General features: G+C 44.4%; 2 protein-coding genes across 3 annotated transcripts; one reads left to right on the forward strand and one right to left on the reverse strand.

Moving 5' to 3' along the window:
* Positions 1-9467: 9467 nt before the first annotated feature.
* Positions 9468-29856, forward strand: LOXL4 (lysyl oxidase like 4). 2 transcript variants are annotated; one of them, XM_032134880.2, is made up of 15 exons: positions 9468-9530; positions 14587-14898; positions 15430-15608; positions 16514-16719; positions 18210-18248; positions 18411-18630; positions 19396-19579; positions 19757-19911; positions 20614-20781; positions 21819-21981; positions 23738-23981; positions 25064-25179; positions 25832-25968; positions 26358-26469; positions 28559-29856. In XM_032134880.2, exons 2-15 carry the CDS (start codon positions 14619-14621, stop codon positions 28627-28629), a joined length of 2274 nt encoding a protein of 757 aa, XP_031990771.1. In that variant the 5' UTR covers positions 9468-9530; positions 14587-14618; the 3' UTR covers positions 28630-29856. The 2 variants fall into 2 exon arrangements, with proteins under 2 accessions (XP_031990771.1, XP_031990765.1); XM_032134874.2 differs by lacking the exon at positions 9468-9530 and having other exon boundaries at positions 13821-14898; positions 28559-28735.
* Positions 29857-32653: 2797 nt separating this feature from the next.
* On the reverse strand, positions 32654-46458 carry R3HCC1L (R3H domain and coiled-coil containing 1 like). The gene is made up of 6 exons (XM_058437010.1): positions 46432-46458; positions 46160-46335; positions 43339-43409; positions 42331-42426; positions 41689-41829; positions 32654-33458 (listed from the first exon to the last, which is right to left on the reverse strand). Exons 1-6 carry the CDS (start codon positions 46456-46458, stop codon positions 33391-33393), a joined length of 579 nt encoding a protein of 192 aa, XP_058292993.1. The 3' UTR covers positions 32654-33390.
* Between the last annotated feature and the right edge of the window lie 25403 nt (positions 46459-71861).

The following is a 71861-nucleotide window of genomic DNA, read 5'->3' on the forward strand; positions in this document are numbered from 1 at the left end:
GAGGACTCACACTATCTGATGTAAGACTTACATGGAATTATAATAACCAACATGGTGTGATACTGGTGAAAAAACAGGCCGTAGGCCAGTGGAACAGAATAGAGTACAGATGGCACACTGTAGCACAGGGCAGAGTCAGGCACTTTCCTCATTATGGAGGAAAGGTAGCACCGTCTGTGCCTTGAGAGGTGGCAGCTTCAGGAGCTGCTAACCCCCTGGCGTGGACAGCAGCATTTTTTTGCAGTGGGCACTAGCCACAAATACTTGAAAAGTATTTTTTACAAAGCTTCTTAGGTAATGAACATCAAGGGTTGGGGAGGGGAGGGTGCAAAGCTGGGTGGGAAGATTATGGAAGATGCTGCAATCTAGCTGTGGCTTATAGCCTGCTTTATGAGTACATGTTGGCCACCTTTGAAAACTCCTAGATGCAAACTGAGTGAGAATTTGATTGGAGCAGTGGGTGGGGGGCATGGTGCTGGAAGCGCTCTCCGAATAGTAGAGACAAGAACCCGGAAAATATGGCCATTATCATTAGTGTGACCCCAGCACTGTCCTGGAGCCTGGGAAACTTGGGTTATGTTGACTTTTCTGGACCCCCAAAGTGGCTACATAAATCATGTGTGCTCAATAAATATGTGCTGAATGAATAAGTGAATGAATGATCTCATCTATACAAATAGATTTCACTGGTTTATGTAATTCATATAGTGATATGAACATAATCCATGACTTAAACCGAGGGCAGGAACCGGGTCTTTCTCTCTTGGTGTCCCCATAGTGCCTAGTCAAGTGTTTTCTGTACAGATACAATGGCTCCATGCCCAAGACTTAGCACAGAGCAACACTCACCTTGAATGAGACACATTCACCTATTAGCTCTGATGTAAGAATCCTTGCCAGAGGCCTAAGGCATCACCCCAAGTTCCCGTCACACCACCTCACCACAGTGACAGCAATTCAGAGTGCTGGCGAGCAGAAGCTTGTGCTCATTAATTGGTAATGAAGAGGAAATTATTTCTCCTCCGAAGTTATGTTTCTGCTGATATCTTGGTGAAATTCCTTCTCTCCCACCTTGTTTATTAGTATGAAATGCTAAAAAGAGACATCATTTATCTACATTTTTTTCTGGATGGATCAGTCAACACTTTAGAGGTCAAGCTGTCCTAAGAAAAGTGGTTTTCGGCCGGGCACGGTGGCTCACGCTTGTAATCCCAGCACTTTGGGAGGCCAAGGCGGGCGGATCACGAGGTCAGGAGATCGAGACCACGGTGAAACCCCATCTGTAGTCCCAGCTACTCGGAGAGGCTGAGGCAGGAGAATGGCGTGAACCCGGGAGGCGGAGCTTGCAGTGAGCCGAGATTGTGCCACTGCACTCCAGCCTGGGCGACAGAGCTAGACTCCGTCTCAAAAAAAAAGAAAAAAGAAAAGAAAAGTGGTTTTCAGTTAATGGCTAGGAAATGAAGCTTTTCTTGTCCTTTCTGAGCACTCTTCTTCTTCTTCTTGTTCTTCTTCTTCTTCTCCTCCTCCTTCTCCTTCTTCTTCTTCTCTTCTTCTTCTTCTTTTTCCTCTTCCTCCTCCTCCTCCTCCTCCTCCTCCTCCTCCTCTTCCTCTTCCTCTTCCTCTTCCTCTTCTTCTTCTTCTTCTTCTTCTTCTTCTTCTTCTTCTTCTTCTTCTTCTTCTTCTTCTTCTTCTTCTTCTTCTTCCCCTTCTCTTTTGTAAACAAATCAACAACCTTGCAGTTATTTAACTCTTTTTTTGGCCACAAAGACATATCCAGAATGGTCTATGATGAAGAATGATATATCCAGAATGGCCCAAGACTAAGAATTATCTCTGCAACTCTGGATCCACTGTGAATTATGGAAGCCAGAACCAACTCCAAGAAGGAGGAGAAGGCATTTGTAACAGGCTCCGGGTCTCTTCTGCCTGCCCAGAGCTGGGCATCAATGACACCTTTTGGCCAGCTGGTCTCTGGGAAGATCTCAGACTTCAGTCTGATGTTCACAGTAGCACTGACTTTTGTGGTGTTGAATAGATGTTGAAATTCCCATCATGCAGGAAGATTCTGTCAGAATCTAGATGTTGGCCTGACCTCCCCTTCCTGACCCAGCAGAGGTAGGGCCCCCTGAAGACAACAAGAGGAATTCCCACCACCACAATGATGGGCTCCTTGGGGACATGGAGGTCCTTATATCTAAGCAGGACATGGCTCTCCCACTCCACCATGAAGAGGTTGGAATCCATTTGGAAATAACTGGGATGTAGAAGGCTGTGCTTCCCAAAAACTGTGCTTCCCCAAAACTCAGCCTGACATCTGTGGAAGAGGTTCCTCAGAATGCAAGAGGGCTCCTGCCTGCCAGACAGGTCTGGGACTCCAAGGAGAATGGCACCTGCAGGGCTCCAGACTCGGTCAGACCAAACATTGTCCAAAGGTGTGGTCTAGAAAAGAGGTTTCAGATGGTAGCAGGCACTAGAATTATCTGGAGGATGTGTTAGAACACAGATGCTGGGCCCCATCTCCACCAGGTTTCTGATTCAGTAGCTCTGTGGTGGGGCCTAAGAATTGGCATTTCAAACACAGTCCTGGGCCATGCTGACATTGCTGAGCCAGGACCACACTCGAAGAGCCGCTGGACTAGAAGTGGGGGTTGCTCTGCTGCCCTCCTGCTCTGTCTGGTGGCATCTGAACAGGCTCATCAGACACAGCCCTGGCTTCTGATAGGGCTTGTCCTTCTCCTCTCCACCCTCAGTCCTGACTTCTGGCTTGGTCTTTGATAACACTTTGGTGCCAATGGCTCTACATCTCGCTCCTGGCTCTCTGGCTCTGGTCTTGGCTCAGGTCCTGCTTGATCCAGGGATCTCCCTTGACCTCTATGTCAGCTCCCCTGCCTCTCTGCCCCTCCAAGTCAGGTCAAGGGAATTCCCCACCAGGACAGCTCTTGGCTCTCCCTTCCCAGTTCCTGGAAGCTAAAGATGAGCTGGTTACATGAAAATTAACCTTTGGAATCTGTCACTCCCAGTCTTGAATGATCATACATTCTGGCTGGTAGATAAAACCAATTCCTAACAGTCTTTCAAATGTTTACAAAGCTCTACATCAACAAACCAAGACCGGGTCAGGCATAGTGGCTCATGCCTGTAATCCCAGCACTTTGGGAGGTCGAGACAGGCGGCTCACTTGATATCAGGAGTTCAAGACCAGCCTGGCCAACATGGTGAAAACCCATCTCTACTAATAATACAAAAATTAGCCGGACACAGTGGCATACACCTGTAATCCCAGCTACTCAGGAGGCTGCGGCAGGAGAATCACTTGAACCTGGGAGGGGAAGTTTGCAGTAAGCCAAGATCATACCACCGCACTCCAGCCTGGGTGACAGAGCAAGACTTCATCTAAAAAAAAAAAAGAAAAAAGAAAAAGAAAAGAAAAACTAAGATAACACAAGACCGAAGATATCTGTGTTAAGTTCACGTGTACCTCTCTTTAATCAACACCTCTGTTCCTGAAATTATTTCCCATGGAATATCTCAATTAATTCCAGACATAATTCACAAATAGTGGATTTAGGGCTCCTAACACTTAAGCATTCAGTTTGGCTACGCCCTCAAATAGTCAGTGATCTTCCCAAAGGGGCCAAGAAGAAGGAAAACCCTGGGCTAGGAAGAACATTGTTCTCCTGCAAAGAGAACACAATAGCCTGCGAAGTTCCCAGGCTAGCCCACTAAGGCCTATTGACCTCATCCGCCATGGGAGATGCAACACAGTTACTACACCAGTGGCTTTAAAGGACCCAGGAAAACAGCATAGAATAAGAAATGTCTTTTAATTTAACTTGCTTGGTGTTGCTTAAGGAAAAAGCGGTGCAATTACTGGCAAGTGAGAAGGTCAGTGCAGACTTGCACGAGCTCCTGAAGGGAGCCCACTCGATTTCCGGGGCTGCGTGGCTTTGGCACTGAGTCTTCATTCCGCCTCATTTCCCCCCAGAACTTATGACTTTAATTTACCTGAATAGAAGCACATCCAGGCGCTGCGCCTGTGTCCAGCTGCTGAGACAGGGAAAGTGGGAGTCTGCAGGTGGCATTGGGGGTGGAGGGGGAAGAGGAAAATTGGCAGGGGGAGATATATTCTTAAGGGAACTGGAGAGGGGTTGGAGGTGAGTTTAGAAAGGGTGTGTGGCCAGGAGGGAGAGGGGGGAAGGAGAGAGAGGGTGGGGAAGGCAGCAAGGCAGGAAGAGGTCCTGAGGGAAGAGAGGAAGAGCAGGAGGAGGAGGAGAAGGAGGAGGGGGTGGGGAGGAGGAGGAGGGGGAGAGGACAGCCAGGACACCCAGCTTCCCCAGGCAAGGAGGAGTTACATATGAGAACTGGGGTGACAGCATGTGTCTTCCTGAGGGGCAGGAAGAGACTCTGGGGAAGAAATGTGCATTGAGCGATTGATCTTATAGAGTCCAAACATCTCTGGGAATTCAGGGCATTTGTGCTGGGATTCCTGGAGGTGGAAGTGGGGAATCTGAGTCCTGTTCTCTGCCTTTCAGCAGTTTACAGCTTGTTAAACTCCTTCCTGTCCCCTCACCCCAACCCCCTTATCAGTTCCTGTCCACCCCACCTCCTACAAAAAGGTATGACTGTGAAGTGTAAACCAGCTCAGGACAGTACCTGGCAAGATTAAGATTCCTGTAGCCCAACTCTAACCAAATCCCACTCCTACCGCAACCCTTTCGGAAAGCTGCAGCGGCCCCTCCTACCTGCCAAGCTAAGGCCCTTGCTCAGGTGACTCACAGCTCTCTAAAGGTAACCTGGCTGGGCTGCTCCCTTTTCAACCCTCTCCCTGCCAGCATCTTCTACCTGAGCCCAGACCAAATGCCTCTGCCTTCCTCTCCCGCCTCGCCCACGCCCCGCTCTGGGGGCATCCTCTCCTCTCTTTCAGCCACGGAGCATTGTGTGTGACCCTAAGGAGGCTCAGTGACTGAGTAGCCCCCTCACTCTCCCCCAGGGCCCACCTCTGAGCCACATTCCCACCTTCATGTCACATCCTCTGCCCGCCCCATACACAAATACACACAATCCCACTTCCACGCTGCCCTTAGACCTGGGCAAGCGTCCCTGCTCTGGTCCTCCTGCTACAGAGGGCATCACCGTGGCTCTTGTCAGTTATGCCCCCCACCCCCGCCCTGTCACAGGGCAAGGAACTTCCACTCGATTTCCAAACCCATGCTCTTGGAATTCTTTGCCCAGGAGGCCGGAGCCCACTTCTAGCCCTTCCTTTTGAGTGCAGCCTGTGCCTGTGCCAGGCACAGGCACGGGGCAGCCACAGGACAGCTGTCTGTGGGAGGTCTGAACAGAGCCGAGGGTGTTGCATGTCTTTGTCACAGCAGAAGGCCCCTTGCTGTGTGGGATGGGGCAGAATATGGTGCAGAGGGGCACACCAGGGTGCAAGGCCAGAGGCAGACACTCTTGTCATAGTGTGTTCCATATAGAACTCCAAGGAGTAGAAAGTTCTGAATGCAAACCTGACCTTCCAGGTCTTTCCAAAGGTGTATTTGTCAAGGTAGGAGGATAGACCATGATTGATTTAACAATTGATTCATTTGGTTGATGGCTTTAAAATACTTGACTCATGGCGTAAGGCCTCCCTTGAGTCTTGCTCTGGGCCCTGCAAATGCTGGGGTGGGCCTGTCCAGCTCCATACTTGATTGACTTATGCGGGGTTTATGAAGCTTTCACAGAATAGGGGAGAGGGTGACTTTGCCTATCACAAACCCAAACTTCCCAGAATTTCTTTTTAACCAGCTCTTCTCTTCCCCCAAATTTCCTCTCCTTACTGCAACCAGCTCATCTCTCCTTTCTCCCTAGAAACCATATCCTTGACTAGCCCCTCCAGCCTTCCTAGATCCACCCTCCCCACTCCCCGAACTTCATGATCTTACAAAACCCCCTCAGCTCCCATCCTGTCCCTGAACAAAAGCCCTGTTCCTGGATAAACAGCTCTCAATAAAGGAGAAGGCTGTCCTTGGCCAAAATGGCTTGTTCTCCCCATTTGTCCTACTTTCTGTTATCACAATCTACGTTCCATCAAGCTATGTCTTTGAGTCATCTCTCTCACTAGACGGTGAGCTCCTTGAGGGCAAACCCTGTGACTGGTTTGGCTCTGTGACTCTTCCAGCACCTTCTACTTTGAGAGCATTCATGCAAGTTTTCATGGGAGATATCATGGAGGAGTTGGAATCTGAGTTAGGCCTGAAGGGTAGGTAGAATATGGAAAACGAAGTGAGTAGAGGCAGCAGGAGATTCCTCCTCTCCTGTGGGCAGTAGTGAGCAATTAAAGATTCTTGAGCTAGAGCAAGACAACACTTTAGAAAGACTGACGTCAGAAACAGTGAAAAACTGAGAGCAGTTTGGGGGCTGTTGCCACAGCACTGAATGTTAGAGGAGGCAAGAATGCAACGGCAGGACAAATAGATGCAGGAGGCAGTACCTTAGGCACAGCAAAATAACTTACCCAAGGCCACATAATTCAGAAGCAGAGCTAGAACTCAGGTTGCCCACTTTTTAAAGCTGTACAATTTCCTCCATACTGAGTCACAGAGGAGATGAGGCTAGAACTGAGTCCTGAAGGCTGCTGAGGAGGAAGTTCGCCAGCAGGCATGGGCACTGGGCACTCCACCAGGTTCACTACTAGGTTCACCCAGGTGCACCCTGGAGGCCACCGCTTTCTGCAGGAGATTCTGGCCTTCCCACTTGGGAGGAAAGTACAGACCCTGACTTAGGCAGGAAGGGAGGGTTGAGAAGCACACCACGGGGAAGAGATTCATGTTAGCTCCTTTCCCTGGGAGGAGGCAGGGAGAGGTGATGCTTACACGCTCAAGTCCCTGGGTACTGGCTGAGGGATGAGGGGAGCTGCGGTAACTCCAGACACCTGCATGGTGCTTCACGGCTTCCACAGCATCGTAAAGTGTTATTCCTGACCACCCCACTTTCCCACCTCTCTACCCAGTGTATCAGATCCACCTTTCAAGGCACTTCTGGGAAGGTTTCAACCCTCAGACTTCCCTGCTCGGCATCCACACAGCCCTGTGCTTTCGCTGTCATTGATCACTTGCTCCCGTCTGCAGATTACAGCTGTGTGATGTTGGCCAAGTCACTTAACCCCTTTGTGTCCCAGTTTCATTGTGTAAACAGGAGATGATGAAAGCATTGTCCACCGGTTTTTCGACCCCAGCCAGCCATGATGATGATAATGGTGATGATGTCTTGTCCTGCTGGTTGACTGTGGCTCTGTCTCCCACACCACTCTGCAAATTCCTTGAGGACAAGACAGGAATCACCTCTGGCTTGTCTGTATCGCCTTGGGGACCAGAAACCGGCACACACTACTAGGTCCATTTATTCAATCCGTGAGCACTTCTAGAGCACTTGCTATGTGCCAAGCTCTGTGACAGGAGCTGGGTTTAGAGATAAATAAGAAGCTCGGGGGTGGGTGGGGGTGCCCAGAGTTAAGGCAGACACAGACCATTATATAAAGAGTGCGGAGAGGGTCACAGGCGCTGGGCTGAGGCCGGGTGAACATAGCCAGGCAGGAGGGAAGAAGAGGGCGTTCTCAATCAAATCAAAGCTGATTGAGATGAATCCAGTGGTCCCATCTGACCCCTACAGCAATCACATTTAAGGATGAGGAGATGACAACTCAGCCGAGAAAATCCCACTGCTAGTACGCCATGGGCTGGGGCTGGGACCAGAGCCCCTCACTTCTCAGGGTTGGGGGCTCACAGCACATGCCTTAGAGATCCCCACTTCCACTGCTTCCCAGCCTTGGCCTCTGCCCAGAGTTGTGCAAATTAAAGGACTTCTGGGCAACATCCATTCATTCCCTGGTCTCTATCCTCCGCCGGCCCCTGTGCTCCAGGGTATTTTTAGTTCTGGGCAGCCAGGCCTGGTGAGTGATTGGCAGCAGGCAGAGCCCACGTTTCCGAACCCTCTGTGTTGCTTCTGGCTCAGCATGAGAGGTGGCTGGGCCCTAGGAGGGGGCTTAGGCATACCTGGCACCCAAGCCCACAGCTGCCTCATTGTCCCTGGTGGGGGAGCTGGGCTGCTGCCACTGACCTGAGGCTGGGAGCATTCTTTCCTGCTGATTCATCACAGGGAATGTTTTGGGCCCAGCTGGGGTGGGGCAGGGGTACTGGGGGGACATCTTGGACATGGGCAGCCAGGAGTGGATGGCAGGTCCCTGGCAGCAGGGTCATTAAGACCTGGCTGTCACCCAGGATCGAAAAGGTCCATCTTGACATCCTAGCTCTATCACACCCTGCCTGTCCAGGCTTATTCTTATTTGCACATCTGCCTCCCCCACCAGACTGGGAAGGCCCCCTCCAGCGTCTAGCACTCCAGCACTCTGTCTAGCATGTGGGAGAAAATCCATAAAGGCTTGTGGGATGAATGAACCTTTGGGAGGACATTCAGGCAAGGTGGGGAACCAGGTTGGGCAGCTCTGGGCCTAGGGAGGAAACCGGGAGGCTGGAACCCTCTGCCCATTTTACAGATGGGGCCACTGAGGCTGAGGGCAGGACCAGGTCTCGGGGAAAGAAACTGGGGGCTTGGACTGGGGTTCAGGCACCTAAGTGCTCAGTTCAGCTGATGGGACTCCTCTCTGTCAGCCAATGTCCACATTTCTTTAATTCCACAGTCCCTGCTCCCTGCACTAACACCCTCCTCCCGTGAGTCTGACAAGGGCCAGGACTGCATCATTCAGCTCTGTGAAGGGGTTCTCCCATTCACTGTGTATTGCCTGGAGGAGCAAGTTATGGCGCCTGGGGCTCAGTGTTCCCAGCTGCACAATGGGCAGCGCAGAGTTTCACACGGAGGGCGGGGGCGGGGGGGGGGCGGTATTCATTAAACTTTGGGTGACTCGCCTGTTCCTGCAGGAGAGCACCCCTGCACCGCGCCACCTCGACCTCTCTGAACTGAGCTCTGGCCTCCCCGAAAGGGCGTCCACATTGTCCTAAGTGACCGAGCTCGTGGGATTCGGCCCCTGTGACAGCCGGGCGCTCCCGTGCGAAGGGCGCTGTGCTGGGGGCCCTGGCACCCACCAGAACTGCCAGACTGGGACTCTAGGTAGGCGTCATTACCTCGTTCGGCAAAAGAGGAAACTGCGCCTGGGAGAGGGACTCCCGAGGCCGCTGCGGCCCTCCCTGCAAAACAGCCGCGGGCCCCGCGCCGCCCTTTCCCGGGAGCTCCGCTCCCCCCGCCCCTGCGGCTCCCGCCCCCGGGACTTCCCGGCCCCGCCGGCTGCGGCTGGGCGCCCACGCCACCTGGCCCGTGTCCCGACGGGGGGCGCCGCGCGGAAGGCCGGGCGCGGCGCCCGCGGACTCCAGGCCCGCCCGGGGCGGGGCCTGCGGGGCCTCCTCCGCGGCCAGCTCGGGGCTGGGGGGCCGCGGGCGGCAGGCGGATAAAAAGGCCCCAGGGCGCCCGGGAGGGAGCCCGTTAGCGCTGCTCCGCCGCGGCGCCCGCCCAGCCCCGGACCGTCCGCGCTCCAGCTGGTGAGCCCCCTCCTGGCCCGGCCCTGGGCCCTGGCCCCTGGCCTCGCGTCTGCCTCTTGGTCTGCCTCTTGCTGTCCCATCTGTCCTACTGTCTCTCTGTGGGTCTGCAGGCCTCCGAGGGTTCCCGGAGACTGGGCCTAGGGGGAATGGGGGGGTCCCATGCACCCTCAGCCCGGCCCTCCAGTCGGTCACCAACCTGCTTCCAATTGGACAAGTGAGCACGCTGGGGAGCTTGGCCCAAGGCCCGCCCTGAGTGGTGCGCCCAGGCCTCAGGGGTGCCTGCGTGTCTTGTTTGTGTACACGCCGTGTGTAACCATTGCTCTGCCTTCTTCCAGGGAGGAGACAGGGAAGGGGCAAGGCGGGTTCAGATGTCACACTTACGACTTGGGGGACAAAGAGCCAGGGCTGATCTGGGCTCTCCAACTCTCCAGACCGGAGCTGATTATGTTGGGGGGTCGGCATGTGACGGAAACACCGAAGGGAAGGGGGCAGAAGACTTCAAGTCCCCTCTTTCCTAGCCTGGACAGGTACAGCTCAGAGACCATTTGTTGGCACTGCTTCAGCTCCACAGAGTCAGTAACCCCGGGGAGGCCACAGGGCTGAGAGGAGGCTGCTGAGAAGAGCTGCCGAACGGCAAAGTATGAGCGATGGTAAAGTTGCTGCGCCCTCAGGACAGCACCGCCCATGCTCTCTCCCCCATGCTCTCTCGAATACTCTCGGGCATTTGCTGTCTTCAGCCCTCCCCACCTGCGCTAGGTCAGGCCAGGTCCCAGCATCTCCTGGCACACCTGGAGCAGGTGCCTCTGTGCCTCAAGCTGGCAAGATCTTGGATCTGTCACTCGGCATTCAGCGAAGAGCACCCTGCCCAGTGTGCCCTCACACCACGGCCTGGGTCATAAATCCACCAGAACAGAGTGGAATTTCAGTCAGCTCCCTGCCTTCCTTTCCTCTTCCCCCTCTTCCAACATCGATTCTTGGTGGTTTTGAGAGTCCAGCGTCTAGCCAGGCTGCCTGGGTTTGAATCCTGGCTGGGCAAGTTACTTGACTTCCCTGGACCTTACCTTCTCGTCTGTAAAATGGAGATAAGTATTTAATCTGTATTTTAAAATGTATGATTATTATCCTCAGTTCCCTCCCCTCCTCTTTCCCTTCCACCTTCCTTCTCTTCTCTGTCCCCTTCTCCTTTATTTGGGAAAGTAACCGCCACTTTCGAGGCCGCTTCCTTTTCTGAGGGAGGATGCGCAGCTTGGTCCTCTGTACTCAGTGCTAGGGGAACAGACAGGTGGAGTCTGGTTGTGGGGTCAGGAAGCAAACACACAATGTGCTTTGTGGAAGGCTTTGTGGGAGGGCTTAATGGAGGGGGTGGCATTTGAGCTGGCCTTGTGGGATATGTAGGAGTTTAACAATCTTAGATAGAGGGAAAGGAACAGTGAGAGCAAAGGCTTGTAGGCTGGGAGATGAAGGCTATAGTCTGGCGTGAGCGAAAGCTCTGGGGGGCCTATATAAGAGGGGCTCTCCCTGCATCTGACTCTTGGTTCCTGCTGCCGTCCCCCCACCTTCCAGCAGCGTACATGGAAGGGAGCTTCCCTGGCCCAGACCCCAGGGTCCTACAGCAGAAGCCCTCCTGTGCCCTCAGGTTGGTCCCTTGGAGAGGAAGGAGCTGCTGGCCTGGGACTGTCCACAGCCTGTAACAAGACCTCCTCAGTGTGTCAGAGACTTCAGCCACCAGCCAAACAGCAGACCTGCCCAGCCTACCCTGGGCCCCATCAGAGCATGTCAGATAGGGGGGCTCTCTAGTGCCACCCCCTCATTTTACAGGTTTTTCAGCTGAGACTCAGAGAAAGGAAAACATTTAACTCCAGACACAATTTGGCAGCAGAGATAGAAGCATCCCGACTCCTGGGGGTGGTAGAGAAGGCGTGGTTGTCACTCAGCCCTGACCCATGTGACCACTGGATCCTAACACCTGAGGGACCTGAGGCGGATCCGTCCCATCCTTTCTTGCCATCTGGGGAGTGGTTTGGCTCAGTCCCTGGCTGTCTACCTCCTCCTCCAGGGAGCACAGAGGAGGGAATGGGAAAAATGGAGAGCACTCTGCTCATGGGACAGCCAGCTGGGAGCCCCCACAAGCCTCTGAGTGACATGCAGAAGACAGTGTTTCAGTCTGGAAAGGAAGCGTGGGAGGGGTCAGAGGGGGAGAGCTGCAGAGGTGAGAATGGGAAGGCAGCCCCTGCACAGCCTCAGGGAGTGGAGAGGGGAGCATCTAGGCTCTCTAGTGTGGGTGGAGGGAAGAGGGGCAAATCTAGAGAATGCTGCAAAGAGGAGTACCAAGGACTTGCAGTTGAGATCAGACGTGGCCTCCATTTCCTTCTTTGTACAGAGAGGAGGTGGGACCAATCTAGACCAACGGTTCTATCATCGCTGTCACAGTAGCTGTTAATAATAGTTCATTTTTGGCCGGTGTCGTGGCTCACGCCGGTAATCCCGTCACTTTGGGAGGCCAAGGAGGGTGGATCACCTGAGGTCAGGAGTTCAAGAACCGACTTAGTGAAACCCTGTCTCTACTAAAAATACAGATAAATTAGCTGGGCATGTTGGCGCATGCCTGTAATCCCAGCTACTTGGGAGGCTGAGGCAAGATAATCACTTGAACCTGGGAGGTGGAGGTTGCAGTGAGGCGAGTTTGTGCCATTGCACTCCAGCCTGTGTGACAAGAGCAAAAATCTGTCTCAAAAATAATAATAATAATAATAGTAATAGTTCATTGTTACTGAAGGCTTGCTCTTCTAAGGGTTTAATGTTTCTTCACTTAATCTTTACAAAAATCCTATGAGGCAGTTGCTATTATTATCCCCACTTTACAGAGGGAGGCACTGAGGCAGGGAGAAACTAAATCGCTGGCCCAAGATCACTTCAAAATGAACGGGTGGAGGCAGGATTTGAACCCCAGCAGTCTGACCGCCCAGCCTGTGCTCTCAAGCACTGTGCTGCCACCTCCCATCCATGCAACTACAGATATGAATGAGTGCCACCTACACACCTGACACTATTTTGGGAACTGGGGACACAACACATCCCCACTCCCACGGAGCTTCATTCCCAGAACTTGTCTAGTGCACTTTTAGGAGCCCACTCCACCCAGCCCTGCTGGCCAAGGCCATTGAGAGGGAGTGGGGCAGATTCCATCCATGGAAGTGAGAGTGGCAGGGGCCTGTGAGAGCCTCCCCACTCAAGCGGATGAGCTGCATGAATCCCCAAGAGGAGCCATGGCCGTGGAAGAGGCAGGTCTCATCAGAACGAGCTTTCTTAGCCCATCTTCTCCATCCCCTGTTCCAGGTTGGCCTCAGCTCCCATCGGCAGCAGAGCCTTGGGGTGGAGGAGCTCAGCTTTGGTGGCTCCAGAGGTCTCTGACAGCTCTAACCAGCTGAGACTCTCTCCTCTATGCCCTTCTCCACCTGCTGGTCCCGGGATCAAGGCTGCTGTGTGAGGGGGAGAGGGCCTGCCCCCAGCCTCATCCCCTCTCTAAGGACCCAAAGAACATCTGATTACAGCCTCCTGGAAACGGGCCCCCTCTGTTTACCGCCTGAAACCCTCCCCTGGCCCCTCGCTTCCTACAGGATGAAGGCAAACCCTCTGTGTAGTACACAAGGCCCTTGATCATTGGCCCCAGCTTGTCCCTCCATCTCTTTCCCCTCCAAGCCCCCACACTGTAATCTGGGGGTAAGAGAAGGGCACTTCCTGCACTTGCACAAACTCACCTCTTTCCCTCTTTCCTAATCCTCTTCTCTCTACCTCGAATGCCCCTTTTCTCGCCCAGGAGAATCTTATTCGCCCAATAAGGCTCAGATTAAGTGTCCCTTCTTTGGAAGGCTTCCCTAATTCTTCTTGCTTGAGCTTCATGAAGGTAGAGAGGGTGTTTGATGTCTTCATTTCTGTGTCCCAGCACCTGGCCTGAAGCAAGTATTCCAAAAATGTGTATTGAATCTGTATGAATCATACACCTAGATGGATGTGAGGCTATCACAGACAATCCAAGCTGCAGGAGGGATCAGATGATACGTGGTTCCATCTCCTCACTTTAGAAATAAAGAGTCAGGGCCGGGCACGGTGGCTCACGCCTGTAATCCCAGCACTTTGGGAGGCCAAGCCGGGTGGATCATGAGGTCAGGAGTTCAAGACCAGCATGGTGAAACCCCATCTCTACTACAGATACAAAAAAATTAGCTGGGCGTGGTGGTGGGCGCCTGAAATCCCAGCTACCCAGGAGGATGAGGCAGAGAATTGCTTAAACCTGGGAGGTGGAGGTTGCAGTGAGCTGAGATTGCACCACTGCACTCCAGCCTGGGCGATAGAGTGAGACTCTGTCTCAAAAAAAAAAAAGAAAAAAGAAAGAGTCAGGACCTAGAGAGTTGAAAAGACTTGCCCAAGCCACGCAGCCAATGAGTGGTAGAGTCCTTGATGCCCATCTAATAGCCCTTTCTGCTCCAGCCTTCCCTGTGCCTTCTAGGTGAAGGTGGCATTTCACATATTTGATTAGGGTGCTAGGAACATCAGAAGGTGGTGGCAGTGTCCCTGGGGTAGATAGTCTTGACCTGAGGGCACCCTGGGGGCACCCCCATGACTCAAATGGTGGACCACCTCGTCTGCCTGCACATAAGACTTTAGGTGTGTAAGAGCTGCTGTCTATTGTGTACTCACCAATGCTAGGACTTTGCTAAGCACTTTCCATATGGTGTTTTATTTAACACTCAACAACACTGTGAGATGGAGATTACTATCCCCATTTTACAGATGAGGAGACTGAGACTCAGTGAGGTTAAACTTAAACTTCCTCAAGGTCATGGCGAATGTGGTGGATTTGAACCGAGTCAGCTATCCTGGCCCAGACTCAATTAATGCCACTATGTGCACGCGCACACACACACACACAGACACACACACACACACATTGGAGGGGGTTTTCTTTCCTTTGTCTTGCCAGGAGCTGCCAAATTGCTGCAGAGGTCTGAGATCTGGGTAGAGGTGGTGACCACTGTTATGTTTACTCATTCCTCAGGTATCTTGGCCTCAGCTGTCCTTGAAGTCACCATGGCATGGTCCCCACCAGCCACCCTCTCTCTGTTCCTGCTGCTGATGCTAGGCCAGCCCCCTCCCAGCAGGCCACAGTCACTGGGCACCACTAAGCTCCGGCTGGTGGGCCCAGAGAGCAAGCCAGAGGAGGGCCGCCTGGAGGTGCTGCACCAGGGCCAATGGGGCACCGTGTGTGACGACAACTTTGCTATCCAGGAGGCCACAGTGGCTTGCCGCCAGCTGGGCTTCGAAGCTGCCTTGACCTGGGCCCACAGTGCCAAGTATGGCCAAGGGGAGGGTGAGTGACTGGTGCCACCTAGCGGGATGGCAAGGAAATGGTAACAGTCTTCTCTCGGGCTGGGCTCACTGACACCCACCCATCCTTTAATACCCTGCTCACGTGACCTCCTCCACAAGGCATTTCCTGAGTGCCTCAGCTGCACATGGCCCCTGCTCCCACCCTCCCATTCTCCCTTGTAATGAGGGCACCGCCGTCACCACCACTAAACTCTAAGTTCCTTGAACATAGCAATTGGCACACAGTGGGTGCTTAGAGAATGTTGAATGAAAAAATGGGCAAACAGGTAGGTCTGATTCCTAGAGCTATCTGGCATTTTCCAAAAACAGATTATCTAAGAGCCAGTGCCCAACGGAGGTAGCAGGCAGGGTTATAAATACTAATTCCCTAGGAGACCCAACCTTCCTCCTCCCTGCCACCTTCTCCCAGGGTTTGGAAGAGGTGACTTGGTAAGTGTGGGGTCCTATGCAGGAGGCAGAGCCTGGGACCTGCCTCTCTGTGCCATCTTTGAGCATCACCCCCACTCCACAGGACCCATCTGGCTGGACAATGTGCGCTGTGTGGGCACAGAGAGCTCCCTGGACCAGTGCGGGTCTAATGGCTGGGGTGTCAGTGACTGCAGTCACTCAGAAGACGTAGGGGTGATATGCCACCCCCGGCGCCATCGTGGCTACCTTTCTGAAACTGTCTCCAATGCCCTTGGGCCCCAGGTGAGGAGGCTGTTCAGGCTCTGATCTGAGCCAAGGGCTGGGTCAGAGGACAGAGAGCCTCCCAGAAGATGGGCCTAGAGGATAAGCGAGGGGAAAGGGTGCAGTTTGCACTGAGCGTCATCCCCGGGGCCCCGACTCCTGAGTGTGCCCTGCAGCAGGTGCATAAATAGAGGGCCCCAGCCTGAGGCAAGGCAGGCCAGAGGACCAGAGCTGACCTCACTGGGAATCACAGAAGCTGTTCCCATAAGGGAGACAGCAGTGGGGTAAGGGGCTCCCTCATCCACGAGGCCTGGCCACAATTGCTGCCTCTTCCCAGCACGAACAACCCTGAGCTAAAAACAGCCCAAGCTAAACAACAGGAGCGGGCAGGGCAGGGCTCTGCTGCCAGGCAGGCTCCAGCCTCAGGACAGCTGGCCATGGCCACTGAATGCAGCGTGTTGTGATGGGGACTCTGTACTGGTCTAAGTCATCCGAGGGCTAGGGTTAAGGGGTCTTGTGGGCCATAGGATCCTGCTGTGGTCAGCAGCTGGTCTATGCCCATCTCAGCTCTCTCAGGGTGGCACGGAGAAGGCCCTTCCATGCCCAGCAAAAGCCTCCCAAACTCCAAGGACTCCCATCCTGATCCCAGTGGAGGCCAGACCTGCCTAGTTCTCTCCAGTTTGACAAATTCGAGGAACTGAGGGAAAGGGCTTAGACAAGCTGAGGTTCTGCCTTGCACTTACTCTGTGGCCTTTGATAATGCCTCCCCTTCTCTGGGCCGCAGTTTCCTGGCCTGTTCAATGACGGGGCTGGGTGGGATGGTCTCTAAAAGCTCGAAGCCCCAGCCTTTCTGCGTGAAGATCTGCAGCAGGCTCCACTGGAGGAGCAGGAGTCCCGAGGCCCACAGGTGACTGTGCACCCCGCAGGGCCGGCGGCTGGAGGAGGTGCGGCTCAAGCCCATCCTTGCCAGTGCCAAGCAGCATAGCCCAGTGACCGAGGGAGCCGTGGAGGTGAAGTATGAGGGCCACTGGCGGCAGGTGTGTGACCAGGGCTGGACCATGAACAACAGCAGGGTGGTGTGTGGGATGCTGGGCTTCCCCAGCGAGGTGCCTGTCGACAGCCACTACTACAGGTAGGAGGGCGGCTGGTGTAGGCCCCACGGGAGGCAGGGTTATGGGGCAGGGACTGAGTGTGTGTTCATGTGCATGCGTGCGATGTAGGGTGTGTGCATGAGCCTGAGTGTGGACTCATGTGAAGGGCAAGTAAGCGTGCACGCAGGTGAGTTTGTGATGTGTGTGGCATGTGGGACCTCGCAGAGTTCAGTGAGGACTGAGTGGCAGTGGTGTTGTCTGTGGCAGGACATCCAGCAGGTGTTGGGACTGGGGGAGAGAAAACAGGCCCTACTGAGGAATGTGCCCGGATTTCTTGCTTCATGGGTGTCTCAGAATAATAAACAGGAAAGTGAATGAGGAGGACCTTCAGGATCCTGGGAAATACCTAGAAAGTCAGAAAATAAACACTGCACTCTCAAATTATGTCAACAGAATTGACTAGGTACAGAACGCCCCCCTGGTGAAAACAGTTGAACATAAAACCGCGTGTCCTTGGTTAAAACACTAGACTTTCCTGCAGATACTTTCAGTGACACCCACATGTAGAGTTTAGACAAACTGTTCTGGCCTCAGTTCAGCCAGTGACTGGTGTTAGGGCTTTGGGGAGGGCCTCTGGGCCTCCATCCTCAATTCCACTGCGAATATCCCAACTCTTCCCTCCTGAACTTCCTCAGCTCTGATCCAAGCCAGGCTGTGACTGGGTTGCGTGTAAGCGAGGCGTGGGGTGGGGCACCTGGAGAGAGGAGACATAAAAATATTCTGTCAGAAACAAGGCGGAACTGTCACAGCTGATTGCATCAACAATTAACGACAGCCACAGTCATGGTTCTGCCAGATCCGTGTCAGGGAGGACTTGTGTGTTTCCCATCAAGGGAGAAATCTCCCGTAGTACGTCTGAGTCATCTGCAACCCCAATCAGTTTCATCCTGCTTCCCTAAAGGGTTAGAAGGCCCTTGTTGCAGTGTCCTTGTGTCTCTGACTTAGAGGAACCCGGTCCTGAGGAAACAGGGGTGGTGGTCAGCCCCTGGCTCCATCCTTGGTGATCCTGGGATGCAGCCTGACTCCCCTTGCCTGGTAATTGCACAACTGGGTCTCGCTGACTCGCCTGCCACCCATGAGGAGGGCAGGCCTGATGGTAGCCTGGTTGTCTCTGGGTGGGCCGCCCCCAGCAGCAAGGCCTTCACCTCCCACCTGTCCCTAGAGGGCCCCTTCTCTTGGGCCCTCCCTAAATGCTCCCCTTCCTCTGGACTTGCGAGAGGGCAAGGCTGATCCGCCTGTCCCCACTCTAGGACTGGCTGAGGGACCTTGCTTGCCTTCCTTGTAAAATTGTTATTTGTGAGGTGGCCACCCTATCAGGGCTGCTGTGAAGCTCGGCATTGAAATAAGATTTGTGAATAAGTTTACAAAATGTAAAGTCCTGTGCAAACTTAAGGACAACTATGAGGAACCAGGTGGCAGAGGTGGGACTTCCACACCCCTTCCACCTCCTATCTGTTTTCTCCCATAACAGGAAAGTCTGGGATCTGAAGATGAGGGACCCTAAGTCTAGGTGAGGAGCAGCACCCTAGAGGGAGGAGGCAAAGGGGTGTGGCATGAAGGACCTCTATCCCATCCCCTACCCTCCCCTTCCCTCCTTTCTACCTTGGCCTCCCTTAGTCCTAAAGCTCTTCCCTCAGCCCTTCCTCCACCCTCAGTCTCCCTTGTCCTCTAGGCTGAAGAGCCTGACGAATAAGAACTCCTTCTGGATCCACCAGGTCACCTGCCTGGGGACAGAGCCCCACATGGCCAACTGCCAGGTGCAGGTGGCTCCAGCCCGGGGCAAGCTGCGGCCAGCCTGCCCAGGTGGCATGCACGCTGTGGTCAGCTGTGTGGCAGGGCCTCGCTTCCGCCCACCGAAGACAAAGCCACAACGCAAAGGATCCCGGGCAGAGGTGAGCCCTGGGGGTCCTGCACCCACACCACAGCTTGGAGGCACGGGCGGGACCCTGCCTGGTGGGGGGTGCAGGGAGGTCCAGGACACGCAGGAGAGAGGAACCAGACTGGGAGGAGGAGAGTGAATCACAGAACTGTAGAACCTTGGAATGTATTTAAAAGGGATCATTTATAGCCCTACCATAAATGGAAAGCTGACATCACCTGCCTTGAATAGAAGGTGACCGTAAAAACAGTAATTAAATCCTAACTACATCCCACTGAGTGCCAGTACTGATCCTGAGCCTGCCCCTTTGTTATAAAGAGGAGATGAGCAAGTGCGTGTGAGGTGGTACAGACGCCTCAGTGCCAAACTGAGATGGCCTTGTGAGGTGGTACAGACGCCGTGAGGTGGTACAGATGCCTCAGCGTCACACTGAGATGGCCTTGTGAGGTGGTACAGACGCTGTGAGGTGGTACAGATGCCTCAGCGTCACACTGAGATGGCCTTGTGAGGTGGTACAGATGCCTTAGCGCCACACTTGAGACGGCATCCTTGATGAGGCTGTGGGGGTGGTTGGTCATTGAAGAAATGGAGATCAAGAAAAACAGCTTATTCAGGGTGACAGCTATGGGAAGTCAGAAGCAGGACTGGAACTCCCCATCCTTGGCTCTGGCCACCACCATGGAGCTTGAAGGAGCCCCGCTGGGGATCCTGCTGTGGGGGCTCAGCCCCTGCTGGTGCCTCCTCCTCAGCCGTCCCTGAAGCAGGTTTCTCCCAGCAGGAGCCGAGGGTGCGCCTGCGCTCCGGGGCCCAGGTGGGCGAGGGCCGGGTGGAAGTGCTCGTGAACCGCCAGTGGGGCACGGTCTGTGACCACAGGTGGAACCTCGTCTCTGCCAGTGTCGTGTGTCGTCAGCTGGGCTTTGGCTCTGCTCGGGAGGCCCTCTTTGGGGCCCGGCTGGGCCAAGGTGAGTGAGGCGGCCTGGGGAGGGGTTAGAAGGCCTGGATATGCCACTGGTCCATGTCTTGAAGACCCTGGGGTGACAGGGCCGGAACAGAAAGTTCTCCCCCTCTGTGAAGGGGAAGCCACAAGTGTGGGGTTACGGAGATGGAGCCTCGCACACAGCTCCTCTCTTCCCATCTAGGGCTAGGGCCCATCCACCTGAGTGAGGTACGCTGCAGGGGATATGAGCAGACCCTCAGCGACTGCCCTGCCCTGGAAGGGTCCCAGAATGGTTGCCAACATGAGAATGATGCTGCTGTCAGGTGCAATGTCCCTAACATGGGCTTTCAGAATCAGGTGAGTTTGGGTCTGAGCATGGCCTCAGGCTGGGGGCCGGGAAACCCTGGGGAGCCCCCAGGACACCACATCGAGCTAGAGGGGAGAGGTCCAGGAGAAGCAGCTAGCGCTTCTGCTTTGGGCACCAGTCTGCCTTCCCTTAGAGCCGACCTGGCTGCAGCCCCTCCGAAATGTCAGAGGTCACAGGGGCTCTGCAGATAGATGTGCTCTCCCACACCCATCTCAGGTCCCCTGTGAAGCTGAGAAAGAAGGTGCCTGGGAAAGAGGGCCACAGGGCTGTCGGCACGAGGGAGTCTGTGTGGGATGCTCAGGGCAAAGTGTCAGTGCTAACATGGACTGTGAGCAAGTCGCTGGTGCCGCTATAAAACGGGGTTCACGCTCTCAGGGGGTCACTGTGAATGAGGCGAGGGACACGAACGCCCTTTGCAAATTGCCAGTTGTCGTTAATGGTGGAGGGCAAGTGCCAGAGCAGGAGGAGCCCCTGGTCCAGGCACTTTGAGTCAGATTTCTCTAGCAGGCAGGGACATTAGAGACTACCTGCTACACTGTCCTCACCGTACAGAGAAGGAGACCAAGGCAGAGAAGGGGACTGTCTTGTCTAGGGCAACACAGTGAGCTGGCTTGGACAGCCCTCCAGGCTTGCAGCCCTGAGCTCTTCCCTGCAAGGCTACCCCACTCCTCACACACCCCTCACCATTGCAGGTGCGCTTGGCTGGTGGGCGCATCCCTGAGGAGGGGCTGTTGGAGGTGCAGGTGGAGGTGAATGGGGTCCCACGCTGGGGGAGTGTGTGCAGTGAAAACTGGGGGCTCACCGAAGCCATGGTGGCCTGCCGACAGCTCGGCCTGGGTTTTGCCATCCATGCCTACAAGGTAGGTCCCTCTGTTGTTTCTTCCATATGACCTCTCACCCTCCTGGACTGAGGCCCAAAACTTCCTGTGCTAAAGCTGCTGCCTCTTTACCTATTTGGCAATTCATTACTGAGTGAAACTATGAGCTGACATGATGCTGAGTGTTGGGAACAGTGTGGTAAACAAGAAGACATAGTCCTGATGAAATGGTCAATGAGGGACACATTTGCGTCTGCAGGAAAGATGAATAGAAGTTAGTCAGACAAGGTGGAGGAGGAATGAACAGCTTATGCAAAAGCCCTGTGGCCAGAGAAAGCTTGATTTGGCTGAGGAAATGAGGGCCCGGGGTTGTAGTGTGGCTCTCTCTGGAGAGTGCTGTCAAGCATGAGGGCAGAGGAGGCAGGGGCAAGATCACTCAAAGCTTGCAATCCACATGTTTAAAAGATTTCTTCCTTTGCTGTTTGGAAAATGTTGGTGGAGACTAACATGAATGCAAGGAAACACACTCAGGAGGCTATCGTAGTAGCCCAGGTGAGAAATGAGGCTGGACTGGACCAGGCGGTCCAGGGGAAATAAGTGGATAGATCTAAAATACATCAAAAAATAAAATCAAGAGGACTTAGGCATGACTGCAACAGAGAAACCTCTGCACCTGCACCCACACTGGCTGCCGCACAGTGCGGACTGGGCAACCCTGAGCACAACTGATGATCTGGGACGCCTGAGGAGCAGCTGGGGAAATGGAAGCACAGCCCCCGGGCAGAGGGGCGGGGAACAGGACCCTCCTCTGCCATCTGGGGGAGGGAGGGGTGTAGGGCCAATAGTGGAAGCCACGGTGGGTGGATTTTTACCTCTGTATGTGGAGGGGATTTCTAACATCAGAAGGGTCCAAATGTGTCATGGACTGCCCCAGGGAATATGGGTTCTCATCACTAAAGATTTTCGGGCCCCAGCTGCACACAACCTGGTGGGGGTGGTATGACTGAGGCCGCACCTCAGATGGGAGTCAGGAGGACTCCAAAGGCACGCTGACTGGGTGACGCTGGCTGTTTTCTTAGGAAACCTGGTACTGGTCGGGGACGCCGAGGACCCAAGAGGTGGTGATGAGTGGGGTGCGCTGCTCAGGCACAGAGCTGGCTCTGCAGCAGTGCCAGAGGCACGGGCCGGTGCACTGCTCCCACGGTGGTGGGCGCTTCCTGGCGGGAGTCTCCTGCATGGACAGTGAGTGACGGAGGGCTCACAGGGCTGGGGACAGGTAGGCCTGTGCTCCCCATCAGGGAGGGCCCTGCATGCTGGTCCCAGGTCTATGGCCAGCAGCATGGGGGAATGAAAGTACCAGCTCTGCCATTTCCCAGCTATGTGGCCAAATCACCCATCAGGATCCATACCCTGCCCCCTCACGGAGTTATTGTGAGAAAGCACACTGAGAACATGAGAAAGCACAAGGACACGGAACGGCGGTTTTCAACTTTGGGTATGACCAACAGTTACAAACAATGAAACAGGACAGAAAGCAGCAAGGGCAGTTTTTCCTTGGAACAACATGTGTACTGGGTTACAGCATAAAATATATTTCTTACTGTGGTTTGTAGTCAGAAAAGCAGTTTGAAAGCTTCGTAGAGGACATACAAATATGAGCACACCCGGGGCCAAAGCCCAGCTGTGTGTTCTCTTCCTGAGCTATGGGATTTACCCAAAAGGCTTTGGGACAAGGCCATCTGTGGCACTGCTCTGCCCCACAAACCCAGATTCTTAGGGCCGCAGCATCTCTGACATCTCCCAACCAGGTGAGTGCCAAGATGGACTATATCCAGTCCAAAGGCTACAGATAGCATCAACCCAAGTGGCCACTTGACCTTCTTCTTGGTCAAATTTTGACACCAAGACATCCTTAACCTTTGTCAGTGAGCTCCTGGCTTCCTCTCTGTCCAGGGCACCCTGGGGAGAACACTGGGCCCATCCATCAGACCCTCCCCTGCAGGGATGGGGCATCAGAGTGGACCTCCCCATCACCAAGGCCTCCCAGCACGTGGGGAGCCTGCTCCCCACTTGACTCCCCTTCCTGGGAACCTCGAACCCCTCCCTGCTCCACTGCCTACAGTGGCAGCTCTCTTCTTGAACACATTTGATCCTTCACGACAACTTGGCACAGCCAGCCAATCTGCAGTCTCTGTAACCTGGTTTTTCACATTGCTTTCTTGCCTTTACTCTCTCTTCTCATTCTGATAGCTCGCCTTCTTTCCCTAAGAAACTCTAGGTTTGTCAGTGGGCACTTCCTGGCTCTCTCCAATATATACCACAGGACCCCCCATGGCCAACTGCCAGATGCAGATGGCTCCAGCCTGGGGCAAGCTGCAGCTGGCCTGCCCAGGTGGCATGCACGCTGTGGTCAGTGGTGTGGCAGGGCCTCACTTCTGCCCAGGACTACTTTAGTGATAGTGATTTTTAGTGACAGTACAGGCAAAGTATCCAGGTTAGGTATCAGCAGAGCTTTTTGAGAGGATTATATGAACTAAGCTACATAAAGGCACTTTACAGGCTTAAAAGCATTTTACAAAATAAATACTAGCTTACTTCAACTGCATGTTTACTTAGGCCAGACATGTTACAGGTGTCATCACATTAATATCACCATTATCTTCATCTTACAGATGATGAAAATGAGAGACAAAATGGTTAAGCAGTTATAGAACTAGTGAATTATACAGTCAGAAAGTAAGCCAAGAATGAACCCAGGTGGCCTGGCTCCAAAACCAGCAAGCTTAACCATGACACTGTAGCTGCCTCCCAGGTTAAGGTGATAGACTTCCTTTAAATGTTATTAGAACTCACCATCTCCTGACTCTTAAAACTGCCCTTCTTTTGTGGGGTCCTCTCGGACGGTTTAATCTGGGGGCAAGCTTGCCCTCTGTGCTGGAGACTAAGACTGGCTGCCTTTCCACCCTTTGAGTCACTGCCATGCCCTCTGCCACCCCAGGTGCACCAGACCTGGTGATGAATGCCCAGCTAGTGCAGGAGACGGCCTACTTGGAGGACCGCCCGCTCAGCCAGCTGTATTGTGCCCACGAGGAGAACTGCCTCTCCAAGTCTGCGGATCACATGGACTGGCCCTACGGATACCGGCGCCTATTGCGCTTCTCCACACAGATCTACAACCTGGGCCGGACTGACTTTCGTCCAAAGACTGGACGCGATAGCTGGGTTTGGCACCAGTGCCACAGGTTAGAGCCTGCCCATGCATTGGCACTAGAGGGTTAGAAACAAAAAGCAGGGTCCAGGGAGCAGTTTGGCCCTTCCCTGGCCACAGGCAAGTTTTCCTGGGAGGGGTGTGCACTCTCCTTGCTGGCCTTGCCTGCAGGAGGCAGTGAGGACAGCGGCATCCACCTGCCCCTCCATCACTCTCGCCTTCACTATGTCAATGGTGCCCGTGGGGTCTGTTTCCCACAGCAACATCCCATAGAGGTGTCACCGCCAGCAGAGTTGTTCTGTTAGAATGGTATTTGACACTTTTCCTATGTTGGATCATAGGCCTTGTCTTCAGAAGCTAGGTAAAGTGGGGACTCCCAGGAACCTGGAGGCCCAAAATAGACATCCCATCCAGGGTGCTGGCTCTGCAGGAAAAGCTCGCTGATTCCTTCAGCAGTAAGGCAACGCCCTCAAAGAACAGCATGAACAGACTGGCACTAAAAAAGTGACAATGAACATTCTTTCCTATCAGGAGCTTCCAGACCAGAGAGGGAGAGACAATGCCTGTGACAAAGGCAGAATTTGTTTTTCTTCTTCAGAACACAGCCACGGGTGGAGAAAGTGGAGAGGAATGGGCAATGACTTTGGGACTTGGTCTCGCCTGAGATAATAAGCACCTTTCCCTGTAGCATGAACAGGGCTGTCATTATAACTGAATTGGAAACAATGGTAGCAATTTGGTCCCAGGCTGACAGGGACCCTCTTCCCAGCAGGTCAGCTCCTAGGCTGCTCACAGACCCGGTGTCCCACCTCTCCCCCCAGTTCAGGCCTTGCTGTCAGACACCAGCCTCCTGGAGGCGATCAGGGCAGGGCTTCTACCTCTTGCCTGGGTTGAGACCCTAGGTGGTGGGGGCAGCTGTACTTGCTGCCTGGCAGGGGTGCCAGCAAAGGAGGCTGTATGTCACACTAATCTCGGGTTTGGGAGGGAGAAGGGCACTGCCTACTATAACTTTCCTCTCGGGTCATGATGGGGTCTGGTGCCTGTCTTCCCTACCAGCCCCTCCAGAGAGGACCCTGTCCTGTTGCTGCCGCACTGACAGCTCTACCCCTTCTGCAGGCATTACCACAGCATTGAGGTCTTCACCCACTACGACCTCCTCACTCTCAATGGCTCCAAGGTGGCTGAGGGGCACAAGGCCAGCTTCTGTCTGGAGGACACAAACTGCCCCACAGGTATGTGGTTTCCTGTCAGCACCTATCAGCATCTCCTCTTGTTATGTTCTTCAGCCCCTTTGGGATCAGGCTTCTCTTTGCCCTGTTCAGCAGCCCAAGGCACCTGGAGATCCTGGTTTGAAAAGTTAGCATTCAAGGCAATTTCTTACCTTTTGAAATCTTACGCAGGAGGTTTTTACTTCCTCTGAATTCCCCACACACATTGTTCTTCTTTTAAAACACTCAGCACTTTCTATCTTGGAGAAGAGTTGCAGACCTGTCCTATCTCTGCTGAGCTCTCTGAGGGCAAGCATTGTCTGCTTCCTATCTGCATACCTGCAGTCCCTAACCCTTAGGAACTGCATGGTAAACACTGGATCTTTAGAGGTTTGGAAGGATGGATAGGCGGATGCACAAATAAATTAGCACAGGAGGGTTGGAATCTTCCAACCACAGTTCCTAGTTCAACAGGGATTTGCACTGGAGCAGTCAAACAAATCATATCTTTGTCACAAATGTGGTTTGCTATGGTGCTGGATTCACAGCAGGATTCTAGCTCTGACAGTCCTTAATCTGTGAACTGGGCATGATGACACTGAACTGGTAAAGGAAATAAAAGACCTAGCAGAGTGCTTCGTCCTGCCTCAAAAACTGTCTGTCCCTTTCCTTACAGGACTGCAGCGGCGCTACGCATGTGCCAACTTTGGAGAGCAGGGAGTGACTGTAGGCTGCTGGGACACCTACCGGCATGACATTGATTGCCAATGGGTGGATATCACAGATGTGGGTCCCGGAAACTATATCTTCCAGGTAAGGCGGCTGGGGGATTCCCCACAGAGCCTGATTTCCTCCAGATGTTCCACAACTTTCCCTGAGGGCAAATGAAGGGAAGAATTTCCCATATAGGGTTTCCGACAGGCCTGTCACTTAAAGGAGCTGTCCTGTTAGGGAAGTAACACTCAAGCTGGATCCAATGAACCTGTGTTTTGAGTCCTGATTCAGTGAACACTGGATAAATCAGTTTCTCAGTTGGGACTTCTCAGTCCCTATCTGTAAAATGGGAACATCAGTACCTACCTCCTGGGTAATTCTAAGAATTAATGAAGCAAATAGAAACACATGTAAGGATTGTCACAGCCACAATCAACTCATTCAGAAACCAAATCACCCATTTTCAGTTGTCCCCTCTTTCACTCCAGGTGATTGTGAACCCCCACTACGAAGTGGCAGAGTCAGATTTCTCCAACAATATGCTGCAGTGCCGCTGCAAGTATGATGGGCACCGGGTCTGGCTGCACAACTGCCACACAGGTAACTCCGAGCCACTGCGGAATCAGCCATCTATAGGCTCAGGGAGCTGGAAGACTGTAAATGTACCCTCTGCTCCCACACTCCAGTGTGTGACTTGTATGTGTGTGGTGTGTAAAAGGCTATGGATGGAACAGAGATGCATTCCCTTTGACATCTTACAAGGCAGACTTCTATAACTGGTCAGACCATCGGCTTCACCCAATAACTACATCTTCCACATCCCTGTTTGCACTTAAGGCTGTTTGATTATAAACTCAGTATCCAATCTGTCCTAGAATCTTTCCTGTCACCTCAAGCCATGTCAGGATTTTCTTTTCAAGTCCATTATTTTTCCTTTCTCTTTCATACAGAAGTTAGGGTTAGGGTCCTCACAGGCAAAAGTAGAAGTCCTCTTGCTCTGTGTTGCTGTCTCCAGCTGTGATCACTGCTTGCAAGAAGGGGACCATGGAAAACAGGGCCACTTACAGGATTGGTGGCATCAGTCAAAGGAAGCATCATGATCCAGTGGGGGCAGAGAAGAGGGGCTGTTCTGTCAGTAAAGACTCCCTCTATCTCTAAGGGTTAAAAATGCCTGTATTTGCTATGGGATATGCATTTACACTCATACTTGCATATGTGTGGTGGGATGGGGCAGAGTTGTTCATTCAGTCAACAAACATTTACTAAGGCCCACTGTTGTGTTGAACGCTGTGCCCCAGACACTGGGAATATAAGTGTCAGATAGGGTATGCACACATGCAAATAGCCCCAGTACTACTACTGTGTGGACTGAATGCTGAGCAAGCACAGACAGAAAGCAACCCATTGGGGGCTAGCACAAGCTTCACAGAAGTAGCATTTGATCTGAGGTTTGAAAGAGGGGCCAAAGTCAAAGATGGGAGGAGTAGAGAAAGAGCACAGGACCGGCCTTCGGAAGGCGTCACCCGAATCCAATCCCACCACTTTCTAGCTGGAGGACAGTGAGGAAATCACGACCTGAGTTTTCTGTTTTGTAAAATGGGGCTGTATACTTCAAACCTATTAAGTACTAGAGCTTTTTGCAGGGAGGGTTGTGATAGTTCTAAGATAATGGATTTTATCCTGTGGGCTTCTGGGAACTATTGACAAGTTTCAGTCAAGGAGGCAAAAGATCATTTAGGTTTTCAAAAAATAACTGTGCCAACAGATGGACGAAAATGAGAAGAGGAAGAACAGTCTAAAGTTTAGAATTTGTGTGGCTGAGTAGATTGTGCTGCCACTTAAATGAAACAGGGATATTGAGAAGAACCAGGAACTGGAATCCAAGGCTATGCACACAGAGACAGCAGATCCTCCACAATGCTGGAATCAGGCTGCAAGAGTTCCCAGGCAGTGACAAGGGCAAGAAAAATAATGCAGTCCTGCAGGTCCTCTTGCCAGTGTTTAGGATCCAACAGGGCTAAACAGAAGTGTGCGGAAAACAGAAGGCACACTTGGGTGAGAGTCTGAGGTTATTTAATTAAAGGACTACTTATAAGAAAACAAGGAGTGTTGAGACATCAAGCATAAAGAAAGTAGAAAACCGTTATCTGCTTTAGGCTTGAAGAGGGGCAAGGGCTGTTTTGCAGCCAGGTGCAAGCCAGAGTTGTGAAAGAGGGTGAACCTAGTGGAACAGGAGTCATATACGATCACAGCCAGAACCACAGGGCAAAAGTAGGGGAAGGAATATCCGGCCTCTCTCCTTCCACCCTCTGACCTTCTGCTGTTGCTTTCCATTGACCCAACTCAAACAACAAAAAAAAGAGGACAAAGGAGCCAGAGTGATGTAATCGCTAGGTGTCAGCTTCCTAGGGCACAGAGGAAAAAATGGGCAGAGAATGAACCTGGGGAGGGGGACAACGGAGAATAACTAGCACAACTCTTTCCAATCAATAGCCTGTTCTTCCTGATGTTCCTGAAACCACACACCTGTCCCAGGCTTATTTCTATAGAATGACTGCTGTCTGTGCCCATGCCATGACTGACTTGATATAAAGCATCAGCTGGGCAGAGTGGATCTACGTAAGTTGTCAGGGAAGGGATGAGACTGTGGTTAAGGTTGGCTACTTACCTGTTTTCCTTTGGCCCACAGGGAATTCATACCCAGCCAATGCAGAACTCTCCCTGGAGCAGGAACAGCGTCTCAGGAACAACCTCATCTGAAGCTGTCACTGCACACTCCTAGCTGCTGCCGATACACCAGATACCTCAGCTTATTGGAGCCATGCCCTTCACAGAGTCACAACTCAGAGGAAAAGGGCCAGTGCCAAAGGGCACCAAGAACCTGCTCAGGAAGCCTTTTGATGGCAAGATCACCAATCCAGATGGTACTGCTCCCTCAGGATGGCTCTGGGCCTGCCCCTAAGGGCCTGTGGCCTATGGAATATGGCCTCCAGGCTTTGCTCAGCCGAGCTCCTCTTCTATAAGGAAACCCAGTCATCCCTGAATCTTGCCACAGAGATCCGGTTCAGGAGCTCTCAGTTTCTTAGGGATGGACTATGGCCCAGTCCCCCATCTAAGTGGTGCTTTGCAAATGTCTTGGAGGAGTATAGGACAGAGGACCAAAATACACAGCAGGTAGTGTTAGCTCTCTGCTAGGAGCTCAAAGCAACACAACTTGTATCAAAATCACAACTAGCAGAGAAGCTGGTGGATCCAATCCTTTCTTCATCTGTTGTTATTTAGAACTCACCTTTCACACTCTGTTCTTTAGTGTCCTTACCTTTATCCTACCACACACATGGGTGTTTCTATTATCCTTGGAAGCAAAGACCTCGGGCATCCCCTTATTGCCTGATGGGCCAACACCAACAGTTACTGAGTGCTTGAGAAGGGGCAAGTTTCACAGAAATGGCCAGATAGGGCCTTCCTACAGAGCAGCAAGAGTAGGCCAAGCAAAAAGACTGCTGAGGTAACATGGACCCCAGCCCGTCGGGGCCTCTGCCAAGGAAATCATATGGACCATTTACCTGGCAGGCAGTCTGATCTCTCTCAGGATCACCACGGATCTCAGGATTGGTCTAAACTTCAAGTCTCAACCAAGTGTCTGAAGTGAACTTTGCATTGAATAAATTTTTGCCATGGAAAGAACATCAAACAAGCCACTCATCTCTACAGAGATATGAAAACAAGTCTGGCAGAGCAAGAGACAGAAGACCACGGAGAAATCAGAAGGGGGAACAGTCAGTTTAGTTAAGGATGGAACCTGGGAAAGGCTACCATTCCTGCTTAATGGGGCTGTGATTTGCTCTTGCTCAAGTAGAATAAAACCCCATGGTCTTCTTGACATGATTCTTGATCTTTTCTCCACTGAGACACACTTAAGTGATGATCCTTACGGGACAGACACCCTAATGCCAATAAAGGTTGCTCATTATGGACTGCTACAAAGACCAGACCAGCTGTGATTACATACACGCCCCAGAACCGCAGACCTACCCTCTTCCCTCCCACAGAGCCAGGGCCTGGGATACACAGGGCACACATGCTTCTCATGACTGCCCATCTACATTTCTCCAATCAGACGTAAGTCTGCTTCCCAGTCAGCCTCCCCAGGCTTAGAGCTGAAACACGGGTTAGAAAGGTTAAGCGGTGAAGGATAGGGGCAAGAAGGTAAAGTCTGAGGATTGTAAACTTTTATAATCAAGGCTGTGAAGCCAAAATAAATGGTAGCAGATGGAGGAGATTTATAGCAGCACTACCCCCACCACATCACAAGAGCCACCACATCACAAGAGCTACCCCCTCCTTAGGGAGTAAAAAGGGACATGTTCTGGGGAACCCTCTGTGAATACAAAGAAGTGCTTTCTTCCTTATCCCCAAACTTCCCTCTCCTCAACTCCCTCGTCTCTTTCATTAGGCAGAGGGAGCATTATATTTTGGCATGGCAGTTGAGGTAAACAAGGGAAGGACTGATTTCCTGTTGGATCCAGCAAACATCCCCCAAACAGTAACAACATTATGCTCACACATGCAGCTAATGGTCTGTGAAAGAATGTGCAGCTAGCAGGGGAGCATGTGGTGACTGATGACTAGATTCAAGCAGGGAGGTTACCCACAGCTGCTTGCTGGATCCAGTTTCTAAGAGGGACCAAAAAAGGAGGCCAGGCAGCCAGCCACCAGCTCTGGTCTAAGCCTTGCTGCCCACATCACACGTTTGATAGGTGCAGCCAGTTCTAATTCTTGGAAAAGGCCATACAAGGGTTGTGCTGTTACAACTCTGAGCTGAAAGGGAAGGACATGGGAAGACTGGTGGCTGGCATGACTTATAACAAGATGAGGAATGTTAACAGAATACCAACCACCAAATTCCAGGTAGAACCAAAAATGTCAAGACTTTCACCTCAGCATACTTTAGCCTCAGAGAAACGAAGGTGCTAAGAATGTCAGCTTACTCTTCAGAAGCCTAACTTACCTTTATTCTACAAAGACTTTCACTCTATGAAGAGCATATCATAACTCATGGGAAATGTACTTTTCTACTAAATTCCAGGTAATCCTGAGATTTAGATGTTCAACACATATGCACAGCAGAGTACATTAGCTGTCTTCCTGAATATCTAACAAAAGGCGCCAGTGGCAGCTACAGGGTGCTCTCCAGCTAACTCAGCTTGAGAAAGCATAGCTTGGATGTGCCCAAGGATTTAATTCCCATCTGGAAAAGCTCAATATAGTCTGTGCTGGGCCATAGCAGGAGCTCTTACCTCCAGCTAGCGTACATCAATCCCAACTACTTGAATAATGTAACTAAAAAGCACATTCTCTACTAATGGTAGAAGCAGCAACACTCCATAATTTTCAAGTGTAGGCTTAAAAAAAAAATCCTTTCTCTGGGTCTGGTTATAAGGATAAATCTGAAAGTTAGAGGTGGTTGACTATTGGCTGAAAAAAAGGATAGGCTACTAGCATACAGCATTAGAATGAGAACCAAAATAAGTTACTGAAATTATGAAGATTACAAGAAAACTGGGAAATAAACATGGGGCTATATGTTACCATTAACAATGCCTTTAAAAGCTAAAGTGTAGCCAGGAAGAAGCATCCTCACAGGCAAGTGACAGGAGTAGTCATCTCTTTTGTACTGCCCAAGGTCACTCTTGGCCTTGAAGAATCAAAACAGAGCAAAGGTATAACTCAGAGGTATACCATTCAGTATGAAGTCAGGCTGCAATTCTCTGCATTTCCTTTCGAATGGAGCTGTACTGTTCAGACCTATCTTAGAGAAGTCTGTTCCATGAAGACAGAGAGCACAAGTCTTGTTGCTATAGGCCAAAGAGAGGGGCACTTGGACAAAGTACTAGTGGAGAGGGTCAAGAGAACAACTTATTTAATCCCTAAATTTGGCATGGAGTCACTGAACATGAACAAAGGACACTAGTAGAACTGACCACGAATGAGGAAAACAATGCTGAGGAACTGGGAGAAGGCTGTAATATCTCGATAGCAGCAGGGATAGTTGGGTAAGGATCAAGATCCAAGGCCAGGGTCATTTGAGAAACATCTGAATACAGTCCTACTCCAACATGTTCTAGGTAACGCTAATAATTCATCATTGTCATGGGCACTAAATCATTAAAAAAATGAGGCTGTTGCCCTAGTTGAAAGCACAATGAGCCACTACTTCTTGCCACCTCAGCATCCTAAGGTCTAGTGCTACCATTTCTTCAGTGCAGAACTACTTTCTAAAAACACTGAGAATGCAGATATGAGATGGATAAAGCCTGCGGTGATGGCTTTGACTTCTCCACATCCTTTAGGAAATCTCTCACTGCCCAGAGGTGTTTATTTTATCCTGGCTGCTTGTCATCGTAACAGATGGTCTGGTGCTGCTTGCCAAGTGCCTCTGGCATAGGTTAAGAAGATCATACCAAGAACACGCTGGTGTGCCACATGTCTTCTTCAGGGTATCAGATTTGCAGAGATAGCAGAAAGCAAGAAAAAGGTTGGAATGAGGGCGTACAAGGAAGATATGAAGGGGAGAGGAGCTACCACATACCAGTCCCAGGATAATCACTTTTGTAGTATACTGAGGCAGAGAGATGATCAGATCAATTCTCTACTCGCTGGGATTCAATAAAAACAACAGATCCATTTAACCTATGCACAGCCTTACAGGAATGAGGATAAGAAAAAAGCTGCTCTCCTATTTCTTTGTTGGAATGACAAAAACCGACAAACGCCACAGTGATATATGTCATAAAACAGGCTTTAATGTTCCCTCTTACAACATGGTATTACTGCTTACACTAGAACTGGCACACAGCTCCCAAGGTTGGTTTACTCTGAGGAATGAAGCTGGTATCCCCACTGGCTGCACTGCAGCTGGAGCGGTCCCAGGCACTGAGCTCAGTATAAACTTTGGAGTCTAAATACCCACATCTCCTGTAGTTGACCAACTTTGGAGTTCTGGAACTGGCAGTGCAGATTCTGTGTATGCCAAGCAAACCAGACACTGTTCTGTCTCTTTGTACTAACTGCTCTCTACCCACCCCCTACTCTGCCTCCGGTGTTTCTGTTTTGTGAGATACTAAGGAATGCTCTGCCTCTGCAGGGCCTAAATCTCCCATACTTGCGGTTTGAATCCTCTGTTCTGTTTTGTATTTGCTTTAAATATCTTGGAAGTGTGACCCACGCTAACAGGACTTGCCCTGTCCAAGGCACTCTTGGAATTCACATCTCCCACGTTTCTTCCTAGCTGATGGCTCCCTACTATGCCCACCACAGTGGGATGATTCCAAAGAACTGCATTTAGGAGTGAAGACAGGAGTCTGTCTTCCTTCTATACCCAGTCAGTCCTTGTCTCAATCACTTTATCTCTTTAACATGCACATCTGCATGTACAGAGAGCTCTGGAAGGATCCTCTTATCTGAAGGCTATGGAAACATTTTCTGATTCATGGAATTATCCCTTTCATTGAGTGATGTTCAAGCTGCAGACTGGTCTCTGCCTTCCCAGATGTCTTCCCGTTGCTTGGCTTCCAACCGCTTTCTCTCTGTAAATAAGAGCAGTGTTAACCATAGTTGTCTACCTCATATAACCAATGACTTTCCCTTAATCCAAATTACAGGGCAAACTTTAGTCATGAGACAAGTGGATATCCTGGTGTCTCTTACCTGATAACAAGAGTTAATTCCTTTAATTTCCTAAGTGCTTTGTAAGTGAAAATGATACTACTGTAAGTCATTACATTTATTACTATGTAATAAAAAATATCTGAGGCTAATAGAAGTATATGGAATAAGTCAGAATCTAGTAGGGACTCAGATTCTAGTCTTGCTAATACATATTTAAATTCTACTTTTCAACTATGTTTAGTGCTTCAACACAATTGCCCATTATTCCCAGCTTACTGATCTTTATAAATATTTCAATAAGTATCAAGGATATGTATTGATATTCTTCTATTTTGTTGCTTAAATGGAAATGGTAGCCCCTGGGCTTTACTCATATCTCCCCTCTACAACTTTATTGAAAAAGTATTTCAGAGGCAAACCAAATTTCAGTATTTTCAGAGCACTTCCAGGAGCCAGAAATCTTCTGGAATATACAATTACAATATGGAAAACTAAAACTATTTCTAAAAACAAAAAATATACAAATCTGGATAATTCATCTTCAATTTTTAATACAGAAGCTTGGTTCTCCATAACACTTTCACCAAGGTCTGAGAAAATATGGACCATACGACAGCCTGGTGACCCAAGCGCTCCTTTAGGTGCCAAAATACCAGTTCCAATTGCATGGCTAGTCATTTATCTTGACACCATAAAATGGTGATAAGCCTACATCATAGATGGTAAGCCTAAATGCTTCCTTCTTACTGTTCCAAATTGGTAATGCCTGTATAAGATTTAGCAAGTCATGAACCAGGGAGATTACAGAAATCGAGATGAATTTAGAATAAACAATTGCTATTCTGATATATCTTTCCTCATCAGCAGAATCCCTTACAACATTCCTATACTGTATTTGACTGTACTTTAAGGGCAAATAAGTTAGTTATGAAGCTGACCGGCACTTGGAAATGTGAGAAAAAGAAATTCACTGCTATTTGGGCACCATCTTGTGGCATTATCTGAATATAGCAGCAAAGTTACAAGAGCCAAAAAACAGTGGTCTGCAAATTGCAAAATGAAGGCTGGTAGAGTGCCCTGGAACTGACGCAGGCTTGAACTGCACTGGGGTTTTCTAGGAGACAGCACAAAGGATAACTGGCTTGTCTAACGGATTCCAGAATTTCTTAGGAAGGCAGCATGGTCTTGATTCTTACAAATGTGGAGAAGTTAGGAGGAGATCTAAAGGCAATGGATGAAAGCAATCAAAATCTGGTTCTACATCCCAAGGAAAAATGAAGAAACCAGAAAAGTAAATTATTAGAACTCCAATTTTTCAATAAGGTGTGAAACTTAAATCATAAGAGTAATATGAGAAGAGATCCAAGAGCAGTAGAAAAATGTAACAGGCCCGTAACACACAATTCCAAAATCAAAACAATTCTGAAAACAAAGTTGTTGCTTTCTTTAAAGCTTGGGGCCAAAATTAATCGATGAAGGCAAATCTAACTTGAAAGGATACGAAGCCATTTATAGTCTTTACACATCCCATTTAGTGTGAATGGTCACACACTCTGCTGCAGAAATATTAATGTGTCTGATTTTGGTGTTATAAGACAGATACCATATTACCTTTCTAAAATCTGGAAAGTTCAGAATTCTGAACCCCCCCCTCCTTTTTTTTTTGGAGATGGAGTCTCGCTCTGTCACCCAGGGTGGAGTGCAGTGGTGTGATCTTGGCTTACTGCAACTTCCGCCTCCCGGGTTCAAGCGATTCTCATGCCTCAGCCTCCTGAGTAGCTCTTGAGTAACAGGCACATGCCACCATGCCTGGCTAATTTTTTTGTATGTGTAGTAGAGACAGGGTTTCGCCATGCTAGCCAGAATGGTCTTGAACTCCTGAGCTCAGGTAATCTGCCCACCTCAGCCTCGCAAAGTGCTGGGATGACAGGCGTGAGCCACTGTGCCCAGCCTGAAACATTTCCTAACACTTTCTAATAAAAGTAAATAGATTTAATGGTAAGCCATATGAAAAAACTAGTAAGAGTAGGAAGACAAATTGAGAAGCACAAAGAAATAGTGAAAATGTGAGGTGTAAATTTAGAAATACAAGAACATGAATAGAGAAATGTAGGTCAGGATAGGAAATAATAATTTATTTATTTTAAAGATGAGGAAACAGAAGCTCAGAGAGCTGAAATGACTTGCCTAAGGTTACACAACCAGTAAAAGAACTGAATCTGGGACCCAGATGCTTAATTCTTCACCAGCACACTTTCTACTATCCTGACATCTGAAAATATCTACAAGGGAAAAAATATGAAAAAAAATTGTATAAACAGAAAGACAAAGAAACATGTCCCTTTATTAAAGAGAAAGGAAAGCAGATAATAGCTGATAAACTGCATGAAACAAAGCTCCTACTAACTTGACCTCCAACAATTAAAAGAATAAAGAGAAAGCCCAACTGTACACACGAGGGCAAGGAATTAAGAAAAAATAGAAAATTCAGCACAAAATGATTGACCTAAAACATTCACATCGGCTGGCCCTGAAAACTTTCATTCTCCAACATAATAAATCAATCAACAGAAATGACTATATTAAATGAGTTGCCTGCAATCACGGTGCAGTCAAGACTTTACATAAGAGAATGTAAAGCATTGAAGATTGTAAAAGGGCCAGTTTGGCGTCATGTTTTAAAAAAAGCAGAGAGAGGATGTAAATTAAAGACTTTCAAAATTTACTTCTAGATCTATGAAAAATAATCACAAAATCTACTGTAGCCACCTACAGAACAATAGACAACATGCTTTGTGAAGAACACGTCTGGTCAAACGAATCTTATTCCCTTCTTTTATAGAGTGACAGACGTAGTAGATCAAGGAGAAGTAATCTAAATAACCTCTTAATTTTAGCAAGGTTTTAGATTTTAAGTTTACCAAATATTTATATAATCATAATATATGGAAAAATACAGTCTGAATCCCATAAGGGGCATTTAACTCTAGAGAGTGGAATAATTATCAATGTATTAAGTGTTAACACAAGGAACCATGTACTATTTATTTTAGCAACAGCTGGTGACCTGGTCAGTTAGTTAGTCCTAGGTTAACATTTTCATCTCTGATCTAGGCAAAGGTAGTAGGTTTATTAAACAGCAACTGACACCAAAAAATGAGTAAATGCTACATCACGAAAAAAAGTCACATTAAAACGAAAAAAAAATGTGGTTAGAAATGAACTTCAGACATCAGGGGAGAAAAGACACCAAGAAAATACCCTAAGACCTAGATTATGAATCAGCAATGCCGCACTGCCCTTTAAGGCAGAATAATGGAAAGTCTAAAAAAAGGTTTTCAGAAGGTATCAACTGTGATTAAATTTATTACTCTTATAGAGATGGTTTGAAGTTCTCTGTGATTTAATTAATCAAACTAGGTGAGCGGACTACTGTTTACTTACTTTGCCTTTCAGGCCTGTGACCCAAAAGATGGCCTTTCAGAACCAGCCAATTAATCACCTACTTTCAAGAATAAAATGAAAATAAATTAAAATAAAATTGTAGCAGGCTTTGAAAATGAGAAGATAGCTTATTCTGAGAGGTAATGATATCTAAGTCCAGTTTTAGGTGGGAATCGAATATCTGGATGACTGGAACATGGGAAAATTTTATATACATTCCTGAATTTGGTCTTTATTTTGTTTTCTATTTTTTTGAGATGGAGTCTTGCTCTGTTGCCTAGGCTGGAGTGCAGTGGCACAATCTCGGCTCACTGCAACCTCCACCTCTCAGGTTCAAGCAATTCTCCTGCCTCAGCCTCCTGAGTAGCTGGGACTACAGATGTGCGCCACCATGCCCGGCTAATTTTTCTATTTTTAGTAGAGATAGTGTTTCACCATGTTGGCCAGGCTGGACTCAAACTCCTGACCTCAGATGATCCACCCACCTCAGCATCCCAAAATGCTGGGATTACAGGAGTGAGCCACCGTGCCCGGCCCTGAGTTTGGTCTTTAAAATGTGGTTTTAGGCTGGGCACAGTGGCTCAGGTCTGTAATTCCAGCACTTTGGGAGGCCGAGGCAGGAGATCACTTGAGTCCAAGAGTTTGAGACTAGCCTAGGCAACATAGAGAGACCCATCACTACAAAAAGGAAAAAATTAGCCAGCATGGTGGCACATGCCTGTAGTCCCAGCTACTCAGGAGGCTGAGGTGGAAGGATTGCTTATGCCTGGGACGTTGAGGCTGCAGAGAGCTGTGATCATGCCACTGCACTCCAGCCTGGGTGACAAAGTGAGATCCTGTCTCAATAAATAAATAAACAATCAAAGTAGAGTGAAAAATATAGCAGAAAAGTACTTAAAACTCAAAATCACAAATTCAAAATTCTTAATTAGGAAGGTTTCACATTCTGGGTTTTATAAAGCAAAACATGGAGGAATTAGCATTCAGAGTAGAGTCAAGATTTACAAAGAAAAATTAGAGTAACCAATGTCATTCATGTATTTGGTCAATGAACATGTACTGAGTATCTTTTTATGTACCAGGCACTGTTGCCAGACAGCAGAACTCTTCAAGTGGGAGAAAGAAAGGCTGGGAGATTATTTTACCATATTATAACAGGATTATATATATAGATTTCAATTCCCATGCTAATTCTGATCAACTGGCAATGGTCATGTCAAAACTCACCAAGAAAGAATGTCATGACTGATTTAACAATATCTGCCATTTGTAATGGATGGAGAGTAGCAGTATATAATACACATTTGTCATTACAAGCTCATATTATAATGAACATTAAATTCTTAACAGTCATATCAATAATCATATCGTGAATTTGTAAAGCACTTTTCCAAACATTTTTACATATGTTAACTTATTCTGTGCTCAAAAAATTCTCCATGATTAGGTAGGCTGAGGAGTACTTGCACTTTGCTGGAAACCAGGGGGCACAGAGAGGTATAACTGACTTGCCCATGGCCACACAGCTAGTTAATGGCAAAAGCTCTATTAGAGTCCAGATTTCCTCATTTCTAAACGATCTGCCCCTAATCTTTAAAGTTGTTAGAACAAAATGGTATGCAGATATTCTCTATTTCTACCAAGGAAAAAACAAGAGGACACTGGTTTAAACTATCACGCAGATTTAAGTTAGACCTAAGGAAGATTTTTCTGACAGTGAAAAGCTGCTAGGCCGGGCACGGTGGCTCACGCTTGTAAACCAGGCACTTTGGGAGGCCGAGGCGGGCGGATCACAAGGTCAGGAGATCGAGACCACGGTGAAACCCCGTCTCTACTAAAAAATACAAAAAATTAGCCGGGCGTGGTGGCGAGCACCTGTAGTCCCAGCTACTCGGAGAGGCTGAGGCAGGAGAATGGCGTGAACCCGGGAGGCGGAGCTTGCAGTGAGCCGAGATTGCGCCACTGCACTCCAGCCTGGGCGAAAGAGCAAGACTCCGTTCCCCCAAAAAGAAAAGCTGCTAACCATTGGTACAGATAACAAAGAAGCTTGTCATATTTTGTTCCTGGAGACTTTAAAAAATGTTTTATGTAAGTATTTTTTTTCTGGGAAAAAATGTCAATAACCCCAAAAGTCCTTTAAGAGGGATTACAGTATTACAAAAGAAGCATGGGTTTTAATCAGCAGTACCTAGATTCAGATGCCTTCTCTTTCAGTTTACCAGCTGGGTGACCTTAGGCCAGTTACTTAACTTCTCTGGGTCAGCTCTAAACTCAAGATGGTATCACTGGTCACAGAGTTATCATAATGCAATATCATCATAACCTGTAAGTTATGATGGAGTTTCCTTCCTGTCCTTTTAATCAACAAAAACCATTTATGGTTTTTAATCTTAAAATCTTCAGAACTGAAGTGAGAGGAAAAACAACTGCTTAAAATACCTAAAAGAGGAACATATTTTCTTCCCTACTCAAGGCAGATTATCTCCACTAGACTGTAAAGCTTAAGGAGAGGAACAAAATCTTGCCATCTTTCTAATTCTCCTAAACAGGGAACACAATGCTCTGCACAGGGCAGGTGCTCAGTGAATGCCAAATGGAGCTAACAGATGACTACAGGAATTTTAAAATAAAAACAGTAATGACAAAAATATGCACTGAAATCTGTGCTGGATTCACCATATAATGATATTTCTATTATTACTAACAAAAACAACAGCAGCTAACACTTACCATATAATTCATTATAGGCCTATAGAAACAGGAGCAAGAGAGTACCTATGGTTTTTTGAAGATGACTAATTATCCTTCATGGATTAACTCGCTTGAGTTCCGTTTAAGGATGAGAAAACAGAGGCCTCCAGAAAGTAAGTTACTTACATACCCTCTCAAGGTCACACAGACAGTAAATGGCAGACCTAAGATGTGGACCCAGGAAGTGAGATTCCAGAGTCTAATACCTAAAACAGTAAAGTTTCCACCGAAAAAAAATATTTAAAGCCTGGGCTCCATGCAGGCAAGCATATAAGTATCTGCCCAACACAGAAAGATGCCAGAAAGAGATATATCAGGAAATTTTCCAGATGCATTTCCTCAGATAACAAAGAATGGTAGCACGCTGGAGCATAATAAAGAGTCCTCATAATCCACACAGCCTCAGCACCAATAGGTAGGAGGAACTTATCACGGTGGGTCTCTATTCACAAATAAAGGCCTTCTTTAGAAAAGCAATAGGGTACCCGCTTAGTCAACAGAATCATTTTTAATTGCATCACTGAAATGTCCTTTGTATAGCCAGATATTTAAAACAAATACTTCATGTGGAGCCGCATGCTGATGCGCCTAGAGAAAGAAAAGGGAGTACTCAAGATGATGTCCACGCAAAACCACTGCTGCAGGATCTGCAGAGATATAGGTGATATACACCCACAAAGAAGCAAGATAACATGGCAAAGGGAGTCATATCCCCTTTTATAGATACCACTGTTATCACACATAAATCATTTTCTTCAGAGACAACCAATTAACAAAGGGTTAAGGACACTGTACATTCATCTTTAATCTAGTTCTGTTATTGCCATCTATAAAAACCCAAGGAATCTGGTTATGTTTCTATAGTCTGTAGGGCCTTTGAGTAAACAATGACCGGAAAACATCAAAACTGCCTCATTATAATCATTCAGGTTTCAAAAATTAGTTGGGTTCAACTCTGAAACTCTAGCACCTGCCATGACACACTCTGTCACTGGTTATCTGGCCAGTGCAGCTGAGAGTCCGCAAGCTGGCTGCTATCACCAAAGCAGAGAGGACAGGAAGTATTAATGGCCTTGTTAGACCAGCAATAAACAAGGAGTTTGAAACTTCAATTCGTTTAATGGAAAAATGAAGTTACTTTTCGGTAAGTGGAATTTTCAGAATAAATTGCCTTCATAGATTCCAGGGATTGTGGGCTAAGGCAATGAGACTGTCTAAAGCCTGAAGGTTGATAAAAAGTACTTAAGCGCCACACCAGAGTCCCAAGCCTTTACATACAATTCAACAGCCTGTAGAGGAGAGAGAGAGAGAGAGAGATTTTAACTTCAACTCCAAACTGTAAGAAAGAAAAACTCTGCTTGTGGATCAGGGGAAATATTTTTCTGAGAACTCTTGGATACTGGAAAATAATCAGAAGACAGGTAAATCTAGATGTACTCTAATGGAGCCACTCGGGACGGTCTTAAAAAGACAAAAATACCTCCTACAGTTGTTATCATCAATGTCAGTTGCTGGCTTTTCTTAAATTTGTCTTCTACCTCAGATCTAAACCATTTGATAACATTAGGGCAATATCATGGCAATTGTGGCCCAGTAAAACCATAGCAAATGTTTTCTGCCTAGGACACTACTGTTTTCACAGGAAAATTTTTCTCAGAGAAAAACTGTAGGAAAAGCCATGGATGAGCTGAGAAGACCAAACCTATCTCTTGGAAAACAACAGTAGGAGCGTGGATTAGAATGTCTTGGTGTGTGAAACAGGCAGACAAATCCTGAAACGTCTTCTCCTGGACGTAAGGCATGAAAATTTCTATACACTTAGGAGGTTTCTAGGAAACAGAAATGACAAAAATGGAATGGGCTTCATTCCTTTTTTTTTTTTTTTTTTTTTAAACACATGCCTTACAGTGAGCTCTAAAGGGCCTAGAGAAGAACACCATCCTTTCAGCTCACCTCTGGCTTCTTGCAGTTTCTTGAGCTCTGCTTCTCGTTCGGTTTTGCTCTGCTTACTTCGAACCCCAAGGGCACTGATGACTAACCTTCTGGCTAGGACTGCTGAAGTCTCAGGACGCTCCTTTGCTGGCTGGAGGAACTCTGAATGGAAGAAAGGAAGGGAGTAGGAGGGAGTCAAGAAGAGAGAGCACTCCAGCTTCAAGTGATTTAACTCAGTAATTAACATACAAAATAGACTAACAAGGGCTGCATCAGCAGTAATTAATACAAGTCTGATAGATGATGATCAGAGGAAATTAACATGGCAAAGCACAAACAACCCTGGCTTCATTATCTGCATTAACACAGTATCTTACAGTGACTCTATCAGGCAGCTAAACACAGGTAAACTAAGTCGGGATGTCATCAGAAACTGGTTGCTGCATTGCCTGCAGTTAGTTCTCACACTCTCCAAGTGGCTGCTCAGATGCCATATTTCCAACATGGTCATTTCCCTTTTATTTATTTTTTCTTAAAAACATACTTCTTTTAACACTAAAAATAAAAGTGATATGTCTTTAGATGTCTGGATGCTATAACACTTCTGGAAAGAAAAATAATACCACCATCAGCAAGAAAAAAACCCAGAGATTATAGACTCACCAGCATAAGCTCTAGCTTTGGCCTTGGCTGCTCTTGTGGCCTGTGACAAGGGACGAATCTTCACCATGGTGTGTTTAATACCCAACGCATCACGAGCTGCAAAGAGGAATAAAAGGAAGCAGAAGACATGAAGTAGAGTGATGCAAAGGAAAAACTAGGGATAGCTCTTAGTATTTCCTAGATGTTATGCTTTTTTTTTCAAAGCAAGCAAAAGAGACAGATCTAAGGATCAACGTGGCAGTAATTATTTTAGATCAGGTATCAGCAAACTAGGGCTCCGTGACCAAATCCAGCCAACCACCTGTTTTTATATTTATTTACAAAGTAATTTTATTATTTTACTGAAGAAGAGCCATGCCCATTTGTTTTGTATATTGTCTATGGCTGCTTTCTTGCTCCAACAGCAGAGTTAAGTAGTGACAGAGACCTGATGCTCCACAAAGCCTAAAATATTGTATTTACTGTTTGGCCCTTTATAGAATAATTTTGCAGATCCATATTCTAGGTGGTTCAGATAGGAACTAACATTTCAATATCTCTATTCTCTTTGAATGCCTCTGCATCAGATCATGAGGCCAATGATATATGTAAAAAGGCCCAATCATATATTCAGAGAGTATGTATTATAATTTCTCACTAGATAGGTTAAAGGGCTAATTAAATTCACTTGTCTAGGATGAAAAAAAAAAAAAATCACCAGTATTGTAAGAGTTAGCCCCATTGGATTCTTCAATCTCTACCTTAATCTGTTTACGTACTATCATGACAGACAGTTATGTGTACAAATAACCTTGGAAGGTGTTGACTCTATCTCTCCAAATACCACTGGACTAAGGTGAAAGGGGAGAATGGGTACCAAAGTACCTTACCTCAAAAAAACCACTAACTGCCCTATTACCTACACTGGCTGAATAAGATGCCAACTTGCTCAAATAGAAGGGAAATAGAAAAAGTAGCATAAGAAAATGAACAATAAGAAAGGAAGATTGAAAGCCACTGGGTGAATACCTGTAATTGGACTGGAGAATACTCCTAGGGCATGTGTATCATCCACCCATTTAATATCAAATCCTTTCTTTCTGCAACACAAAAAAACAATTTTATTTCCTAAAATAAAATTTACTTTTATGAAACATCTCACAAATAGAATCTCATAAAGCATTTCACAAGATAGAAACACTCAACGAGTGCACAGGTGGAATGGGGATAATGACACAAAAAACAGCTTGGAGGACAGAAGAAGCCATTGAATTTTAAAAGCAATAATACCATCATAAAGAACTACCCAGGAGTATTTTACGTTCTCAGCCATTTTATAGACATCAACTAATTAATCCTCAGAAGTCCCTTGGGGATGTAAAGTATTTAATGCACTATTTACAAGAGATGTTCTTATGGGCAGGGAATGAGAAGAAATAGAAAGAGGAAGCAGAGCAGGGGTAGAATATAAGAGGAGTAGGTAGACAGGGAAGGTCACCTGGATTTAATGCAAATGTAAACTCTGTCCTTGAGGACAGAGACAGAAAGAGAAGAGAATGGGGTAGGGGAGATTATACTGCAAGATGTCATTCAATTTTTTTAAAAAAGTCAAGTAATGGGGAAAAAAAGGGGCAACTATAATCAGAGAGGCTGATCTATTCTTCACTTGTTGCAGAAGGGAGGTTAAAAAAATAAGAAAAAATTGGAAAGAATTATGTGGCAAAGTCAGAAAAATTCAGGATGAAAGAAATCATGATAAGAGAAATATCAGACCAGATTAGAAAGCATCAAAAGAATGAACATTTAAGTACTAGAAAAACACTTTTATTTTGGAGAAGAGCTACCTAGTGAGCACAAGGAATGTCAGGATGATGACATACAATTATATTTTTCAGCTAAGAGCTTAAAAATGCTCATGGACTCAGGGTTCTGCCACCTTGAGACCTTGGGCAAGTTTAACCTCTCTTGCAGCTAGGTCGGCTCATCTGTAAAAATGAGCAAAGTATGTTCCCCACAGAGTTGTTGTGAAAATGGAAATGAGATAGTCCATGACAAGGCAAAGAAGATGGTGTTGAGCACTTCATGGGCATCTAATAAATTAATGGTGTTCATTACTTTTATTATTAATAGCAATGTTCATCAATATTAATATTTTCATTTTTATAAATCACAGATGGGTTCTAGAAGGCCTTTTATACTTCAAAATTTCATAATCCTTTAAAATTTTTCTCTTTGGGGAATGTTTTTGAATTTGACAGAAACATGGTCTTGCAGGTGAGATTATCAAGAAACAAAGCAAAAGGAAATAGTTTGTAAGAGTTAACTGATCTTCAGGAAATTCTAGACATCAATAAAATGATCCTTAGTTTTAAGAATCATCATTATTTATGACAGTCTAAAGTAGTTCTACAGGATTTGATCCCTTTGACAGCTTTTTAAAAATCTATTATGAATTTTATGTTGAACAGGTTCTGATACTAGATTTTAACCTAATTCTAATAAGTAAGACTGCAATACACACTATACATTTAAAGTTTATGGCAGAGATTAACTGTCATCCAGGATCCATTCACCCTTTCTTTCTGTTAGTTATAGAACTGATGCTCCCCTCCGAATTAAGTTTAACTGATTAAACAAGTACATGGCTGCTAGTTTTGCCTGTTCTAGAACTTCATATGAAAACAGAACACTTGTTTTTATAAATAAAGTTTTACTTTATAGCCATGCTCATTTATGTATTGTTTTTGCTTGCTTCTGTTTAACAATGGCAGAGTTGTCTAAAATATTTACTTATCCTTTAAGAAAAAGTTAAGAGCTATACCCTGACTTATATAGAATCTTACACATTCAAGGTGAATTTTACATGTAAATTTGTTATATCATACTACAGACCTAGTTCATTTTAAATATCAGGACTGAAACATTAAAGTATAATTCTTCTTGATACTGACTTTCTTCCAGACCCTGAAAATCTTCTTAATAACTTTCTTTCTGGATTATCATCTCTTTATTCCTGAAGCTTATTTTTTTCTTATAAGCTAAATATACAGAGGTATATACTTCTAACTCTTTTAACTTCTCCTATGTAAGTATCAGTTGTACACATAACAAGGGTTAGTGCAAGTGTTCTCAAACCCACATATATCAGTGTGAGTTGATACTTTCACCATGGAATTAAATAAAATTAAACCAATGAAACAGGAGCAGAGCGTAAAAAAGAAGAGTTATTTTGTCTATAAAAACTTAGTTGAGGCCAGGCGTGGTAACTCACACTTGTAATCCCAGCACTTTGGGAGGCTGAAGTAGGCAGATGGCTTAAGTGCAGGAATTTGAGACTAACCTGGGCAACATGGTGAAACCCTGTCTCTACAAAAAAAATACAAAAATTAGCCAGGCATGGTGACATACACCTGTGGTCCCAGCTACTTGGGAGGCTAAGCTGGGAGGATTGCTTGAGCCCAGGAAGTCGAGGCTGCAGTGACCCCAAAAGAAGAAAGAAAAAGATGGGACAAGTAAACACATAAAGATGGCAGGCAATCTGACAATACATCCAAATATATCAACAATTACAATATATATTAATGGACTAAATGCACCATGAAGTCATCACTGATGACAGTCTTCTTAAATGCTAAAACGGGGGCTAGAAAGGCTACCTGACATTTTTAAGGAACTTAGAACAGTAGTTTAATATAGAAAATTTCTACTGGGCCTGGAAAAGACAATAAACCACCTGATACTAAAATATGAAAAACAGGGGATATGAAAAACAAGAAATGATTTCTCAGAAAACATTTTTTAAAGACTTCATCTCACCCTCCCTAACATCCACAATCATTTGCATACTCACTGATAACTGCAGAAAACCCGTAGAAGGTCTTCAGTACGAAATTCTTGGGGAAAGTCATAAATTTCAATGACATGTGGGAATTCACAATCACTGAGGTCAATATCGGGAACTTCATGGTTGTAGTAATCAAATCTAGGTTCCTGGATGCTCTCTCTGCTCTTCGTATTCCCTGATAACTAGAAAGTAAGAAGCATGTTAAGTACCAGTTACATTAAACCTGGCTATTGTAAAATATATTCCTATATATAAACAATCCTCCTCCCTTTCTCTACATGTTCCCATTCCTCAACCTTTGGCATAGTCTCTGTATTAATTCTATTCACAGATACAATAATGATCAGGTGCTTATCACCCAATTTATACTATACATATGGAACAGTTGAAAAAGTGTTGAAATTCCAGCAGATAGGCAATGCATGAAACTCAACTTGCATCTCTAACCAGCACATGAGAAAACACAGACTGAATACTGTTGTGAGTTATAAATGGCACATCTTGGAAATTGACACTCAGATAATAGCTGAAGAGATTAATTAATAATATTTGTTTTAATTGAGCTTACTGACCAGGCTCATAGTTTCTTTTCTGGAAGTGAACAAAAATGAAGAAAAGTTTTCAAAGAAAATTCAAAAAAACTTTTTTACTTCACTTTTTGTTGAATGTATTAAAGGGTGAGGAGACAGCTTACAACGGCATTTGTTAAGACAAATTAAGTGGTACAAGTAGTTATACTTAATATCCTTAGCATGAGACCTACCTTAAGGAATGTGCATATAGCAGGCTAGTGAAGGAATTAATAAAAGAGGTAACAAATTAAAATTCTACCGTCCTATAAAAAAAGCTGAACTTCACACTGGAAGCAAAAGAAAGAAAACGGGAAAGTGGCAGCAAAGCCATGACAGTCATTCTGTCATTCACCTGTTATAAAACCTAGACACTGCTTGTGTAGAGGGAAATTTATAGCACTAAATGCCCACAAGAGAAAGCAGGAAAGATCTAAAATTGACACCCTAACATCACAATTAAAAGAACTAGAGAAGCAAGAGCAAACACATTCAAAAGCTAGCAGAAGGCAAGAAATAACTAAGATCAGAGCAGAACTCAAAGAGATAGAGACACAAAAAAAACCTTCAAAAAAAAATCAATGAATCCAGGAGCTGGTTTTCTGAAAAGATCAACAAAATTGATAGACCACTAGCAAGACTAATAAAGAAGAAGAGAGAGAAGAATCAAATAGATGCAATAAAAAATGATAAAGGGGATATCACCACCGATCCCACAGAAATACAAACTACCATCAGAGAATACTATAAACACCTCTACGCAAATAAACTAGAAAATCTAGAAGAAATGGATGAATTCCTCAACACATACACTCCCCAAGACTAAACCAGGAAGAAGCTGAATCTCTGAATAGACCAATAACAGGCTCTGAAATTGAGGCAATAATTAATAGCTTACCAACCAAAAAAAGTCCAGGACCAGATGGATTCACAGCTGAATTCTACCAGAGGTACAAGGAGAAGCTGGTACCATTCCTTCTGAAACTATTCCAATCAATAGAAAAAGAGGGAATCCTCCCTAACTCATTTGATGAGGCCAGCATCATCCTGATACCAAAGCCTGGCAGAGACACAACAAAAAAGAGAATTTTAGACCAATATCCCTGATGAACATCAATGCAAAAATCCTCAATAAAATACTGGCAAACCGAATCCAGCAGCACATCAAAAAGCTTATCCACCATGATCAAGTGGGCTTCATCCCTGGGATGCAAGGTTGGTTCAACATACGCAAATCAATAAATGTAATCCAGCATATAAACAGAACCAACAGCAAAAACTACATGATTATCAACAGATGCAGAAAAGGCCTTTGACAAAATTCAACAGCCCTTCATGCTAAAAACTCTTAATAAATTAGGTATTGATGGTACGTATCTCAAAATAATAAGAGCTATCTATGACAAACCCACAGCCAATATCATACTGAATGGGCAAAAACTGGAAGCATTCCCTTTGAAAACTGGCACAAGACAGGGATGCCTTCTCTCACCACTCCTATTCAACATAGTGTTGGAAGTTCTGGCTAGGGCAATCAGGCAGGAGAAAGAAATAAAGGGTATTCAATTAGGAAAAGAGGAAGTCAAATTGTCCCTGTTTGCAGATGACATGATTGTGTATCTAGAAAACCCCATCGTCTCAGCCCAAAATCTCCTTAAGCTGATAGGCAACTTCAACAAAATCTCAGGATACAAAATCAATGTGCAAAAATCACAAGCATTCTTACACACCAATAACAGACAAACAGAGAGCCAAATCATGAGTGAACTCCCATTCACAATTGCTTCAAAGAGAATAAAATACCTAGGAACCCAACTTATAAGGGATGTGAAGGACCTCTTCAAGGAGAACTATACACCAGTGCTCAACGAAATAAAAGAGGATACAAACAAATGGAAGAACATTCCATGCTCATGGATAGGAAGAATCAATATCGTGAAAATGGCCATACTGCCCCATCAAGCTACCGATGACTTTCTTCACAGAATTGGAAAAAACTACTTTAAAGTTCATATGGAACCAAAAAAGAGCCCGCATCACCAAGTCAATCCTAAGCCAAAAGAACAAAGCTGGAGGCATCACACTACCTGACTTCAAACTATACTACAAGGCTACAGTAACCAGCATGGTACTGGTACCAAAACAGAGATATAGACCAATGGAACAGAACAGAGGCCTCAGAAATAATACCACACATCTACAATTATCTGATCTTTGACAAACCTGACAAAAACAAACAATGGGGAAAGGATTCCCTATTTAATAAATGGTGCTGGGAAAACTGGCTAGTCGTATGTAGAAAGCTGAAACTGGATCCCTTCCTTACACCTTATACAAAAATTAATTCAAGATGGATTAAAGACTTACATGTTAGACCTAAAACCATAAAAACCCTAGAAGAAAACCTAGGCAATACCATTCAGGACACAGGCATGGGCAAGGACTTCATGTCTAAAACACCAAAAGCAATGGCAACAAAAGCCAAAATCGACAAATGGGATCCAATTAAACTAAAGAGCTTCTGCACAGCAAAAGAAACTACCATCAGAGTGAACAGGCAACCTACAGAATGGGAGAAAATTTTTGCAATCTACTCATCTGACAAAGGGCTAATATCCAGCATCTACAAAGAACTGAAACAAATTTACAAGAAAAAAACAAACAACCCCATCAAAAAGTGGGCAAAGGATATGAACAGACACTTCTCAAAAGAAGACATTTATGCAGCCAAAAAACACATGAAGAAATGCTCATCATCACTGGCCATCGGAGAAATGCAAATCAAAACCACAATGAGATACCATCTCACACCAGTTAGAATGGCGATCATTAAAAAGTCAGGAAACAACAGGTGCTGGAGAGGGTGGGGAGAAACAGGAACAATTTTACACTGTTGGTGGGACTGTAAACTAGTTCAACCATTGTGGAAGTCAGTGTGGCGATTCCTCAGGGATCTAGAACTAGAAATACCATTTGACCCAGCCATCCCATTACTGGGTATATACCCAAAGGATTATAAATCATGCTGCTATAAAGACACATGCACACATATGTTTATTGTGGCACTATTCACAATAGCAAAGACTTGGAACCAACCCAAATGTCCAATAATGACAGACTGGATTAAGAAAATGTGGCACATACACACCATGGAATACTACGCAGCCATAAAAAAGGATGAGTTCATGTCCTTTGTAGGGACATGGATGAAGCTGGAAACCATCATTCTCAGCAAACTATCGCAAGGACAAAAAACCAAACATCGCATGTTCTCACTCATAGGTGGGAACTGAACAATGAGAACACTTGGACACAGGAAGGGGAACATCACACACTGGGGCCTGTTGTGGGGTGGGGGGAGGGGGAGGGGGAGGGATAGCATTAGGAGATATACCTAATGTAAATGACGAGTTAATGGGTGCGGCACACCAACATGGCACATGTATACATACATAACAAACCTGCACGTTGTACACATGTACCCTAGAACTTAAAGTATAATTAAAAAAAAACAAAACAAAACCTAGACACTGCTGATGACCCAAAGCCACCAGATCCTTAGATAATTTTTTTTTTCTCTCTCTCTCTCTCTGTTAATCAAAAGTTCAACCAGGTCCCTTCAAGCTTTCTCTGGTTTTAATACTGTGCCTCTTTTCCCATCAAATGAGGAAAATAAGAACTTGCAATGCCAGGAATATATATCTCCTTTCCTTGGAGAAGTTGAAAAATGGATTCAAGAGTTTTATTGGGAGAAGAAGGAAGGTGATTTGGACAGTATCAATAAAAATTATTATTTATTCCTGTGCCTCCAGTTCCTTTTCTCTACTAAGCCTCAGTTTTACATGTAAAACATGGGAATAATAACAGTACCTATACTTCATAGATAAGTGCATGGACTAAAGGAGATGATATGGTAAGTGCTTAGCATACTGCTTGGCATGTAAGTATTCAGTAAATTCAACCCACTTTAAACAAATTTTAACCAAGTGCTAAGTCTGTTATATGCCAAACACCATATTAGTTCCACTCTGCTTAGGATGTAGAAAGCAGAAGAGAATGTTCTTCCCACTGTAACAAGAGAAAAGACCAGCTGATCTATAAAATCATAACTTTTCTTGAGTTTACCAGAGAGCTGAGTTTGTAAGATGACAAGGGAAACTGCTTATCTTAAAATCCATACAATGACAAGTCTCTCCCAAAGAGAAACAGAACACATAAACTGTTTTGCCTTTGGCAGACCACTGGGGGAAGTAACCACCACATAAGTGGGCAAGAAGATATCAGCTAAACTTTAATAAATTCTTAAACGTTTAGAGTAGATTAGTGTTAACAGTTTGGAATAACTCAGAGGCCAGGGACAAAAGGAATCTGCAATAACTGGCAAGTCAATCCTTATGCCAGTGCCACACTGTTTTGGTTACTGTAGCTTTATAGTACTCTTTGAAATCAAGAAGCTTACTAGAAAGCCTGAGTCCTCCAACTTTGTTCTTTTCAAAATCACTTTTGATTATTTAGGGCACTTTGCATTTCCAGAGAATTTGAGGATCTGCTTGTCAATTTCTGCAAAAAATTTTCCGCCAACCAGGCAGCTGGGATTGCACTGAATATGTAAATCAACTTAGGAAATATCTGAACAATATTAAGTTCTCCAGTAGATAAACATGGGATGTCTTTCCATTTCTCTAAGTCCTTAATTTCTTCCAACAATGTTTTATAGTTTTCGGAGTATAAGTTTCATACCTCTTTGTTAAATGTATTCCTAAATGTTTTATTCTTTTTGAGGTTATTGTAAAATTGTTTTCTTCATTTTCTGCATTGACTTTGAGTTACTTTGCAAAACCCAAACAAAACAAGGAACTGCATGTTTGTACATTTATAAATTGGGGCTAAATAATACACTGTCAAAGATACAATGCAAATCACGAAACATCTTAGAAATATAAATCCTAAGAAATGTTATAGGCCAGGCGTGGTGGCACAGACCTGTAATCCCAGCACTTTGGGAGGCCCAGGCAGGCAAACTGTTTGAGTTCAAGACCAGCCTGGGCAACATGGCAAAACCCTGCCTCTACAAAAAATACAAAACATTAGCTGGGCATGGTGGCACACACCTGTAATCCCAGCTACTCGGGGTGGGAGTGCTGAGGCCAGAGGATAGCTTGAGTCTGGGAGGTCAAGGCTGCAGTGAGCCAAGACTGTGCCACTACACTCCAACCTGGGTTACCGAGCAAGACTTTGTACCAAAAAAAAAAAAAAAGTTATAAAAAGGAAGGAAATGACAGGATAGTCTGGCAAGAAAGTTTGATTATGCTCCTTTGCTCTAACCTAGTCAGCAAAGCTAAACTTGTACACTTATATCTCATTTCCAAGGTACCTATTAAACATTTGGCTTCTGACACTGATTAAAAACAGTGTTAATAATAGCAAAAAACATAATTCTTATTCTACATTTCATGAAACAAACAAAGGCTATGAGTTACATACTTCTGATCAGTTCTTCCTGTATCACTCAGAATCCACTATCATCAGAGATTCCTAACTTTTCCTAGAAGAGGAAGAACTTCATTTCCCCCAGGGTACTGATATTGTTGGGATCAACTTACATTTCCCCAGTAACACATTTTTTTTGTGGAGGTAGGGTATCATACTGTTAATGGAACTTTCTTTCCTAAGAATCTCAGCAAAACATGCAAGAGAACTTGACAGAAAGAAGGAGAGGATTTGTGGCATAAAAGGGAGAAAGTGTCAAAGAGAGGATAATATGGGATGAAGATGGAAGTGAGGCAAAGAAAGGCTGTGAAGAGGGATGGGGAGGTAGGACCACTGACACTGAGCGATGAGACATAGCAGTATGGGAAGCTTTAAGAAAAAGCTCTACAATCTGATGTACTGATTATGTACTTTTGCAGTAGGCCTGGACTATCCAATACAGTAAGCTGCCTGTCACATGTGGCTAAGTAAAATGTGGCTAGTTCAAATTGAGATATGCTGTAAGTATAAAATATCCCACAGATTTCAAGACTTAATACAAAAAAAAGTCATTAATAATTTTTTATACCGATTACATGTTGAAATGATATTTTGAACATATTAGGTTAAAATATAATATTAATTTTACCTGTTATTACTTTTCTAATATGGCTACTAGAAAATTCAAAACCATACATGTGGTTCACATTTGTGACTTGCGTTGTATTTCTACTGCAGACAACAGAAACATTTACCTTAAGAATCACATGTATTTGGGCAATCCCTCCTATAAAGTCAATATGAAACCTTCATAATATTTTTTATTAGGGCTAAGAATGTCTGATAGAGCAAAAACAGAGGGTAGAGGTTTAGAATTTCATTCATTCTGATCTATCTATTATAGACCAAGGGAAAGTTTACAAATGATTCAGGGAAAATAATTTTGAGTTATGAATCACAAATATTTTTAGGATCTTAAATAGTGGTCTGTAAGGGTGGAGCCAAGATGGCCGAATAGGAACAGCTCCGGTCTCCAGCTCCCAGCCCCAGCGACACAGAAGACGGGTGATTTCTGCATTTCTGCTTGAGGTACCGGTTTCATCTCACTAGGGAGTGCCTAACAGTGGGTGCAGGACAGTCGGTGAAGCGCACTGTGCGCGAGCCGAAGCAGGGCGAGGCATTGCCTCACTCGGGAAGCGCAAGGGGTCAGGGAGTTCCCTTTCCTAGTCAAAGAAAGGGGAAACAGACGGCACCTGGAATATTGGGTCAGTCCCACCCCAATACTGCGCTTTTCCAACGGGCCTGGAAAACGGCACACTAGGAGATTGTGTCCCGCACCTGGCTCGGAGGGTCCTGTGCCCACGGAGTCTCGCTGATTGCTAGCACAGCAGTCTGAGATCAAGCTGCAAGGCGGCAGCGAGGCTGGGGGAGGGGCGCCCGCCATTGCCCAGGCTTGCTTAGGTAAACAAAGCAGCCAGGAAGCTCGAACTGGGTGGAGCCCACCACAGCTCAAGGAGGCCTGCCTGCCTCTGTAGGCTCCACCTCTGGGGGCAGGGCACAGACAAACAAAAACTCAGCAAGAACCTCCACAGACTTAAAGGTCCCTGTCTGACTGACAGCTTTGAAGAGAGTAGTGGTTCTCCCAGCACGCAGCTGGAGATCTGAGAACAGACAGACTGCCTCCTAAAGTGGGTCCCTCACCCCTGAGCAGCCTAACTGGGAGGCACCCCCCCAGTAGGGACAGACTGACACCTCATTCAACCGGGTACTCCTCTGAGACAAAACTTTCAGACGAACTATCAGACAGCTGAATTTGTGGTCTCACGAAAATCCGCTGTTCTGCAGCCACCGCTGCTGACACCCAACCAAACAGGGTCTGGAGTGGACCTCTAGTAAACTCCAACAGACCTGCAGCTGAGGGTCCTGTCTGGTAGAAGGAAAACTAACAAACAGAAAGGACATCCACACCAAAAACTCATCTGTACATCACCATCATCAAAGACAAAAAGTAGATAAAACCACAAAGATGGGGAAAAAATAGAGCAGAAAAACTGGAAACTCTAAAAAACAGAGCACCTCTCCTCCTCCAAAGGAACGCAGTTCCTCACCAGCAACGGAACAAAGCTGGATGGAGGATGACTTTGATGAGTTGAGAGAAGAAGGCTTCAGACGATCAAACTACTCTGAGCTACGAGAGGAAATTCAAAACAATAGCAAAGAAGTTAAAAACTTTGAAAAAATATTAGAAGAATGGATAACTAGAATAACCAATGGAGAGAAGGGCTTAAAGGAGCTGATGGAGCTGAAAGCCAAGTTTCGAGAACTACGCGAAGATTGCAGAAGCCTCAGTAGCAGATGCGATCAACTGGAAGAAAGGGTATCGCTGATGGAAGATGAAATGAATGAAATGAAGAGAGAAGGGAAGTTTAGAGAAAAAAGAATAAAAAGAAATGAACAAAGCCTCCAAGAAATTTGGGACTATGTGAAAAGACCAAACCTACGTCTGATTGGTGTACCTGAAAATGATGGGGAGAATGGAACCAAGTTGGAAAACACTCTGCAAGATATTATCCAGGAGAACTTCCCCAATCTAGCAAGGCAGGCCAGCATTCAGATTCAGGAAATACAGAGAACGCCACAAAGATACTCCTCGAGAAGGGCAACTCCAAGACACATAATTGTCAGATTCACCAAAGTTGAAATGAAGGAAAAAATGTTAAGGGCAGCCAGAGAGAAAGGTCGGGTTACCCACAAAGGGAAGCCCATCAGACTAACAGCTGATCTCTCAGCAGAAACTCTACAAGCCAGAAGAGAGTGGGGGCCGATATTCAACATTCTTAAAGAAAAGAATTTTCAACCCAGAATTTGCTATCCCGCCAAACTAAGCTTCATAAGTGAAGGAGAAATAAAATACTTTACAGACAAGCAAACGCTGAGTGATTTTGTCACCACCAGGCCTGCCCTAAAAGAGCTCCTGAAGGAAGCACTAAACATGGAAAGGAACAACCGGTACCAGCCACTGCAAAAACATGCCAAATTGTAAAGACCATCGAGGCTAGGAAGACACAATAGCAACTAACGAGCAAAATAACCAACTAACATCATAATGACAGGATCAGATTCACACATAACAATATTAACGTTAAATGTAAATGGGCTAAATGCTCCCATCAAAAGACACAGACTGGCAAACTGGATAAGGAGTCAGGACCCATCAGTGTGCTGTATTCAGGAAACCCATCTCACGTGCAGAGACACACATAGACTCAAAATAAAGGGATGGAGGAAGATCTATCAAGCAACTGGAAAACAAAAAAAGGCATGGGTTGCAATCCTAGTCTCTGATAAAATAGACTTTAAACCAACAAAGATCAAAAGAGACAAAGAAGGCCATTACATAATGGTAAATGGATCAATTCAACAAGAAGAGCTAACTATCCTAAATATATATGCACCCAACACAGGAGCACCCAGATTCATAAAGCAAGTCCTCAGTGACCTACAAAGGGACTTAAACTCCCACACAATAATAATGGGAGATTTTAACACCCCACTGTCAGCATTAGACAGATCAACGAGACAGAAAGTTAACAAGGATATCCAGGAATTGAACTCAGCTCTACATAAAGTGGACCTAATAGACATCTACAGAACTCTCCACCCCAAGTCAACAGAATATACATTTTTTTCAGCACCACACCACACCTATTCCAAAATTGACCACATAGTTGGAAGTAAAGCTCTCCTCAGCAAATGTAAAAGAACAGAAATTATAACAAACTGTCTCTCAGACCACAGTGCAATCAAACTAGAACTCAGGATTAAGAAACTCACTCAAAACCGCTCAACTACATGGAAACTGAACAACCTGCTCCTGAATGACTATTGGGTACATAATGAAATGAAGGCAGAAATAAAGATGTTCTTTGAAACCAATGAGAACAAAGACACAACATACCAGAATCTCTGGGACACATTCAAAGCAGTGTGTAGAGGGAAATTTATAGCACTAAATGCCCACAAGAGAAAGCAGGAAAGATCCAAAATTGACACCCTAACATCACAATTAAAAGAACTAGAAAAGCAAGAGCAAACACATTCAAAAGCTAGCAGAAGGCTAGAAATAACTAAAATCAGAGCAGAACTGAAGGAAATAGAGACACAAAAAACCCTTCAAAAAATTAATGAATCCAGGAGCTGGTTTTTTGAAAAGATCAACAAAATTGATGGACCGCTAGCAAGACTAATAAAGAAGAAAAGACAGAAGAATCAAATAGATGCAATAAAAAACGAAAAAGGGGATATCACCACCGATCCCACAGAAATACAATCTACCATCAGAGAATACTACAAACACCTCTATGCAAATAAACTAGAAAATCTAGAAGAAATGGATAAATTCCTCGACAAATACACCCTCCCAAGACTAAATCAGGAAGAAGTCGAATCTCTGAATAGACCAATAACAGGTTCTGAAATTGTGGCAATAATCAATAGCTTACCAACCAAAAAGAGTCCAGGACCTGATGGATTCACAGCTGAATTCTACCAGAGGTACAAGGAGGAACTGGTACCATTCCTTCTGAAACTATTCCAATCGATAGAAAAAGAGGGAATCCTCCCTAACACATTTTATGAAGCCAGCATCATCCTGATACCAAAGCCGGGCAGAGACACAACCAAAAAAGAGAATTTTAGACCAATATCCTTGATAAACATTGATGCAAAAATCCTCAATAAAATACTGGCAAACCGAATCCAGCAGCACATCAAAAAGCTTATACACCATGATCAAGTGGGCTTCATCCCTGGGATGCAAGGCTGGTTCAACATACCAAATCAATAAATGTAATCCAGCATATAAACAGAACCAAAGACAAAAACCACATGATTATCTCAATAGATGCAGAAAAGGCTTTTGACAAAATTCAACAACCCTTCATGCTAAAAACTCTCAATAAATTAGGTATTGATGGGACGTATCTCAAAATAATAAGAGCTATATACGACAAACCCACAGCCAATATCATACTGAATGCACATTAAATAATTCTAATGGGTTAGCACTGGTCTAAGATCTTGCCATATCCCTAATGCCACATGACAAATATAATCTGCTTTTCTACTTCTGTTTTGTTGGCTTCAGCAGCATGGGAACACACCAAATCAAGAAATCAACTAAAGCATGAATGTACAGATAAGCTTATCTGCATACAAACACTTTAGTTCATAATGATTTTTTTAAAGGATCCAAAGAAGTAAAGTCTATTCATGTTCCATAAATCAGAAAACAAAACCAATTAGATAACAATCTGAGAGGTAAAAGTCAGCTCCAACAAAGTTAGAAGCATTTTTCCCAACTTGTTTTTTTTTTTTCCTGAAAATGAAGGCTTTTTATTATGTTTGAAACTGTGGAAGGCCCTACATTTCAAATCATTTCTTTGCATATTAAAAAAAAAACTTCCTTGGTTTCACTACACTATCAAGAGTATTCTTTCTTCTCATTGGTCTACTTACAAACTAGCAAAACTAAGAGATGTCCCGGTCCTGCCATTCAGCAGTGTATATGTCAATTTGTAAAGGCATGGAAGTCCCTTAAAGGCAAATTTAGTGTGTTTGTAATTAAGCGTAGTATTAAAAATTATATTAAGTGATACGAGTAAATCATAAGATTTCTGGGCACTAAGATAATTACACACTTTTAAATTCTAGCCATCCTCTTAAAAAAAAAAATTCACTGCTCTCCTCTCCCCAATTTCATAGTTTGGTGAACAGTATCACTGTCAGCCCAGTTGTTCAAGCCAAAACCCGGGAAGTCACTATCCCTGATATTTCAATCAATTACCAAGTCCTATTCACCTACCTCTACACTGCTTCCAGTGACTTTCTAAAAGACCAATCAGATTCTCCTGTTCATTTCCTGGTTCAAAATTCTTCAGTGGTTTTTCACATACAAGCTTTTTTGCATAACAAATACAATCCTACATAATTTAGCTCCATTACCACCCTCAAAACTTCCTTTCCTATAACTTCATTACTATATAGAAAAGGTTACCTTTTCTGTAACTTCATTATGACTCTCCTTGATAGTCTAAGGTCCTTCCTATAAGTTTCCACTATACACACACCTTTACATACATACACTTTCGTTAAAGCAATTATCATACTGCTTTATAGTTACTTGTTTGCACATCTGCCTCTCTTCTTCAATGTAGAGTTAGTTTCTGTCTTTGTATCTACAATGCCATTGCACTGCATTTGGCACTAAATAAGTATCATTTATTTATATCACTAAATATTCATTCATTCCACAAATATTTATTAACTACTATGTGCCAAGTCCCATCTTAGGCATCGGGAACACAGTAATGAACAAAGCTCCTGGCCTCATGGAGCTTACTGGTGAAGACAATCAATCAATCAACAAACATTTAAACACATCCTATAATGTATAAGGCTACAGAGTAAAATGGAGCAGAGATGGAAATACAGAAAATACAGGGAAGATCATGTTGTAAAGTGAGGAAGACCACTCTGAGGAGTTAACACCTGAGCTGATGCTTAAATCGAGTCAGAGAGACACATAAATTATCAGGCAAAAGAGAAATCCAGGAAAAAGAATGAACACGTGCAAAAACTCTGAGGCAGGACAATTTTGGCATGGACAAGAAGTAACAGGAAAGCAGAATAGGAAGGGGTGGAGAGGCCGGGCATGGTGGCTCGCATCTGTTATCCCAGCACTTTGGGAGACCGAGGTGGGCGGGTCACCTGAGGTCAGGAGTTCAAGGCCAGCCAGGCCAACATGGTGAAACCTCTGCTCTACTAAAAACACCAAAAATAGCCGGGCATGGTGGCACACGCCTGTAATCCCAGCTACTTGGGAGGCTGAGGTAGGAGAATCACTTGAACCGGGAAGGTGGAGGTTGCAGTGAACTGAGATTGCGCCACTGCACTCCAGCCTGGGTGACAGAGTGAGACCCTGCCTCAAGAAAAAAAAGAAGGGGCGGAGAAGTCAGTAAGACAGTAAGGGCCAGAATGAGTAGTGGCTGGTAGGTTATGGCAAGGGCTTCAGATTTTATTTTCAGAGTGCTGGGGAATTACTGGAAGGTTTCAACATGATCTGACTGTTAGGAAGTTATTGCAGCACATCTAGGGTGGTAGCAGAGGTCATAAGAAGTAGTCAGATTAATCATAGAATCTGAAAGCAAAGCTAACAAAACTTGATGGACTGATTGTATGGGATGTGAAAGGAAGACAGGAGAAACCCTTTCTCTACAAAAAATACAAAAATTAGTTGGACATGGTAGCATGCGCCTTATAGTCCCAGCTACTCAGGAGGCTGAGGTGGAGGAACACTTGAACCCAGCAGGTTGAGGTTTCGACCCTATCTCAAATAAATAAATAAATACAAATAAAATAAGATAAATGCTGTTAGAAGGTCAAGTAGGACGAACTGAGAATTTCTACTGGATTTAGCAAGTTGGGGTTGTTGTTAACACTGGAATGGCTTCATGAAATTGGGGAGATAAACATCCTACTGGAACAGTCTAGGAAGCAAGTATGAGGGGAGGAAGACTAATCCAATAGGAAGGTAAAAACTGATGATGTAAATGGGAGATGAATGGGTTAACTGTAATAAAGGCGTAGATAAATAATTTTTAAATCCTGGAACAAAAAGTGAACAACTATGAGATCAGAAATTCTAACAATACCTGCTTTGTCATACCTTTATTAGAAATGGCTGGGCGCGGTGGCTCACGCTTGTAATCCCAGCACTTTGGGAGGCCGAGGCGGGCGGATCACGAGGTCAGGAGATCGAGACCACGGTGAAACCCCGTCTCCACTAAAAAAAAAAAAATACAAAAAATTAGCCGGGCATGGTGGTGGGCGCCTGTAGTCCCAGCTCCTCGGAGAGGCTGAGGCAGGAGAATGGCGTGAACCCGGGAGGCGGAGCTTGCAGTGAGCCGAGATTGCGCCACTGCACTCCAGCCTGGGCGACAGAGCGAGACTCCGTCTCAAAAAAAAAAAAAAAAAAAAAAAAAAAAAAAAGAAATGCAAGGGTAGTACTAAGTAGAATATAATATTTTGCACTCCTCTATTATTCACCACATGACACTTAAAGCACCTTGAGACTCAGTATTTATACATAAATAAATGTCACATATTCAAAATCTTCCTTAAAGCTATTCTTGACTTAGCAAAGTTCAGTATTAAAGCCTGTACAAAATCAGTTCTCCAGTTATTTGAATTCAGTCTAAGGAACACATATTTAAATAAACTCTGCTTCTTTAACAATAGCCAGTATACAGCTTTGGAGTACTGGCTGACTTTATGGATATAGCAGCTAATATTTATTGATGAATTTTTATACAGTGTTCAGTGTTCTGATGACAAAACTAGATACAAAGTTAATTTTCTTGGCCACTACAGGCTACTTGAAGAATGAGGTCTGCAAGTAAAAAAAGATGGGGTTTAACAGGGTACAGTTTTAAAAATAATAGATGGCTCAAAGGTCTACAATGGAAGGTACAATCTACTTTTAGAAAAAGTTTTAATAGTATAAAGCTAACAAAAAGAGGGTTTTTTTTTGTATTTTAATACAAAAGGACTTTACAATAAACCTAAAGGCAAAAACTAAAAATCTGTATTCTCCTTCCAGAGAAAACCACTGTAACATTTTGTTTTGTATGCTTACAGACCTTTTGTGCATTTTCTGTAGTAAAAAAAAAAAAAGAACATAAATTTACCTCTTCACAATTCTCAAGTGTATAGCACAGTATTTTAACTATATGCACATTGTTGTATGACAGATCACTAAACTTTTTCATCTGACATGACTGAAACTCTACATTCACTGAACAATTCCTCATTTCCCTGGCAACCACCATTCTAGTTTCTGTTTCTATGAGTTTAATTCCTTTAGATATCTCATATTAGTGAAATTATGCAAGTATTCAACTTTTTGTGGTTGTGTTATTTCACTTAGCAAAATGTCCTGAAGGTTCAACCATGGGGCAGCATGACAGGAATTTCTTCCTTATAAGGTTGGATGATATTCTGTTGTAGGTACACGCCATATTTTCTTTATCCATTCATCCACTGATGGATACTTAGGTTGCTTCCACATCTTGATTACTGTGAATAATGCTGCACTCAACATGGGAGTACAGATGTCTCTTTAACATCTAATCTCATTCCCTTGGAATAGTGGGACTGTTGGCTTATATGATAGTTCTATTTTTAGTTTTAGGAAGAATTTCCGTATGTTTTCCATAGGAGCTGTGCCATTGTACAATCCCATCAACAGTGTGCAAGGGTTCCCATTCCTCTACATCCTTGTCAACACTTGTTATTTCCTGTTTCTTCTTTGATGGCAGCCATCTTAACAGGTGTGAGATAATATCTTATCGTGGTTTTTATTTGCATCTCCCTAATGATTAGTTGTGTAGAACATCTTTTCACATGCCTGCTGGCCATGCACGTATCTTCTTTGGAGAAATCTCTATTTGGGTTCTGCTCATTTTTTATTCAGATTATTTGTTACTGAGTTGTCAAGTTCTTTACACATTCTCAATATCAACCCCTTGTCTAATATAAGGTTTACAAATATCTTCTCCTATTCCTTAGGCTGTGTTTACACTCTGACGATTGTTTATTTGCTGTATAGAAGACTTTTAAGTTGGATGTATGTTTTTTACTTTTTTAGTTTTTTAAGTTGGATGTACATGTTTTTGCTGTTTTTATTACTTGTGCTTTTGATGTCATATGCAAGAAACCACTGCTAATTCCAATATCAAGAAGCTTTTCCCCTGTTTTTTTCTAGGTTCTCAGTTCTTACATTTAATCCATTTTTAATTAAATTTTGTATATGGTACACCTCATTCTTTTGCATGTGGATATCCAGTTTTCCCAACACGATTTGTTGAAGAAACTATCCTTTTTTCCATTGTGTAGTCTTGGTATGCTCATCAAAGATCATTTGACTATATGTGGGTTTATTTCTGGGCTCTCTAGTCTTTGCTATTGGTCTATATGTCTGTTTGTATGCCAATACCACACTGTTTTGATCACTATAGCTTTGTAATACGCTATGGAATCAGGAAGTGTGAGGCCTCCAGCTTTGTTCTTCTTTCTCAAGACTGCTTTGGCTATTTGGGCTCCTTTGAGATTCCATATGAATTTTAGGATGGTTTTATCTGTTTCTACAAAAAAAACGCTGTAAGGATTTTGAAAGAGATTGTTCTGATTCTGTAGATTGGACAGTATGGACATTTTAACAATATTAAGTCTTCCAATCCACAACAGTATTGCATCCATATTCATCAGGAATACTGGTCTTCTTGTACAGATTGAGCAGCCCTAATACAAGAATCCTAAATCCAAAATGCTCCAAAATCCAAAACTTTTTGTGTGCTGACAGTGCTCAAAGGTCATATACAAGGGAAATGCTCATTGAAGCATTCTGAATTTTGCATTTTTGGAGTAGAGATGCTCAACCAGTAGTATTTGTCTGGCTTTAGTTTCAGCACAATAATACCAAATGTATGTCTTTCCACATTTTTGTATCTTTAATTTCTTTCAGCAATGTTTTATAGTTTTCAATGTAGTCTTTCTCCCCTCGATTAAGTTTACTCTTATGCATTTTATTCTTTTTGATGCTACTGTAAATGAGATTTTCTTTATTTCCTTAATTGTTAGTACACAGAAACACAAGTGATTTTGGAGAGTTGATTTTGTATCCTGCAACTTGGCTGAATTGGTTTAACAGTTCTTACAGTTTTTTTATTTTTTATTTTTGGTTTTGTATATGTAAAACCAAGTCATCCGTGATTAGGGATAATCTACTTCCTCCTTTCCAATTTGGATGCTTTTTATTTCTTTTTCTTGTCTAACTGCTCTAGCTAGGATTTCTATTACAATGTTGAAGAAAGTGATGAGTGGGCATTCTTGCCTTGTTCCTGATCTTGGAGGAAAAACTTCATTTTTCACTAATGATCATGTTAGCTGTGAGCTTTTCACATATTACCTTTATTATGTTGAGATAATTTCCTTCTATTCCTAGATTGTTGAGTGTTTTTATCATAAAAAGGTATTATGTTTTGTCAGTACTTTTACTGAATCAATTGAAATCATGTGATTTTTGTCCTCAATTGTTAATAAGGTATATATTCTATATTTATTGATTTTCATATGTTGAGCCATCCTTGCATCCCAGAGATAAATTCCACTTGGTCATAGTGTAAGATCCTTTTAAAGTCTTATTGAATTCATCTTGCTAGTATTTTGTTGAAGATTTTTACAATATTCATCAGAGATATTGGACTGTAGTTTTCTTATAGTATCTCTGGCTTTGGTATCAGGGTAACACTGACCTCATTAAATGAGTCTGGAAGTGTTCCTTCTTCTTCCATTTTTTGGAAGAGTTTAAGAAGAATTGGTGTCAATTCTCCTTTAAATGTTTGGTAGAATTCCCCAATGAAGCCATGTGGTCCTGGGCTTTTCTTTGCTAGGAGATTGCTGATTACCAATTGAATTTCCTTACTGCTTATGGGTCTGCTCAGATTTTCTATTTCTTCATTATTCAGTCTTGGTATGTTTCTAGAAATCTATCAGTTTCTTTCAGGTTAGCCAATATGTTGGCATATAATTGTTTGTAACAGTCACTTAATGATCCTTTGTATTTCTGTAGCATCGGTTGCAATGTCTCCTTTTTCATTTCTGACTTTAGTTGAGTCTATTCTCTTTTTCCTTAGCCTAGCTAAGGGTTTGTCAATTTTATTGATCTTATGATCTCTTCAAAATGCCAAACTATTTAGTTTCTTTAATTTTTTCTATTATTTTCCTATTTTCTATTTTGTTTATTTCTGCTCTATATTATTTCCAAGACCTTTTTTTTAAAGTTTTATATGACTTACCTAAAAGCATAGGTTCCTAAGCCAGCTTTTCCAATTTTTTTCCTGCATTCCACAGTATGAAAAGCATTTCATATAATAACATAGTAAACAGACTCATACACATACGTGACTTAAAAAAAAAAAAGTCCAGGCTGGGTACAGTGACTCACACCTATAATCCCAGCACTTTGGGAGGCTGAGGCGGGTGGATCACCTGAGGTCAGGAGTTCAAGACCAGCCCGGCCAACATGGTGAAGCCCCGTCTCTACTGAAAGTACAAAAATTAGCCGGGCGTGGTGGCGGGTGCCTGTAATCCCAGCTACTTGGAAGGCTGAAGCAGAAGAATTGCTTGAACCCGCGAGGCAGAGGTTGCAGTGAGCTGAGATCATGCCACTGCACTCCAGCCTGGGCAATAGAGTGAGACTCCATCCTTACCTTACACCTTATACAAAAATTGATTCAAGATGGATTAAAGACTTAAATGTTAAACCTAAAACCATAAAAACCCTAGGAGAAAACCTAGGCAATACCATTCAGGACATATGCACGGGCAAGGACTTCATGATTAAAACACCAAAAGCAATGGCAACAAAAGCCAAAATTGACAAATGGGATCTGATTAAACTAAAGAGCTTCTGCACGGCAAAAGAAACTACCATCAGAGTGAACAGGCAACCTACAGAATGGGAGAAAATTTTTGCAATCTACCCATCTGACAAAGGGCTAATATCCAGAATCTAAAAAGAACTGAAACAAATTTACAAGAAAAAAACAAACAACCCCATCAAAAAGTGGGCAAAGGATATGAACAGACACTTCTCAAAAGAAGACATCTATGCAGCCAACACACATGAAAAAATGCTCATCATCACTGGTCATCAGAGAAACGCAAATCAAAACCACAATGAGATACCATCTCACGCCAGTCAGAATGGCAATCATTAAAAAGTCAGGAAACAACAGATGCTGGAGAGGATGTGGAGAAATAGGAACACTTTTACACTGTTGGTGGGAGTGTAAATTGGTTCAACCATTGTGGAAGACAGTGTGGCGATTTCTCAAGGATCTAGAACTAGAATTACCATTTCACCCAGTGATCCCATTACTGGTTATATACCCAAAGGATTATAAATCATGCTACTATAAAGACACATGCACACATGTTTAATGCAGCACTATTCACAACAGCAAAGACTTGGAACCAACCCAAATGTCCATCAATGATAAACTGGATTAAGGAAATGTGGCACATATACACCATGGAATACTATGCAGCCGAAAAAAGGATGAGTTCATGTCCTTTGCGGGGACATGGATGAAGCTGGAAACCATCATCCTCAGCAAACTATCACAAGGACAGAAAACCAAACACCACATGTTCTCACTCATAGGTAGGAACTGAACAATGAGATCACCTGGACACAGGGCGGGGAACATCACACACTGGGGCCTGTCGGGGGGTGGGGGACTAGGGGAGGGATAGCATTAGGTGAAATACCTAATGTAAATGATAAGTTGATGGGTGCAGCAAACCAACATGGCACATGCATACCTATGTATCAAACCTGCAGGCTGTGCACATGTACTGTAGAACTTAAAGTATAATAATAAAAAAGTCCATAAAATACTTACCCTTAATATATGCACTACTATTACTTTTAATCTAGAATTCTTCTTCACTTTTTACAATTTAAGGCTTTTAAAATTCTTATAATTTAAAATCTATTTATTCACTAAGTTGATTTCACTTGAATAAAAGTTTTAAAATACTATTCTAAACAGCATATTCAATGTCAGAAAAATATACAACAGGCACAGAAAATATTTTCTGTTTCAAATAATTTGTAATTCTCGTTGTAGAGCAAGGTAAAAGAGAAAACGTGCGTAAAAAATTGGAAGATTCTTTGGCAGAATAAAATTAGAATAATAAAATAATAAAATAAAAAATATACCCAATCCTTTCCACACTTTCAAGGTCTTCCCACTTCCAATGTCAATCACAAGTACAGTACAACTGGCCCTCCATATCCATGGGTTCCATATCTATGGATTCAACCAACCCACAGATGGAAAATATTCAGTTAAAAAAATTGTGTCTGTACTGAACATGCACAGATTTTCCTCGTTATTATTCCCTAAACAATAAAGTCTAACAAATATTTATCTAGCATTTATATTGTATTAGGTATTATAAGTAATCTAGAGATGATATAAAGTAAAAAGGAGGATGTACATAGGTTATATACAAATACTGCCATTTTATATCAGAGACTTGAACATCCTCAAATTGTGGTATCCAAGGAAAGTCTTGGAACCAATTCTCCAGGGATACTAAGGGTCAACTGCATTTGCAAATAAGAAACCAAGAAATGTCCTTCTCCTGCATAGGCGCTTCACTTAAAAGAGATTCAACAAAAACACAGCACAGAGGCACTTGTGTGTGATATAATAACATAAAAAATTATACTTGGACAGCAGAGAAATGGCTTCATATTTTAAAAACCATAAAATCTGCTAATGAACCACAACTGATTCTGCTGTAGTTTTCTTAATGCATCCTTCCGTAAATGCATTTGCACTAGTTATTATAATACAATGATATATTTCACACTTGAAAACACAAAATAATTCCTGTATCTGCTTGGAGATTCATTTTTACCTCTATTCAAACCAGGTTATACAAAATATATATTACAATTTAAGTTAAAAGAATAAGACAATAATTTCTAAAATTGAAGTCTATAGTGAAAGAAATTACTCTACAGGTCTTCTCTTTAACATATCTAGACTAAAGAGAAATAAGCTTTTTAACCCAGGTAGACACTCATTGAGAGACCTTACATAGATAGACCTTACTAAAAGGTATGCAAGAAACAGAATCACTAGTAGAAAGCAGAATGAGAAGTCAAACAGTTCTGTTCAAACTGCCAAACTGTGCCATGATAAGGCGATGCCTCAAGGCCTTCTTCATTGTGAAATGCTGTCCTCACCCCATATGCAATGCACAGCTGTACTACAACCTCTAGATCACTATTTTTTTATTTTTTTTAATAGAGTACCTGATTTCTATTGTTTCTTTCTCTTCACCATCTGTCACTTATTGCTACTCTAGGCATTTCTATTTCTCTCAACTGCAAATTCCAGTGTCCAAATTACATACAAAGTAACAATAAAAGGCCTCTAAGTACGGATCTGAGGTGTTTTCTAATTGAGCAAAATATATGAACTTTAATACATGAACTTTGTATTTATTTTGGCCACTTACCAGATCTTATTTGCTCATCTGACAAATAACTCACTTGACTATTTTATGTTCGAAATAGTAACATTTCATTTGATTCTCCCAACAACCCTATGAAGTAGAATTATTACTAGTCCAGTTCTACCAATGATAAAACCAAGACAACGAGGGTGTTAAATTTTGTCCATCAAGGCCAAAGGACTAGAATATGACAGAGGATTATCTAGATCCTCTAATCTAATCTAGATACTCTGAGACCAATGTCTATGCTTATAAATGCCTATGGCAATATGAATATATCAGTGTGGTTAGTACTGCCCGCTTAAATATCTTTAACAATCTTATAGGAAAAAATACAGAAATAACTCTATCAATTACTTAATGTTAGGAGATGAGAAGCCCTAATTGCCTTCTTTAACCTCTCCAAAAGCTACTCTGAAAGACATAACTGAGGCAGAGAAATGAAAAGCCAAAGGAACACCAGGTCAACAAAGCTGATAAGGAAGTTTTCAAGGGTCTAGCCTTATTTAACATTACACTGAGCCTATCCTATAATGGATCCAAACACAGGACTCTCCATTGCCATTTGAAGACTTACTTGCCAAGGATGACTTAGGGCTGTTCCTTTTGAGATGTAGTTCTAAATGATCTCTGAATGCCTACTGAATACTTGTATTATTTTAGCTTGCAATAAATATTCCTTGAGTAAATGCGGGCTGGGTATTCTGCGCTCTGCTGCCATACCAAACTGTAAGCTTGCCTGACTAACAATCATACCTACAGCTCCTTGAAAGCAAGAAATACCTTATCATTTTTAGTTTCTCAATACCCAGCACCATTCCTGGCACATACGGCATTCAATAAGATGTTTGTTAAATAAATGAGCACAAAAGCAAATGTGCCTGGCACAAAGCAGTATCAATTCAGATGTTTCTCCTTAATTTGAGCTTGTGTGTGTGTGTGTGTGTGTGTGTGTGTGTGTGTGTGTGTGTGTGTATAAGGTATGTGTATTCTTGAATAACATTAAGAATTCCTTTGGCCAGGTACAGTGGATCCTGCCTGTAACCCCAGGACTTCTGGGAGGCCAAGGTGGGAGGATCACTTAAGTCCAGGAGTTCGAGACCAGCCTGGGCAACATAGTGAGACTCTGTATAAAAAAAAAATTTTTTTTAATTAGCTGGGCATGGTGGTGCACATCTGTAGTCCTACCTACTTAGGAGGCTGAGGTAGGAGGATCACCTAAGCCCAGGAGTTTGAGGTTACACTGAACTAAGACCACACTAATGTACTCCATCCTGGAGAACAGAAGAAGACCTTATCTCTTAAAAAAAAAAAAAAAAAAATTGTTACATCTTATCTCTTTGACTCAACTCAGTAGCTATTTTCCCACTAAAGCAAACCTTTCTCAATTTGTATATATGATACATATCTATTTATAGAAAGAGACCTTATGTGCAAACTAATGATAACAGCAAAATTAAACCAGAGCCAGATTGAAGCCCCCCATCCAAAACCTACTTCATTCTTGTAAACCATAATATCCTGCCACCATCAAAGAAATGATACTCTGTATTTTTACATTACTAGCCCTTTTTACAAATGAGAAATATGTAAACATAATCCAATTATGAGAAATGATTAAGAGACCTAAGATTATGACTGTTTCTTAGATTATAAAAACTTTATATGGCTGATATACCCTAATGTGAAAATCTGCAATCCAAAATGCTCCAAAGTCCAAAATATTCTGAGCACCGACATGACACTCAAAGGAAATGCACATTGGAGCATTTCAGATTTCAGATTTTCAGGTTAGGGATGCTCAATTGTTAAATATAATGCAAATATTCAAAAATCAAAAAAAAAATCAAAATCGAAAACACTTCTGGTCCCAAGCATTCCAGATAAGGGCTACTCAATCTGTACTATGTTGGATTTAACAAACTGTACATGGCAATATAATTTAAACTTGTACCCTACCAAACAAGTCAATGAATGAAGCACTGGGTTAAGTGCTTGTATACATCATCTCATTTAACCTTTGTAACAACTCTTCAAGGTGTATATAATTATTATCACCATTTTACAGACAAATAAATGAAGACTCAAGGTTGTACATCTGTACTTACTATGTACAGAAACCAGAATACACACCCAGCTTCGACTAATACCTGAGTTATTTAGCTACTCACAACTCTATCCCACAGTACACCCTCAACAAAGCAAAAAATTTTCTAAATCATGACTGCCTAACTCTAACATTGTAATAATACACCATACTTGCTTTTAACTACATCATTCTGAGAAGGAAAACTGATTGCCTTCATAAGCTCCATGCCTACTTTCCCAATTTAAGCACTGAAATCTTGAATCATATGAGAGCTGTTTATCACTAACATCCTTTTTCTGAAAACCATACTTTGCCCCTCCACTGCCACGAAAAACACTATTGGCACCCATAGCAACGTTGTGTATAAAACTTGTCACAGCTATTAGTGGCAATGATCACTACCTTAGGTGACTCTGGAGTCTCAGAAGACTTGAACACTCTAGTGTAAGTTCTAAAGGTTTATGTAAGATCCACCACACCAAATGCTGAGTAAAACCATCTGGAAAAAACAGGGAAATTATATAATTAAATATAGTTAAATGTCTCTCTACATGGAACAGCTATTTGAGAAGATCAATTGTATGCTATTTTTGTTCCAAAAGAGCAAGGTTTGCAGATTTTATTTGTTTATATACCAATAAGCCAAACATCAAAACTGAACGAACCAAACTGTCCTGTTTTTCTCAACACTCAAAGACAATCAGGCAAGAGAAGTTCATTTACCATGACTTACATATTATTTAGATATTTTTTCCTTTTCCCTTTTTCTGACTTACCTCCACGGCCTCAATGAATTTTGGGCCATACATAAATGATAATTATGAAAGTAAACCAAGGGTCCTTTCTTCTACTCTCCCTCTGAAAGAAGAAAGGAAACTTGGAGGTTCTACAGAAACATACCAAGATTTTTACTGGATACATCCCAAGTCTTCCCTCTTCCTCACTCTCTGTATTCAACCAATGGAAAAGTTCCACTGATCTTCACATTTGAGTATCTCTTTAATTTGCCTGGTTGTCCCTATCTCTAATGCCACTACTCCAAGCTAAAACAACACATACACATGCCTGGATTACTGAGGTAACCTATCTAACTAGTCTTGGTAACTGCTTTGCTTCTTTCCATTCATCCTTCACCTTCCATCCAAAATGACCTTTTCAAAACCATTAGCTACTCAGATGTCACCCTCCCTAAAGTCTTTCAATGACTTGCCACTGTTTTCATGATAAAATCAACTTAACATGGCTTAGAAGACTCTTCTTTCTAACCTGGCTCCAACCAATTTCTCCAGTCTTATCTTTTGTCACTTCTGTCTTCCTATGCTTTATAGCCACATGGCTCTTCTTTCAGATTCTCCAACTCTTCATGTTGGTTCTGTGAGTTTGTTTTCCATCTTAGCTACTGGATAATCTCTTCCTTCTACCTACTCTACTTCCTCACGGCCTCCCAGCCATCTTTAACCTAATTCCTACATAATCTTTAGGTCTGCATCACAGTTCTTTCTCTGAGAAGCCTTACCTAATCATTCCAGATAAGACTGGGTGCCTCCTTCCACATACATCTCCTACTACAGCTCTTATCATTACTTTAGTATAATTACCTCTTTAATTATCCAGTCTTCCCCATTAAACTATATGCTCATTAGAGAAAGTATTATTAAGGGTACTTGCTCATCCCTATATCCCCCAACACTGAGCACAATGCCTAGACACATAGCATAGACTTGACTTTTTTATATTGAATAAATGAACAAACAGAAACACAAATTTGGAGGAAAAAATTGAAAGGAACAGATTTAAAAGATATTTTAACCATCAAAAATCCCATATCAATAGACATCCTCAATAAATAAATGGGACTTGTAGATGCTGCTTAGGATAAAGAAAGTTAGAAAGTCATTTTCACCATTAAAACAAAGTAAAAGATGGATGTTGTGCAAAATCACAAATTTTCTTGAACCCAGCACAAAAGTAAGGTAACCTTAATCTAAGTAATTGATCTAAAATCTAAGGAAAGACAGGATTTTAAAGGGAGAGATGGGACATGAGCACTACTTTACCTGTAGTAAACACCAGACACCATACAAGCCAATAAGAACTTGGTTAAAAAAATGTGTAATTACTACAAGCCAAATGTGGACCTGCAGCTAGGGGAAGCAAACAAAATCTACCCTGCTTAAAGAAGGGGCAGGATCTCTGAAAAAGCCCCATATTTGAGACCCAGAGAAAATGGAAACACCTAGCTAAAACGGAGACTAGAAAAATCCAACACAAAATGTCCTCCCCATCTCCCATCAAAAGCAGCATAGCAAGCCTCAAACAACATGTAACAGCAATGTACTACAGTCATGTGTCACGTAATGACAGGAATATGGTCTAAGAAACGCATCGTCAAGTGATTTCATTGTGAGAACATGACAGAGTATAC

This window comes from Hylobates moloch, unplaced genomic scaffold (genome assembly GCF_009828535.3).
Source record: "Hylobates moloch isolate HMO894 unplaced genomic scaffold, HMol_V3 SCAFFOLD_3, whole genome shotgun sequence".
NCBI classification, from domain to species: Eukaryota; Metazoa; Chordata; class Mammalia; order Primates; family Hylobatidae; genus Hylobates; species Hylobates moloch.

Coding starts and splice junctions, on each gene's coding strand:
- LOXL4 (XM_032134874.2), top strand. CDS start 14,568: ATGTTTACTCATTCCTCAGGTATCTTGGCCTCAGCTGTCCTTGAAGTC. Junction 19,580..19,756: donor TGGGGCCCGGCTGGGCCAAG/GTGAGTGAGGCG, acceptor CTTCCCATCTAG/GGCTAGGGCCCATCCACCTG. Junction 21,982..23,737: donor GGGAGTCTCCTGCATGGACA/GTGAGTGACGGA, acceptor CTGCCACCCCAG/GTGCACCAGACCTGGTGATG.
- R3HCC1L (XM_058437010.1), bottom strand. CDS start 46,458: ATGCCAAAGGTTGAGGAATGGGAACAT. Junction 46,336..46,431: donor AGGTTGAGGAATGGGAACAT/GTAGAGAAAGGG, acceptor CTTACTTTCTAG/TTATCAGGGAATACGAAGAG. Junction 41,830..42,330: donor CAAAGCTAGAGCTTATGCTG/GTGAGTCTATAA, acceptor TCTTCCATTCAG/AGTTCCTCCAGCCAGCAAAG.